At 35.5% G+C, this 72089-nt stretch overlaps 3 protein-coding genes across 4 annotated transcripts; all 3 read right to left on the reverse strand.

Annotated features, from left to right (window-relative positions):
* Positions 1–407: 407 nt before the first annotated feature.
* On the reverse strand, positions 408–7390 carry LOC101901231 (hypothetical protein). Its single transcript, XM_005176376.4, has 3 exons — positions 7173–7390; positions 1228–1377; positions 408–947 (listed from the first exon to the last, which is right to left on the reverse strand). Exons 1-3 carry the CDS (start codon positions 7291–7293, stop codon positions 826–828), a joined length of 393 nt encoding a protein of 130 aa, XP_005176433.1. The 5' UTR covers positions 7294–7390; the 3' UTR covers positions 408–825.
* Positions 7391–17888: 10498 nt separating this feature from the next.
* Positions 17889–33028, reverse strand: LOC101901396 (uncharacterized). 2 transcript variants are annotated; one of them, XM_005176378.4, is made up of 3 exons: positions 32343–33028; positions 22281–22496; positions 17889–18792 (listed from the first exon to the last, which is right to left on the reverse strand). In XM_005176378.4, the coding sequence occupies exons 1-3, from the start codon at positions 32389–32391 to the stop codon at positions 18410–18412; spliced, it is 648 nt and encodes a 215-aa protein (XP_005176435.1). In that variant the 5' UTR covers positions 32392–33028; the 3' UTR covers positions 17889–18409. The 2 variants fall into 2 exon arrangements, with proteins under 2 accessions (XP_005176435.1, XP_005176434.1); XM_005176377.4 differs by having other exon boundaries at positions 17889–18795; positions 32343–33024.
* A 6782-nt stretch (positions 33029–39810) lies between these two features.
* LOC101901670 (tubulointerstitial nephritis antigen-like) lies at positions 39811–50879 on the reverse strand. Its single transcript, XM_005176379.4, has 6 exons — positions 50679–50879; positions 41598–41831; positions 41076–41531; positions 40824–41007; positions 40420–40759; positions 39811–40359 (listed from the first exon to the last, which is right to left on the reverse strand). The coding sequence occupies exons 2-6, from the start codon at positions 41779–41781 to the stop codon at positions 40216–40218; spliced, it is 1308 nt and encodes a 435-aa protein (XP_005176436.1). The 5' UTR covers positions 41782–41831; positions 50679–50879; the 3' UTR covers positions 39811–40215.
* Between the last annotated feature and the right edge of the window lie 21210 nt (positions 50880–72089).

The following is a 72089-nucleotide window of genomic DNA, read 5'->3' on the forward strand; positions in this document are numbered from 1 at the left end:
ATTGGATTTTTACAATGTCACCAACATTTGGCCAAGACATTGGTAATGACTTGTTGGGCGTTGATCACAAAAAATAGAAACAAATATCAATTCAATGAACTTTTATTCGATTCTCCTTGGTGAGATTTCGTTCGTGTTTTTTAGGAACATTTATCACGTGTGTGAGAATTTTTATTTTAATATGAAATAATTTTTAGTGGATATACTTACTTCCATATCGATCGTTCACAGTCAATATATTTTTAAAAATAAATTTAAATAAATTTATTTGTGGACAGTAGTTTTCCATTGCACTCACCTTATTTGGGTCGTATTTCAGTCACACTCAGTTATAGGTCCAATTTTCGATTTTTTTGTATTAGGCTGTCGCATTTCCTTCTCCATAAAGTATAAACACCATATCCAAATAATTAGTAATTAGTTTTATTGCCTTACAAATAGAGTGTATAAATAAAATAAAAACAATTAAATCAGCTGTCAATTATTTTTTGTGGACATACATATGTGCATCTAGACATACAGACAGAGTGTCTCCAGAGACACCTTTTAAATTACGCTAAAAACAAATCATTACATATGAAAAAAAAACTAAAAACAAAACATTTAAACTTAACTTTAGTGCTAATAACTGTATCAAAAGATATTATTAAGCTCTAGCCCTATGTATGTATGTATGTGAAATAATGGATACTCGTACATACACAACGTATGTACACTTGTAATTAACATTTCGTATAATTATCAATTAAATATTTAAAAAAATAGGTGATGTCCTTTGACAAACATCCTTCTCACAGCGACAGTGGCGTCATTTGACATCTCCATCTAAATGAGGGCACAGCACACCTGACCATTTTTACAATCGGTGCCGGGTCTCATCAGAGCCTTGTGACAACGATCCATACATTCACCCAAATGTTGGTCACATGGAGCTGGTCTCACGGGCACTGCATCATTGATTGGCCATGGATTTGAAACGAAACGGAATGCAAGAGAAAAATGGGAAAATGCACAAGTTACCAATTAGTTTTCTTTTTGTTTATCAATTGTTGGGAAATAGGGTTAAAATTTTAATTTTGATTTGGAATATTTTTTTTTTTGCCAGTAATTTTGGAGGCTATTTTCAAGTGGAATGATAATAGGATTTCCCTATTAAAGTTGGAGTGATGTGTGATGTTTTTTTAGATAGTGTATTTTTTGCATTTGTTTTCTTTTTTCGGTACTCACATTCATAGCAGCATTCAACACCCAAATGCTGGTTGGATGGGCAGAGACCCTTGTTGGTGGTGGGCAGGAGACAGTCACTGTTGTGCACACAAAGACCGCCCACAAGGACACACTGACGATCGCCACGATAGACTTTGACACCTTGAATCACTGCAAGGAGAGAGGGAAAAAAAGAGAAATGAGGATATGTAACTTGTTAAGATAATCTGATAGTGTGAATGTGGAGTCATGTGTTTCATTCCGATTTCCGAAAATCAATAACTTATAGTTAATAACTCTTGGAGGACTTCAAAATACCAATTTTACTGGTTTCCCAATTCCACAGAAATACATTTCTATACATTGTTTCTAAGTAAATTTTCAGGTTTTGGATGTTTGTTTGGTTTTATGACTCCATATTTTTTTTTTTTTTTGCTTTTTGTCAGATGTTCAAAATTTCCGAAAATAGTAAGAAAATCTCTATGCAAAAATGTGAAAGTTTTTACTACGATAACCTATTTTCCCTTTATGACATCGAAAAAAATTGCAAAACTGGAACAGGGCAATAGTAAGTTCGGCCGGGCCGAACTTTGAATTACCTCCACCATTTGGAAAAAAATTGTAAATTTCCAAAAAAACAAAAATAAATAAATAAAATAAGTTGAAAAATACTTTTAAAGTCATAAAAATACCGAACATATATCGGTCCACTTCTTTTGGTACTTCCCCCACAAAGGTTCTAAATTTTAAAACGCGAAATTAACATCCGATTTCATTCAGACTTGGTACATCTCAATATTTCTACTAACACAAGATTTGTTCAAAAGATGGTAGAGATCGGACCATTCCTTCTGGTACCTCCCCCACAAAGGGTCATAGTTTTGAATATCCAAAGTGATAAAATCCGAAACAAGCATCCGGTTCTTTTCAAGTTTCACTTATCCCATTATTTCTACTTACACAAGATCTGTTGAATATGGGATATATCGGTCTACTCCTTCTGGTACCTCCCCCTCAAAGGGTCAAAATTTTGAATATCCATAGAGCTAATACAACGCGAAATTAACATCCGATTCCATTCAGGCATCTCAATATTTCTGTCAACACAAATCTGTTATAAAGCTGATAGGGATCGGACCATTTCGTGTGTTACCTCCCCCACATAGGGTTCAAGATTTTGAAAAACAAAATGCTCAAAGAATACAAAACAATCATCCAACTCTCTTCAAATTCCACACATACAAACATTTTTTCTAACAAGACTTGTTCTGAAGATGATACATATCTAAAAATCCCTTATGATACCTTACTCACAAACGGTCACAATTTTCAATACTTGTATCTGTCTTAACTTGCGAAACAAGTCATCGATTCTTTACAACTTCCTATATCCAAATATTTCTCTCGACCAGAAACCTAAGATGAATATGAAATTTATGATTTCGCATGAAAGTAAAAATAAATGTTGAATTTTCTTGTAATTTAAATATATTTAAATAATCGAACATTATCGGAGGGTATGCATCGGGAAAACCAACTGATACTCTTTGATTTTTAAATTTTATTAATAGTTATATATATTTAATCTGCAACAACTGATTATTTATTAGATTTTTGAAAAATTATTTCTATAAAAACAACGTTTATATATTTATTCTCGTAACGGTCATGTATACCCCCTGCTAAACAGAGAAGACCATGAATTCGAAAAAAATGTCTAGTCCCCGTCTTAGAGAAGGCTCGTCGAAGAAGAATTTTTTTCAGAGAAAAAAAATCTCCTTGAGTTATCTTAATTTTGCTGGGATCGTATGCTAATGTTAGTCTTTTAAAGAACGTCGTTTGATGACCCCCTACTTGTATTGACAAATTTTTGCATAGATATATGAGAACAAAACATTAAAAAAATAACAACAATGGAAAACCAATTCAATACATTATTTTGTTCTGCATATTCAAAAAATTAGGGCAAAACAGGAATATCTTGTAACAAGATTCTGTGAATATTGAAAATAATTTCATCCGAGCTGTAGACACGACATCCTATTTTTCTCAATTTTCTATACGTGACGATGTTACCAATTTTGTCTATCTAAATGCGAAATGTTAAGCTAATCGGGAATATATATACCCTTTTAGATTTCAAAAGTATTTACTTCAAGGTAAAATTTGTAGTTGAGAAAACTTCTAAGTTATTTCAGACTCGTTAACTCGACTCTATAAAGTAAGGCAAGAAACATCGAACCACTTGTATGCTAATCGAGATAATAAAAATATTATTTTTAATGGGCTTTTGTTTCATTCACAGATCTTTTGAAAATCGTTCAAGTGATTGTCTCGAAATCTTGAAATGATTTTTTTTATGAATTAATAACAAAAAACATATTTATTGGCATCTCAAGTATGTTTTTTGTTTTCTGAATGGCATTGCAAACAGATGGTGTTCCAATTCATCGACGCATGGATGGATGGATGATTCGATGGCTGCATGAGGTGTGAATATTTATATTCACACTTCGACATTCGGCAATGACGCTGAGATGATGTTGCGAATAATTCACTTTGGCAGCTTTTCGATGTACACAGCGCCAATGAATGGATGGTGTTATAAGCAGAGCATTATGTTTTGAGATTCCTTTCTATTTTTATTTTCGTCTTCTTTTCAATGAAGTGCAATTAATCTTTTTTGTCGTTTGTGTGTTATTTGTCCATTGTAAACAATGCCAAGCCTGATAGCTGGCTAATACAACATCGTGTTGGAGAGTGCGTGTTGTGTGTTTTGTTTGAATATGTCTTTCATTTAATTTATTCAATACACGAATTGTTTTGTTATTATCATTTGAATGGTAAATAAGTTTGAATTTTTGGAATGCTTAACTATTGTCTAATTCGGTTTTAGTTATGTTCGATTGAAACTGACGCGATTTCTCACATATAATGCAGCATTCGAAGTTCTAAGAAGTTAGTATATGGTTATTATTTATTGATTATAAAAATATAATCATAATTTATTTATAATTTAAAGTTTGTGAGAGGTTAAACTCACAACTTAAAAATACACAGGTATTCGATTAACCGTGTCAAGTTATACTCACACTTGGTTATGATGTTGCAACGAGTGTGACCGCAAACTAATGGCCGCAATTATTAACTCGTTGACAACACCACAGTGGTAAATCCAAAAATATTTTTCAAGCCGCAATTGGAAGGTTCATTGACTTGTTTAAAATGATGTTTTATTTGTTGGCTCACTTCCCAACTGGACAGCAAGAAAATACCAGTCCAACTAATGCTTTATTCAAAAATATTGTAATTTTTTAATTAAAATACGATACGGCATTTCATTACATATACAGGGTGAGATAAAAAAACTGCAACAAAGTCAAAAGCCTTAATTTTTACGTTTTTTTAATTTTATTGAATGAAAGCAAAAAAATGTCAGAAATAGCATCAAATTTTAAAATAAGTTTAGTTTTTTTGGAATTAGTCCCCTTTGATACGAATTATGGCCTTCAAACGGCCAATGAACCGTCGCACGCTGCTCGAATGTTGCTCTGCGTTATTTTGGCCAATTCCGGCGAAGCGCTTGTTTGAGGTGATCGACACTTTGGTATTTTTTAGCGCCAACCTTGCCTTCCAAAATACTCCAGACACAATAGTCCAACGGATTGGTATCCGGAGATTTTGGTGGCTATTGTGAGTTGGAAATGAAGCGAGGAACCTCATTTTGTAACCATTCTTGGGTGGTGCGTGCTGAGTCCTGAGTCTTTAATACACCCTCCAGAATATTTTTGCGATAATATTCGGCAATTATTCAGATGACACGGTCGATTAATACGAGCGGAGAGCGACCATCGGCTGTTATGGCTGCTCACACCATCACCATGGCTGGCGGCCAAGCTATTTTTGAGTCTATTTTCTTTCTGTTGCGGTGTAAGTTCTTGCACTTTTTGGAATATCGATGGCTTTATTTACCGAATGAAATATTGCGAAATGTTCACGAATCATTTTACGACTATTGCGACGCGGGTTTCGATCAAGTCGCTTCTTTTCATTTCCATTTCTGCTAATGTTGCTGTTTTCTTCCGTCCACTTCCTCGACGTCGGGCTACGCTACCAGTGCCATGGTAACAAGCGATGGTACGAGACACAAAAATGATTTATTCACATTTAAATGCTGGAGCGCTCTAACGATAGCCACTTGTGGTTTTCCAGCCAAATATAAAGAAATCACATTATCTTGCTTGCATTCCATCACGAAAAACTTTTTTTCTGGAAAATTCTCACCAAAATGCTTTTGTACGCTTGTAAACAATATAATGAGCTATCACTGTAATAATTTTAACTGCTGTCGGACTAGTGGCTTATAAATTAAAGCATTCTGAAGTTGGTTGCAGTTTTTTCATCTCACCGGTATATATATGTGAATTTTCGAATTTACTTTCAAATCGCATCAAATTTAATATGCAAATTGTTTTCAGCGTACTTTTATTAGTATTACCTCTATAACCGCCAAAATATTAATTTTAGACCTCACAAACTATAGGTTTTAAATTCCTAGTCGACCGTCCGACTGTATTTTGGTTGTAATCAGCAATTTCATGCAATTATTTCCAAAGGATTTTTGTTGAAGGCGTCCGATATTAAAAATTCCATCTGACTAAATTTAAGGTTATATTTATTAGTGTTTAAAGTTTTTTATACCCTCCAATATGGAGGCTATATTAAGTTTGTCATTCCGTTTGTAACACCTCGAAATATACATTTTAGACCCCACAAAGTTCATATGAAGAAGAAATACTCTCGCCGTTTATCTTCGGAAATTCGGAGCACCAGATGTCGTCTATATCGGGTATTCAGAAGTATGGGTGAAGATATTGAAGTCACTCAATTGTATAAAGTTAAAAATAACAACTGTAGGATTATTTACAGTTAAAATCTATTCCATGATATCATGTGGGGGTACATTAAGTGATGACATCGAAAAATACGCCATTAATCCAGTGGAATTCTTGAAAAAGGATGAATTGTGTTTCGAAATCGAGTCGGCCCGTGATGAGAGCCACCTGCATAAAAAGACAAAACTAACTTTCCGTTGTCTAGTTATTCATTAGTCTATGATCCAGCTACTCTTATTGGCACATGATTCGCTCTCTTTAAACATACAACGTCCACAAATAGTTGCCAACAATAGCCGGAAAATATCGAGTAAATTTTCAATATGAAGTACTGACATTTCCAGCAAATACAAGCTAAATTTATTTAATCCAAGGGAAATCCCCCGTATGAGTCGGTGAAATTTATAAATTAATTGCATGAATTTAAGTCTTGGCTGTCTTAACTTCGTAAGCACAATTTTTATGAAAACAAAAACTTTGTCGTATGAAACTCGCATGCAGTTGCGAGCATTCGAACCACAATTTGGCTTCCATTCAATTCGTTAAGTGCAACCTGTTTGACAACATTGACAAGAACATTTCTCCACTTCTGCGGCGCAGCACTTTCACAAATTCTGCAAATCGACTTTCTTTCAAGTCGTCTTGTCTTGGCGTTGATCAAATGGGATGAAACAGCACAAGCAGATAAGAGGAGGTACATTCAATGTCAGGGTTTTACACATTTTTTTAAAAATAAACTGCCAACAAAAAAGAGATGAGAAAAATAAGCTGTGCGTTCTATTTGCAGTCATCAGTTGTATTTAATTGCGCAATTCTTGATAATCGTGTCTACGTTGCACGTTGCAAATGGAAACTCGTATGGACATCCATCCATCTATACATCCATACGTACATATTTGAAATTCACATTCACATTTTTTTTTTTGCATTGAAGCAAAAACAAACAAAACTCAGATCAGAAGTTCAAAAACTGATAACACAGCATCGTTCGAGACAGTGTTGAAGTCAATCCAAAAAACACGCTCACCATAAACCTTTCAAATCTCAAAACAAAAACCCAATCATACGTACTTCGATATTCTGGAGGATCACTGACTTCGTTGTCATCAATGTCAGCCGTAACCGGTGTTGTGGATATTGACAAGATCAGAATTAATCCAGCGCAGAGGTACAGCAGGGCTTTACACGACATTTTGTAATATATGTTTATTTTATTTTCTTCCCTTTTTTATTTAGTAAATTTTAAACACGCAATTGTTTAGTTCCGTTTTAATTGGAAAAATGTTTTTTTTTTTTTTTTTTTTTTTGCAAAAAATATTCTTGTTTTTTTTTTTTTTGTATTGTCAGTTCTTGAACGGATTTGATTGACCACTTCTTGTTGTTCTGTTCAACGCGGCTCGCATTCAACTGAATGTTCTAAATTGTTCGCTGAATCTTTTTATAAATAATTTTTATATTTATTATTTGTGAAAACCAAAATGAAAGACACGCTCGGCCACTTTGTTGTTTTTCCCCGCGGAGACTTTGCGATTTTCGAGGAATGCGATTTAATTTTGAGATGGTATTTGACTGCGTGAAATCTTTCGCACAACTAACTGTCACCGAATGGCAGCAATTTGTTTTTTTGTGTTTGGTTTTTTTTTTTTATTTTAATTGATCAACGGTTGACAGTGTGGAGCGACAGAGGTGAGAAATGGCAGCAGCAAACGCCAAGTGTTTGTAGTCGGCTTGTGGGACAGTACTCTCGCATCTCCTACACTGACCGAGTCAATGTGTTTGGTGATATAAAAGTTTATCATTTAGTTTCGAAGAATAAAAAATATTGAGTACTTAACGACTTTTGCATGGCCTAGTTGTCGACACATTTAAAATAATATTTTCCCCTAAACCTTCATCAAGTTATTTATTTTCCACGAACAAGAAATTGGTGGGGAAAATATACTAGCGAGATAAAAATGTCTATTTAACCGATTTCGCTTCTCTGTTCGATTTGAACAGTAAAAACACACTTTTTCAAAAAATACTAATTATGTATAAAAAGTGTAAAATTTTAAACAAATTTTTGTGCAGGTAGTAAGCGTCATCTTTAGTAATTAAAAAAAATCCCCCACCCCCTAAAAATACTAAAACCCAACACCACCTTTGGAAGGAACTTCAAAAATTTCAAAATATACTATTATACCTTTATACGGAGGCTATACGAAGACGTGGACCTGCATAAGTATTTTTTTGTCATAGGCTGTAGTGCACATTAAAATCTTCAAATAAGAAATTTGAAATAATTCCGATGAATAATGTCGTTAAAATCATCAAAATTCTGAATATCGAGAGGTACACTTATATGATGGGTATACGAAAACGTGGACCAACATGGCCCATTTACGAACTTAACCTACCTACTACCTAATTTTAGCCTTCTATCTCCATTCGTTTGATAGATAGCATGATTACAAGAGACACACAGATAGACTGACCGACGCACATTGCTAAATCGTCTTAGAATTTTACGCTGATCCAGAATATACAGGGTGAGATAAAAAACTGCAACAAATTTTTCCTTTTTTATTTTATTGAAAGAAAGCAAAAAACTTTCGAAGCGCCCGCTTGAAGTTATCGACACTTTGGTATTTTTTAGAGCCAACTTTGCTTTCCAAAATACTACAGACAAAATAGTTTAACGGATTGGTATCTGGAAATTTTGGTGGCCATTGTGCGCTGGAAATGAAGCGAGGAACCTCATTTTGTAACCATTCTTGGGTGGCGCGTGCTGACTGCGATGGTGCTGAGTCCTGTTGGAATGTCCAAGGTCGGTTCGGCATTTATTCTGATGCCACGGTCGATTAATATGAGGAGAGAGCGACCATCGGGTGTTATGGCGGCCCACACCATCAGCATGGCCCAGGTTGAGTTCTGGTGGCAAACCGAAGGTGCACATTTTCAGCGGACCTCTTTGGCAAGAAAACACGATCATTTTGTTTGTTTACAAACTGCTGGACAACGAATATTTTCTCATCGGAAAAAACCAAATTCGGCAATTCACCCCTTTCTGCCATGCGAAGCAACTCTTTAGCTTTTTTGAGTCTATTTTCCTTTTGTTCCGGTGTAAGTTCTTGCACTTTTTGGAATTACAATGGCTTTACCCCGAGCTCATTTTTCAATATATGCCGAATGGAAAATTGCAATATGTTCAGCTCGCGAGCCATTTTTCGGCCACTGCGACGCGGGTTTCGATCAAGTCGCTTCTTTACTTTTCGAACCATTTCTGCTGATGTTGCTGTTTTCTTCCGCCCACTTCCTTAAAGTCGGGCTACGCTACCAATATCACGGTAACGAGCGATGGTACGAGACACAAAAGATTTATACACATTTAAATGCTGAAATGCTCTAACGATAGCCACTTGTGGTTTTCCAGCCAAATATAAAGAAATCACACTATCACGCTTGAATTCCATCACGAATAACTTTTTTTCTGGAAAATTCTCACCAAAATGCTTTGGTACGCTTGTAAACAATATAATGAGCTGTCACTAGAATAATGTCGGACGAGTGGCTTAGAAATGACAGCAGTTTGAAGTTGGTTGCAGTTTTTTCATCTCACCCTGTATTTGTTTGTGTCTCTTTCGAGAAGAGCTTATTTTATTGATCTACAATTTTTCAGTTTAATTATTTTTTTTTTCTTTTTTAATGACTGGTAGTCAAATGATGAAAAATTAAATACTTATTGTGCATATCAACTCTTTTTATCAAAGCGTACAGCATTTATTATTCGTCTCCATTGGCCACAATGGTTTCCGTAAACAAATACGAGTACGCTCATTAAATTGTGTTTTTTTAGCCTAGCCGACCGATTGTGTGCTCTGAGAGCAACACCAGCCATTCATAGTTTTGCGCTCATCTTCGCATTACTTTTGCATGTTGTTTACATTGTTACGATGTTGTTTTGTTGTTATAAAATAAATAATTGTATAATATTATAACATTGTTTTTGGTTGATTTAAATTTTTGATACATAGTTAAGTTTATATAAACAATTAAATTTGTTTCTGCCTGATTTTAAATTTGTTCGGCCATTTAATGGGGAATTACTAACCGCTGCAACAAAATTATGGTTGTGGGAAATTCCTTTAAGATATGAAAGTTCTAAAAATAGCACACAGGTCAAATATATGAGTGATAACGCGGTGAAATTTTCGTTTGAGAATATCTCTGTTTAGTGTTGTTGTAGTTCCTTTCTGCTAGACCAAGTCTTCATTTTTAATCGAATAAGGGATGTTTTTTTTAAGAAATTGTATCAAACTTAATCAATTTCATCAATTTTCTTGTCATTCTTTACACAACATTGAATCATCTGTGAGTTTAGAATCAAATGTTTATATTTATAATAATTTTAATTTAATTCGTACATTATATTATTTGTTATATTTCTTTATGAAATCCAAAAAAAAAAAAAAAATACCCAAACGTGCCTTGAATATTCGCTAGCAACACCTTCCGCTACAAAAAAAAGAAAAAACCTACATCAAATAAAAATTCATCGCACGCTTGACTTCACATGAAAAAAGTACCAAGTTCTTTTCAGAATCGCGTCACATAGTTCGTTGATTTGTTACTCCGAAAAGTCAACAATGTGATCGAGGATCGTTTATAAATTTTTGTTTGATACCTTAATACCCTCAGCCATATGGCTAAAGAGGGTATACATCATTTGATACGATCAAAACGTGCCTAGTCGAAATAACGGTTTTAGACCCTAGGTCTCTTTTGACAAATCTACTACGATAACTTTCGAAGAGTGTATCCGATTTGATCCAAACTTGGTACATAGTTATATTTTCGTCAAACTTAGATTGAGTTCGGAGATGTGCAATATCAGTCCATTCCTTCTAGTACCTCCCCCACAAAAAGTAAACATTTTCAAAAAATATATTTTCTTCACAGAAGGAGAAACGATAATCCGAGTTTACTCCAACTTTGCAAATCCTAATATTTGCATTAGGGCTAGGTACGCTGAGAAAATGGACAATATCGGTCCCCAATAATTTCAACTCTTATAAAATGTGACGTATTGTCTTCAAATTTCACACTTCCCAATATTTTTATAAACCCAGGATCTGGTGTTAAGATGGAATATATCGGTCAACTCCTTTTGTGTTGATAGAAATAGTAGGATATCTGAAATTGTATGAATCTGATTTATGAAAGAAATGACAATTCAAAATTTTGACCCATTGTGGGAAAGTTATCAGAATGTGTGGACTGGTATATCCTACCTTCATACCAGATTTTGTGTTAATAAAAATAATAAAATGTGTGCAGTTTGAAGACAATGTTATTATTTCACATTTTATAAGAGTTATATTTATTCGAAATTTTAAACCATTGTGGAAGAGCTACCAGAAGGAGCTATCCGATATATTTTATTTTCACACAAAGTCTTGTGTTGCTAGAAGTATTGGGATGTGCAAAATTTTAAGGCAATCGGACTCGTATTTCACATTTGATAAGAATTAAAATTAGTCAAAGCCGCACTCGAATCCTACTGTCGTTTCCTAACCATGATGCCAGGCTGATTATGTACCGTCACCTTTAGATTAGTAGATTTTGCTGGGCACCGAAAGCAGCTTCTCATGTGGGGCTCTGTCACATTTAGGGCAGGTATTATGCACATTGCTGTCAATTCGGGTCCAATGCGAATTAAGGCTGCCATACGGATCTTAATGGTTCCATTGATATGGTTTCCGAGTACCGTTTTCACCATACATTTCTCCATGACTTCTGTAACCGCGTCTCTATAGATTATGAAGGTCTTCCCTTGCGTGCCTGGCCGAAGGTTGCCTACCCACCAGAACGAATTGATAGCACACGTGTGTATTTTGCCAGTAGGCAGGTTAAGTTCGTAAATGGGCCATATAGGTCCACGTTTTCATATAGCCCTCATATAACGATACCTCCCAATATTTTGATGATTTTAGCGACGTTTTTTAATGGAATTGTTTAAAATTTGTACTTAAAGTTCGTAATAAGTACTACAACTTATAACAAAAAATTGCGTATGTAGGTCCTCGTCTTCGTATAGCCTCCATATAACGATACCTCCCTACATTTGGTATTTTGATGATTTTTGGTACATTATTCACTGGAATTATTTCAAATCTTGTATTTGAAGCTCATAATGGTTACTACAGCCTATGCCTAAAAATTACTTATAGGGAACACGTCCTCGTATAGCCCCCATATAATAGGTACCATTTGAGACGTACTTTTCTAAGTTTTTTTTCTAAGATTTTTTTTTTTTTTTTTTTTTTTTTGAATAAAAGTTATTATTGAATATTATTACCTAGTTGCTTTTTTTAATTGTTTATGTTTACCAATGATGGATGATCTAATTGTTACTTTGTTGCTCAGCCACTATATGTGTAGGCTAACACTTCGTATTTTTTCCGTTGAGACTTAAACCAGCAATCATAGAGTATATGGTACTCAGTAGTTGGTAACGAAAAGTTGTAAGAATAACACACTATTTATTGGTATACTAGCAATGCCGAAGATATGTAGTTGCCATAGCTTTTGGCCCAATCGTAGAAGAAGCTTTTCTGCACGTGTCAGATTTTAAACCCGATAATCATTGAAAATTATTATTTTTATTTATTAATTTTTTTTTTTTTTTTTGCGAAAATGTGTACACATTTTTGTGCCAATCAATTCCGTCTTAAATTGTTAATCTTTTCAAAATAAGAAATCCATGACCTTGGCTATATGAGCATATTTGTTTTGCAAATCACCAGAATTGAAAGAAAAAATAAGAATTTCTATAAAAAAAATAAATTCCTGTTATTTCTCCTTATCTCAAGTCTAGTCATGACTCATGGATTTTCTAGGAAAAACTTGCAGCAAAGTACATGGAATAATTTGAGAACAATTATGAATTTGACTTCTAGATTGATAACAGTCCTATTTGAGAATTATCAATGCCTTAACGCTTATATGCAAAGCTATATACGCTAAGTCAGTCCAATGCGATTGGTTAAGTATTTGAAATTCTAAAAATATTCATTACGAATGATGTTATGGCAGTATTTTTTTTTTTTTTTTTTCTAAATTCTAGGGATAATTTTATTGCAACATTAGTAATATATACTACAATGAATTGATTCTGTTTTGACAACAATTGATTGAATTAGCGATCAAAAATATTATAATTGTATTAAGAGAGTAATTGCCGTTTGGCAACTGGTCAATAAATTGCGTTACAGTAAATTGAAACATCAGCCAAACATCTTTATTAATACTGGTATGTATATTAACGCAATGCAATGACCTCTACACACTTATATTAAAAATTCGACAGCAAGGAGTTAAATCCAAAAAATCGAATTTTAACATTTAAATATTTATCACTTTTTAACATATCACAATCACTTTATTATAGAATTTCATTTAATATGAGAATTTTCCGATATAAATTGTTTTGCCTTCATTGTGAAGATGAAGATACAGCTAATACACCTCTCTAGTCAATATTATTAAATGTTATAGTGCACTGACATCTAGTGTTCAGTAGTATATTTAAGCATCCAATGATTGCGGTCTGTGATATCCAGTGCCCTGGAAACAGGGTGTGCCTCTAAATTGAACAGTATGAAAGTCAAACCAAAGACGTAAAATATAAAAAGATGGGGGCATTTCATTGTTGTTATGATTCGCTAGATGGTACTAGGAGTAAGAAGCAAATGTATGTCACCATATCGGGACAATACATTAGAGTGGTTCCATTTACGAACTGCCTACTGGTAAACTATGCACGTATGCAAAATTTTAGCCTTCTATGTCAATTCGTTCGAACGATAGCGTGACTACAACATACAGATAGGCGGACATCGCCAGATCGTCTTAGAATTTTACGCTGATCCAGAATATATATACTTTGTAGTATATGCTGCTGTTACTAGTTTCCCGTTTCCATAATCTCTGGCCAATAGTTTTCGCAGAGGGAATTTCACATTTCTCCCCCACTTTTGTCGAACATATTCACACGGATGACTTTTTTTGAACTGTGTCTCCGGCAAAATTCGCCAATTCAAGATTCTCAATGTCAAATAATGACTTAATTTCTGTGCGATTTTTCTGTTCGTCTGTGCTTATATTTTTGTAAGGAAAGTAGTAAATGATACTAAGTTTGTTATTGGGTGAAGAGTTAAGGCTGGAATCCTCAAATTTGACACTAAGGCCTCTGTTGGTATCTCGAATTAAAATTTGGTGGTGGTTTTGGAAATGTGTACCATAAGTGCACGAAAAATACATAATAGTACTATATTTAATACAATTTTTTGTACTGTGTGTTTGAAATCTGAAATTTGGTATAAGGGTTGATGCTCATGTGGAGCCTGGACATATGAAGGGAATTTTTACTATAATTATAAGAAAAGTGGTACTGTATTTGGTAGTGGGTGATAGGTACAATTCTAAAATTTCATATGTGGATTAATGATGGTATCTGTTGAGATTTTGCGGATTTGGAAATGTGTCCTATATTTGTACGAAAAATACTTAATAGTACTAATTTGGGTATTGGGTGAAGGGGTAAGGTTTGAATCCACAAATTTGATATTAAGGTCTCTGCTGCAATCTGGAATTGAAATATGGTGGTGGTTTTGGATATTTGTACTAAAATTGTTTGAAAAGTACTAAATGGTACTTATTTTGGTATTGGGTGAAGGGATAGAGCTAAAACCGTCAAATTTTATATTTCGGATACTGTCGGTGTCAAGTATTGAGATATGGAAGGGACTTGCTAATGACTATTAAAATTATACAAAAAGTACTAAAATGTTACTATATTTGGTGTTGGGTGAAGTAATAGAGCTGAAATCCTAAAATATGATATAGATATCACTGTTGGTTTCTAGGGCTACCATATTGAGACGTTGAAATAGTTTTGAATATAAAAATTTAATTTGGGTCCATTGTGTAATGGTTTATTAATATCATCTTTGATAAACTTCAAAATGAAAGATTTTGAAGACTTTTTGGTGTAAAAGGTGAAAATTTTCTTTTTATTCTCTCCAACAAAGGAAAAACTTAAATATATATAAAACCTTAAAAGTCGGAAAAATTAGTACGATGTATGAAATTTTGTCAAACTTACCAACCCGAACTTTCAATACCTTCTACCATGCTATGAAGAAAGCCCCTAAAAAGGGTTTCTTTAAAAAAATAGGTTTTGATGTCATTGTGGACTGGGGAAGTGTTAAAGATCTGAGAGATCGTGTACAAAAGCCAAGAAAAGCAAAACAACGAAAGCAAGGTACCATTGATACACCATCACTAAATACAACAAAGCTCGTTTCGCTCAAATTCGAACAAAATGTACTCCCGCTCGAAAACAAACAACCAAAGCAAGATCTCTCTTATTAGTGATATCGTGCTATTGAGGTTTTTGCTACTCCGAGGTATGTTCAGGGGACATTTTGAGCTCAATATTTCAACGCTTTATTTTTTCAGATGTCTGACGATGGGCAGTAGAACTTTCAAACTTCTGATCGGTAGTGTGGCACATCATACACCCAACAACTGTTTCAAACAGTAACTGTCCGTAAACTCTTCGTGTTTTTCTTAGTTTTTATACTCTTAGCCATATGACTATCGTTTGATACGACCAAAACGTGCCCAATCGAAATAACGGTTTTAGACCCTACGTCTCTTTTTGTACCAAATCCGTTTAAGGACATTTGAAGTCAATCTGGCGATGTCCGTCCGACCGTGTGTCTGACTGGCTTTTGCGCACGATAACTTTCCAAAGGAGTATCTGATTTGATCCAAACATGGTACATCATTATATTATTGTCAAACTTAGACTCCTTCTGGTACCTCCCACACGAAATGCCACCATGTTTAAAGAAAATAATTTACTGCACGGAAAGAGAAAGGATAATCCGATTTTGATACAAATTTTCAAATCCTTATATATGCATCAGTGCTAGGTCAGATGCGAAAATGGACAATATCAATCTACTTCGTCAAATACCTTCCCAAAAAGGGTCAAAATTTTAAATTAACTCTTATAAAATGTGATATAAGAGTCCGATTGTCTTCAAATTACACACATCACAATATTTTTATTGACCCATAGTCTGGCGTGAAGATGGAATATATCGCTCCACTCCTTCTGGTACTTTCTCCACAAAGGGTCAAAATTTTGAAAATACTCATAAAACGTGAAATTAACATCCTATTTAATTCAGAATTGGTACATCTAAATATTTCCATCAACCAAAGATATGTTATAAAAATGGTAGAGATCGAACGATTCCTTCTGGTACCTCCCCCACAAAGGATCAACGTTTTGAATAACCAAAAGGTTTATAATCATAAATGAGTAAATATGAGTGCCATACATTTTTTCTTGTAAATTTTTTTTAAATTTAAATATTATTCAACCTTGGTCCCTGAAAAATATATGCATCAAACTTCGTAAGTTTTAGATACTGTAGCAACGGAATGTCTCTATATCTTCCACGCCCAACCTAAACTCGCACAATGAGAACTCTTTGAAAATGACTAATATCTCATCATTAAGACGAAATCAAAAGAGCAATAGACACATAGCTTTTAAAAGTCTATTTTACATTCAAATAGATTTTCTTGCCCCTTTGGAAGAACCTCAAAATTAGCTCGCTATTCACCAAAAATTTGTTGCATAGTGTAATACTGACAAAAAAAAGAGAAAGCAATCCATAAAAATAGAACAACCAGTACCAATTTAATAACAGATATTAGGAATTTAAAAAATAAATACATTTTAAAACTGAAACAACAAGAAATAATTAATTTGTTAAAACAACAACAACAACAATAAATGAGTCAAATGATGAACATCACACTCACAAATTCCAAACAACTCTTCTATCAACGAACGTCATCTGTGGTTTGTTGTTATTATTGGTTCTGTTTTCTTACTAACAAACTTCAAATGAATAAAACTTATTATTGTAGAATTTTAGTCATAGCAACGAAGATTATGTCTATCTACGAAATCAAAATTATTAATTTTTTTTCCGAACACTTCTTTAGAATCGATTAAGAATCGATTTTTATATTACTAACTGCTGAATTTATCAATGCAAAATGTGATTCATCGTTGATTTAATCAGAAATGCTGTTCTAATATTTATTTCCTACACAAGATAGTTGATTGTGTCCTAGGTTAGGTGAGTTCAGATAAAAATAATAAATGGGACTGTTCTAGGCAATGCAAATATGTTTCCATTGACACTATCTGTTACTGAAAAGGAAGATAAATTTATTGAAAAAAACAAAATAAAAATTTAAAAAAAAAAAAACAATATTGGCCAATTTAACCCCTTGATTTGTAAAGAAGAAGTCTACAAAATTTCCAAAAATATAACTAAAATGTTATGTTTTTTTTGTGCAAAAAATCTTCCTTTTTGTGAAAAGTTGTTACAAAATTGCCTAAAGTTGAAAAAAAAAAAACAAAATAAAAAAAATATTAAAAAAAATAATATTGGCCAATTTATTTCCTTGATTTTAAGGAAAAATTCTACAAAATTTCCAAAATTATAACTAAACTGTTATTTTGGAAAAGTTGTTACAAATTGCCTAAAGTTTAAGAGGTCGGGACAACTGAGTTAAATTTAAACAAATATTATTTCCAGTTTAACCTTCATACGCCAACTTTTCTCACTTCGCTACACTATTTCTGTTGCCTTGTGTAGCTTCAGCATTCTTACCCGACAAAATAGCCATGAAAATTAAATAAAACGCACTGCATCAATGTTTACTCTTTTAATTATGGTATTTTATGTAGATCTTGGCTTTATTGGCTTAAAGCTAACACAGCGTACTTGCAGACATACATACAAATATACTATTAATCACGAGATAACTTAACAATTAAATTAAAGATGAAGAATAAAAAATATCTGGAGCTGGCTAGCATTTGACAGAAAACATCAAAAAATAGCCACTCCCTACTAAATGGACACCTTTGGTGTTGGCAAATGCCATTCATTTGACTTTTGATTTACCCTAAACAAACATCAGTCTTATCACAATAATCGATGAAGAAATCTAATTTGACTATGAAACAGGGTGGTGTGCAAAGAATATATATCTACACTCAAGGAGGTGTCATATACACGCACACACGCACACCCACGTCTTATCAATATTCTAGAAAAGTTGGCAACCCTCGCTCCCGGGGTCGAGGAAATGCTCTAATATCACAGTTTTGTATGAGAAATACATATGAGCTAATATATTTTACAGCTACGCGACATTGTGATATTCAGCTAACTGTCCGCTTTTTGCAGTTCATTGATGGTGTAGACGTTGATGGTGGGCGTGGGCGGGCTCTGCGGTGGGTTGTTATCTTTCGGCGATTGATCCATGGAAAAGGGTATGACAAAGATACTGGTCTTGTTGGCATGCTGCAATTTCATGACACTGTCATAACTTGGCGGAGCAAACTCACTGTAGGATGGGGAAGGTGTGGGGGGCGGTATGGGGGTTTCGTTCGTATTCAACGGCGGATTACGTGAAGTATCTGCACAGCGTCGATCGGAACAAGCCATCAGCAGGAAGAAAGCGGCCAAGGCCAAAAATGTTGCCACATACCAGACAATGGTAATGATGTCCATGGCGGTTTGTGATAATTCGTTGGAGCCTTCGTGCACTGCTAAAAGAAAAAAAGACAAAAGAAAATTAGAGAAAAATAAAATAAGAATCACGGTTGTTCATAAATCATTGCAGATAATTTCGAATGAAGCGAACATTATCTGGGCCCAAAACACACACCCCATTTTGCCACAGAGGCGTCACAACATTGTATTTTGCTGTTGTGACTTGAACATCGTCACGATTGGCGTAATAAATTATTAAAATATTTAATTGAATACGTTTGTAAATAAGGCTTAATAAGCACTTTATTGTATTTGCACCACTTTGAATGTTTTGTTATTATTTTTCTGTCAACATCGGTGATAAAAAATGGAATAAAAACAAAAATCAAGTGCCTGTATTGTTGTTACCGGTACTTATATGGCCCATAGATGACGATGATGATTAGGCGACTACTACTACCACCACCACCACCACTTGTGGAAGGTGTGCAGCTGCATTTTCTCGAAAGCCTATCTAAAATAAATGCGATATGCCAATGGAAAATTGTGAAATACAGAGCCAGGGGGATTTGGTAGAGGACCGTAGCCTTATGTCTAAAGAGGGTATTTTTCATTTGATATGGTCAAAATGTTCCTCATAGAAATTTTTACCCTAAATCTCTTTGGACGAAATCCATTTCAGGGCATGTGGAGTCGATCTAGCGGGGTCCCTATATACGTCAGTCTATGAACGATAACTCTCGATGGGAGTATTTGATTTTCACCAAACATAGATCGACTTGGAACATGTGTAATACCGACCCACTTCTTCTGTTACCTCAGCCACAAGAAATCGAACTTCTCGAAGAAAATTATTTAATTTGCCGGTTTTTTATACCCTCAGCCATATTGCTACAGAGGTTAGGTATCATTTTATAGCACCCAAAAGTGTTTTAGACCCTAAGTCTCCTTAGATCAAATCCAATTCAGGACATTTGGAGTCGATCTAGGGTGTCTGTTTGTCCATCTGCCTTGCTGGCTGGTGTGCACGATAACTCTCGAAGGTAGTGTTCGATTTGGTCCAAACTTGGTACATCGTAATATTATTGTCAAACTTAGAACGAGTTCGGAGTTGGTCAATATCTGCCCACTTCATCCGGTAACTCCCCCAAAAAAGTCAATATTTTCACACACAATAATTTACCAAGTTTCATTCGATTTTGTGAGAACTTTGCAAATTATAATAACGATCAACTTTATTAAGTTCCTCCCCCACAACGGGTCAAAATTTGGAATAGTTATGATTCTTATAAAATAAGAGTCCGATTCCCTTCAAATTTTGCATATCACAATGTTTCAACATACACACGATCTGATATAAAGATGGAATATATTGGTCGACTCCTTCTGCTATATCCCCATAACGGGTCAAATTTTTAAATTATCGTGATGCTCATATGACGCGAAATGAGCATCAGATATCTCGCAAACTCGGCATATCCCCATATTTCTATTAAAACAACATCCCGTAATTTTGTATACAAGGTGGCGCAAAAGTATTCCTCCTATCAGAAAGTGCTATAACTTTTCCTATTGGTCCCTAATGTCTTAATTACCTTCAAAAACAACATCGGAAGTTTACTTTTGTGCCACCTTGTACATGTGTATGTATTTGACAGACATTCCGATGTTTTATTTTTAGGGACCTCTAGTAAAATTTATAGCATTTTCTGATAGGAGGTTTACCTTTTCTCCGTCTTGTATATATCGGTTCAGTCTTTGTGGTACCTCCCCCACAAAGGATAACAATTTTCAATACCTATGTCTCTCATAACTTGCGCAACATGTCTGTGATTCCTTTTAAACTTGGTATATCTAAATATTTCTCTCTACCAGAGATCTGATATGAATATGGAATTTGCGGGGCCAGTCTTTCTGGTACTTCACCCCAAAAAGATTAAACTTTTGATTGACAATTGTTAGCATAACTATATTTGGTAGTCCAAATCGATTTAATAGAGTCCAAATGTGGCAATATTTTTATTGGACTTAGGTCAGATACGAAATGGACAAAATTGGGCCACTCTTTCGAAACCTCACTCATGGAAGGTCAACGTTTTGATACTCCACATCCTGGAGTTCTAAAGAAAATAACTCTTCAAATAAATCCTTGATAGGACTGAAATTTCCCTGGAATGTTTCTTGAACCATAATAAAAAAGGTGTCCTCGGGTTTTATGGACAAAAGAACTTAGAATTTTGCAGAATACTTCTCAAAGGACTATCTAAGAGTGAGTATTGCCGAATAATTTTCGGGATATTATGGAGATACAAAATTTTTATACCTTCTAGTATAAGCAAAATTTTAGTTATAATCAAATTTGTTGTGGAATGGAATATCTAAAGCTTCAATGATATGCTAAAACCTTTATCCATATTTAATGCCATTGTTGACCAAACACAAAAAATCGGACTGTGCCGTTTTATTAAAGTCCTAACTATTATGGCTACGATTTTTAAAATTCCTATTTGTAGGCATAGCTTATATTCACAACGATCCCGAAATAATAAATGAAAAATAGTTTGTTTGGAAAATGTGACTGAATCTTCGAATCACCGCAAATAGAGCGGTATCTGGTCGCCTTCGAACTTATAACTTTCGTTCTTGATTACTGAAAACATCTTTGGCAAATGCTTTCGCTTAAGTTAGTCTTACGACGGTCCAAGAATTTCACCTCTCGCGTCGTAATACTAATGCCCCCAAACTGCTTCTATTAATTACCTCTTTATCTAAAAACCAATGAAAGTAGAACAGCGGTCTTATTTCATCCTAAAAAGTGCACCTATATGAAGTTTTTACATGGACGTAGGATCGCATTTACAACTCCTGGAAAGATATGGCACATCTTCGAACTCGGACTTTTTGAAACAAACCGAGCGTGATTACAACAATCAGGCTTGGCAGAATGAAAAGTTCTTAGCGAACCAATCTTGAACGATTCTTTGGAGTATTCCTTGGAAAACAACCGCGACAGGCGTTAAAACAGCCGATTTCCCACGGAATAAAAACTTGATTTCGAAGTCACTAATTCACTAATTTTTAAATACAGAATCGGATTTCTGTATTTTAGCTAATTTTTAGAGGAGGTTTAATTGTACCATTTCCTGCATATGAATTTGTATCTGTGTGTGCACTCTACTGAACGCGGTATGATATTACGATAATTTATTTCTTCGTAATATGTTTCATACAATTATCTTTTGGAGGGGATTTTTCCTTCAGTGGTCTGAATGTTATATGATCACGGTGTTTTACACATTTAAAGATAATATTCACAAGACAAAGACTTAGTGTCTTGTCACAACATGAAACATTAAAAGTCACTGACATCTGAATGACAATGGCGCTATGCCAATCACTATATACCATTGATGTTTTATGTCCTTAGAGTTTTTTTTTTAATATTTCCACTTTTTTTTTTATAATATTTGACTGGAGCTATTCACTTTTTTACAATTTCCCACGATGCCAATGCAATTTTCCGATTTCTTCTTCTACTTACTATTTTGCACTAAAATGATTGCGGAATTGTTATTATTATTGCTGTTGTTATTGCCACTATCCAGTTCTGAGCTCGAGTCCGTATTATTTGTGTCGCTTGTGTATTGTCTGGTGCTTGGAGGCGGTTCCCGGTACAGCTGATCAAAATTACGCTGATGATGGCCAATAATAAAATGGTAGGACTGGCCAAGTGTACCTTGCAGCAAAACGCTTACAACTGAAATTATAAAACAAGACCAAAAGTAATATTAATGTTAAAACAAAATTATTAATAGAAAATATAACAACAAGGGTGTAGATAAGGTTGTTGGATGACAAAGCAAGCGTAGGGGAGGTGAGCGAAAAAATATGCCTGGCACAATCGATATCTTATCTCTCTGATGTCAGTCTGACTGGCATACGCACACATATAGGCCCTGATTTATTTGTAAAGTTCGGGTGGTCTTTCATAATCTAAGTCCATAACTAAGTAGTTGTGTGCGTTTGTTTAGGCGACAATATGTCCGACCAGAGCTGGGTGAAAAACTATATTTCAAAGTTTCCTTGTTTCTGAGGCGCAGTTCAATTTTAAGGATTGTTCGAGTTGGTCTCTTAAACTAACAAATAAATAAATGAATATTTGATAATGAATTGATGATACCAAGCCGCCACTCAACCGATAAAATTGTTTTCCTTGTGCCTTTCAAAAGAAATATAAATTTAAATTAGGCGGTGCCAAAACGAAACACCCATATCTGTATCTAATTGATGGGTAGTCCCCCATTCATCGATCACCTGAGGCACCTTGACTTATATTTCAATGAGCTCGTCAACTTTAAGGGATTTTGTTCGAAATTGATATCGTCGACTGATATATTCAAACCTCAACTAATAACTCAAGTAGGCTAATTCCCAGATACTCTTCTCAGAATGTTCCCATGGAAACAATGTCTTTCAAAAAAATGTCTTCCACTGATATCGAATAAGAGGTAAAGCGTGGTTGATATTTAGGCGGAAATTTTCTTCATATATGATCAACTTAAATGGATAAAGCTTGGAGTGGATATTTGCTACATTCCTATATTAGGCTTTTTACAGACTATCCTTATCAGCAATTAAATAAATGTAAACAAATAATAAGCATTCTAAGAAAGATAAAAAGGTACATACTGAACACAATGTAATGTCAATCCATTGTTGGACTACTTGTTTAGAGAGCCCTCAAAATTTTGACTTTTTAGATTCTTACTCTATAACATAGATGGTTCCCTACCCCAAAAGTAGCCTAAATACCAATTTTAAGCCAAATTGATTGGAAAATGTGGTCAAGATCCTTGGAATAGGTATAATCAGAAGGTAACAATACATGGGCCCTATTCCGAAGCATTGACATACATTGAAAGGGTTTTCTAACCCCTTAAAAACCAATATGCCACATATAGGCCAATTCAATTGAAAAATGTGGGTTATACCAAAACGTGGACCTATTTTCATTATTTTTTTGCAAGGATGGTTTCTTTTTACTTAAATTTCAAATTACAAAAATATTAACAAAAAAATATGTTAACAAAATTTGGAACGAGTTTGTTAATTTTTAGAAAAAATAAATAATTATAATCCATTAAAAAATTCTATTAGAATCTTAAAAACACCGAATATAGGGAGATATGGTTATTTTGGGGTCTAGACATGGACCTGCATAGACATTTACCTGTCACAGTCTATAGTAGCCATTAGGAAATTTAAACTTCACGAAATTAAAAAAAAAAACAAAACAAAACAAACAAAATACCGAATATAGGGAGGTTTCGATATTTAGAGGCTATACGAAGATCTGAACCTGCATAGACAATTATCTGTCATGGCTGTAGTACCCATTAGGAACTTCAAATAAGAAATTTGAAACAATTCAGGTTAATAATTTCTCTGAAATCAGGAAAATTCGGAATATAGGTAGGTAGAGTTATTTAGGGGCTATACCTAAACGTGTATCTATATAGCCCATTTTCAAAACCCAAAGTCCTGCAAACTAAACCCAAGTTTGAGTAAAATTTTATCAACCTACTTCAATTTGTTCGGAAGCTAGAGTGATTTCCACAGACGGACAGGCGGACGGTCATTGACGACGTGGACCTGAATGAGCAACATTTGTCATAAGCCATTACAATAATTATGAAAATACCGAATATAGGGAGGTACCATGACGGCCATACCAAAATGTGGACCTACACAGATACTTTTCTATCATACGACCTTCAAATACCAAATTTGAAACAATCCCGGTGATTAATATCGATTAAATCAACAAAAAACCGAAAATAGGGGGATGCCGTTATATGGGGGCTACACGAAGGCGTGGACCTACATGGCCCATTTTCAATACCAAAAGTCCTGCAGACATAATATACATTTGAGTAAAATTGTATCCACCTACTTCAATTCGTTCGGAAGCTAGAGTGATTTCCACAGATGGACAGACAGACAGACAGACGGACGGACGGTCATTGTTAAATCGAGATTGAATTTTATGCTGATCAAGAATATATATTCTTGGTGGGGTCTAAAATGCATATTTCGAGGTGTTATAAACAGAATGACAAATTTAATATAACCTCCATTGTGGAGGGTATACAAATATGGTTAATTATAAAAAAATACTTGAAATCTCGGAATACCCCCTTATATAGGGGCTATACCAAAACATAGACCGGCATGACCCATATTTTGTAAGCCAAAGGCCGGCATTAAATTTTAAAGCTCAACTTTAAATTTTCCGAAGCTTAATACAAAATATTTGAGGTTATGGTTGTATATACATATAATGTATAACGGACTCTAAATAAAAGTTTGGCCTGGGAAGCCAAATCTATGTTGGGGCTGTGATCTACTGCCCGCGAATACTCCACTTGGAATTTCCCAACCCCCAGATTGGCTGTTGCACCGTGTAATCGTATGCGTCAATATAAAGCAATATTTTCTATAGCTAAAAAAAAACCGGTCTGATTTGTATATGACAGAGTACGATTAGAATACTCAGAAAGCAAATATTGACTGCAAAGTAGTTCAATCTTTTAGATTTTCTTACCAGAATAGCTAAGTGGATTTTTAAAACCTTTCGTCATTAATTGATACAAATATGCAAAAATAATATTGAACTTTAAGCAGAGTCTAAAGTAGTTGTTTGTTTTTTCTTCGAGAATACACATTATAAAAGCTTGAATTAATGAATATAAATTCTGTGGTTCAAAAGTGTTACAGGCCCAATTTGAATGCCATGACAATAATTGGCAGATATTTTTAAGTCAAGCATTCTAAACTCAAACGTTACTACTTTTCTAAGTAAATACATCTGATCACTTCAACTGCGAAAGGAAACACCACTTCTCCACGGTGTTTGTTTTTTTTTGAATTAAAAATGAATCATAAACCAGTTTATTTCATTTCATTCAGAAAATTTACCTTTGGGTTATTAACTCTTCAAAAATGGTAGAATTTCTACAACGTCAATAGGTTTCATTTTTTGTGGACGCTAAAAATTAACATATTTAAACACGATGACACGATGACATTTTTTCATTAACAATTATCTGTTTATAACTATTAAACAATGTTAAACGCCGCACACCCAAGAACTTGACGAAAGCTCTACATTCGTTGTGAAATAACTTTCGAGTAAGAGTGGCTAGAAAAAAATTTAAAAAAAAAGGAAACGAAATTTCCGGAAGTAATAAATTTCTATAAAATTGTAATCTAAAAACTATATTGAGTAATATACTTACATATGTATAATATTCAGTATTTATTTTAAATTTATCAATTCCGGTGTTATATGCTATAATAAGTTAATTTATGATGATTAGCCTACTAATTTGAATTAATATCGATTTTATAAATAAACAGATGATTTTAGCATTTTTTTAAATAACAATCATATTAGTTAGGGAAGTACGTGTCTTATTTTCAATTAAAATACGTTTGATATAAACTATTTCGATTCAGGTTATTGGTTGTAGCTTTGTCATGGCCAATGATTTTTGAAATTTGAAACGAGAAAATTTAAAATTAACTCTTATCCTTTCGAAAAAAATACTACATATCCTGTATAGTCGCTAAAATTTAGTCAAGTTTTTCTTTTACATGAATTTGTTCTTAGTTTCAAAATAAAATTCGTTGATCGCCTTTGAATGCTTATTATGGCTTTAGAGTAGTTACCAAAAGGAACTAATATATGGGAGGTATATCCTACTCTGAATCGATTTCCACTTAATTTCGCGGAAGCATTTGTATCTCTCGACATTGAGAAGGATTAAATTAATGCATATATTGCAGAACCATAGCTATATCTGAACTGATTTTCACCTAAATCCATCCTAATCAGGAGAATAACAAAATATGTGGGAGCTATATCCAAATCTGAAGCGATCTCAGGAAAATTTATCAGAGGAATTCCCATGATGTATCTAAGAGCTATCATCAAATATCGTTGCTGTGAATTGCATTTTACGAGTGTAGGGGGGATGTATGGAAGCCATTGCTATATCTAAACCGATTTTGACTAGATTTGAGACGCTTTCTTGCAGGTTGAATTTAGTCATACATATGTACCAAAAATCATTCCATTGCGAGCTTATATTACTCATTTGGTGCACATCGAGTGCATATTATGCCTGGGGAGGGGAGCAAAAATAAAACATCGGAAGTACAATATATATGGGACCTAATGCTATATTTGCACCGGGTTTGACACTGTTTCCTCCAGTCTCAATTTGATCGCATAAGCCAAATCCCATTCTATTTGGGCTAATATTACACCTTTGGTGTACAGTAAAAGACAAATTGGACGAAGATATATATAGGAGCTATAATTTTGACCGATTATCACCGATTGAGCCAATAAAACTCGCCCTTAGGCCAAAGAAATGATTTATTGAAAATTTCATCTCGATCGTGGCAACAAATGCGATCAGTACTTTTTTTTACTAAAATATATACATAAATGCATAAATTCTGGATAAATCCTATATGATTCTATGTAGATCATGAAAACCATTAACTGCCCCTCCCGATATTCGATATTTTACGGATTTGTCTAAAAAATGGTATTTGCAGTCCGTAATGTGTTCTAGCTTCGGTGGCAGAACATTGAATGTCTAGGCCCACGTATTCCTATAGCACACGCATAGCGGTTCCATCGAATATTCGGCCTTCGACGATTTAAGCCACAAAATCTAGATTAAAACATATGCACATTTTTTCAAAAAATAAACACATGGATTTCCGATTTTATGAAGCCCTTTTCAGGTTTAAAACTGAAAATACACTTATGCCTAAAAACCATGGTTCCATACCGAAACTTATTTGAGACATTTCGTTGTCAATAATATTCCTAAAATATAATCAATTATTTTCACACAATCTCTCTTAAATTGATGGAAAATTCCCCAATTTCGCTTATGGGTCCCGCATTTATGTCTTTCAAAAAAAAAAATAAAAATAAAAATATTAAAATCTAAATTGTGATGTGACATTGCCATTGATTGCATCACTTTATTCACATAACAGCAAAAAAAGGTGGTGCCATTGATTCTCCAGGAGCGGAATTCAATATTCGCAAGGCAAAACAAAAAAAATGTATGCTGTTCGATTCCGAGTGGAAATAGTGACCGCTGTTGTCTTCTCGCATTTTCTTAATTTAATTCAAAAACAATCTTTTCTAATTGAACTCATTTACATTTGCCCACCCAACGGTTTCAAGATCAATGGCACATGGCGACAGACAGAGAGACAGCCGGACAGATCGTAGACAGACTGGAACTCACGTTTCCTACCATGGGAAGAATTTAGAATTTGATGCGATTTGGTTTTCGAGAACAATTGATTTAAATTAAAACATCAGCATTTGATATTCATATTTCGCTGGCGATATCGTGATATTTGTGCACCCCTGAAATACTTCAGAAGTAGTTTTGAAAACATCAGGTGCCCACAATTGTTCTAACAACAATAACAACAACTTTAAAGCCTATGCTAATGTGAGAAAATCATTCGTATTTTGCATTGGAAAAATCTTATTCAAATTATGATTCTGATTTATTTTCAACCCAGCTTTTGAACGCGTTTGATTAGCGCCCAAAGCGTTTTTTCGCTTGTAAACAATAAAATCCGGTAGTCGCCATTCACAGCTAAATAAACAATCAATCAATCGCCAACAAACATTAGGAAATGTTAATGATTTAATAACACTTTTAAAATCTCCTTTATGGCGTGGTACGAACAAAACGAATGTTCGATATTTGTAGGTTTGTCGCAATTACGATAACATATTGTATTCGAATAAAGTACTTCCAGCCCATGTGAGATATTGAAAAAGTATTTTTCGTCATTTAATTTGAGAAAAGAACTTAATGCCATTAATGATACCGGCTTGGTTTTCTGTGGGCAAAATTCACTCGTTAATCAGCTTATTCTTAACAGTATTGAAAAAAATGTATACTTTTGTCGATCGATTGTCCTCTGAATTTTGATTGATTTGATGAAGAGCACATGAATGGAATATTTGATTGTAGGATAAATGATGTTCCAAAATAGTTAAATTGGAAAAACTTCCAACATTTTATATGTTGATTCCAACATTTATGAAGTCCAAGTTTATCTTTGTGGTACTACAGATAAAATCCTAAGTAATGAGCACATTTTAATCATCATTTTTGCATATATCTCAAAAACTTCTAACAATTTTTGGTGGAAAACTATATCAATTTGGAATATATCATCACGAAATATCAATTTATTATTAACAACAAAATTCTGCCAAGACTCATAATGCACTTACAAAATACTGAATTTTCCAGCAAAATGTCTATGGAACTTCTGCCGCAATCGGCACTAAAAGAAATGACAACAGCATACCTTATATTTACATTGCCAGCAGATCAAATTAATAATAAAAACAAACTTTCAAACAGGATATAGCAAGTTGAACCCCCACTGGAGACAAAAATGTAGTAAAATTTAATTTAAAACACAATTTTTTTCTGCCAGGCCGAACTTTTAGTATCCTCCGCCATTTTGAAGGATCTTTAATAATTTCAAAAAAATCCGTCGAAAAATACCATTTAAATGAAACCCGTTATATGAAGACGTGGACCTGCATAAGTAAATTTTTGTAGTAACGATTCCGAACTTCAATTAAGAAATTTGAAAAAACTTCCATTGAATAATGATGCTAATATCATCAAAATACCGGACAAAGGGAGGTACCACTATATATAGGCTGTATGAAGACGTGGTCCTGCATAGACAATTTTCTGGGGTAGGTTGTATTAGGCATTACTTATCAAACTCTGAAACAATTCCGGGCAAAAATGTCCCTAAAATCTTCAAAATACCGAATATTAGGGTGGTACCGGGGGTCATATAGCCCCCATATATCGTGGACCTATATAGACAATTCTCTTGCATTGAAAAATTTGGCTACAATCACCAAAATACCAAATATAGGGAGGTACCGTTATATGGGGGATATGCGATATCGTGGATCTATACCGACAATTCTCTTGCAGGGGGTGAAATACTCACGAAGAACCTCTTGTGTAGAATTTCAGACAATTCCATTGAAAAATGTGACTAAAACATCTAAATACCGAATATACGTAGGTACCGTTATATGGGGAATTTGCGGATTTTCATACAATTCTATTAAAAATTTAGGGAGGTACCGTAATATGGGGGCTATACGATATGGTGCATCTATATGGACAATACTCTTCCGGGGGGTAAAGTATTCAGAAAGATTGTGTGGATTTTCAGACAATTCTATTGAAAAATATGGTTACAATCATCAAAATACCGAATATCGTGAGTTACCGTTATATGGGAGATATACGATATCGTGGACCTATATTGAAAATTCTATTTCAGGAGGTAACGTATTCAGAAGGAACTCCTTGTGTGGATTTTCAGACAATTTAATTGAAAAATGTGGCTAAAATCATGAAAATAGCGAAAATCGGAAGGTACCGTTATATAGGGGTATACGATATAGTGGACCTATATTGATATATTCCAGGGGGTGAAGTAATCAAAAGCACCTCCTGATGTGGATTCTCAAACAATTCCATTGAAAAATTTGGCTACAATCATCAAAATACCAAATATCGGGAGGCACCGCTATATGGGGGATATGCGATATCATGGACCTATATAGACAATTCTCTTACAGGCGGTAAAGTACGCACAAACAACTCCTTATGTAGAATTTCAATCAATTCCATTGAAAAAAAAAAATATACCTAAAATCATCAAAATACTCAATATCGGGGGGGTCCCATATAACAGGCCATACGATCTCGTAGACCAATGTAGCCCATCTCCGAGCTTGACCCGCCTGCACACAAAAGACTGATTATTCCTTTTAACTCCAACATGATTACAACAGACGCTCGGACGGACAGGGCTAAATCGTCTAAGAATTATCGCTGATCGATGAGTTACAAACGGAGTGAGGAACCTAATATACCCTTCACACTATGTATGGTGGAGGGTATAAATATCAACTGATGACGATCTCTTTGAAATCGCTTTATTATACAAATCTGTTTGATAACAAATAACTGAGTGTCAATTTGTAATTGTCTGAAGGATGGCCATCCAAGTTTTACATTTTTACTAATTTTCTTTCCCGAACTTCGTGGCAGCCCTGCTCAAAATCGTGTGCTAGCAAGCAAAAGAGATAATTTAAGTGAAAACAAAAATTAATTTTTTTCTTTATATTTTACTACTCGTAAATCCTACCTCCACCATAGTATGGAGGATATATTAAGTTTGTCATTCCGTTTGTAACACCTCGAAATATACATTTAACCCCACAAAGTATCAGCATATAATTCTATGTCGATTTAGCGATGTCCGTCCGTCTATCCGTCTGTGGAAATCACTCTAGCTTTCGAACGAAATGAAGTAGGTTGATAAAATCTTTCTCAAATTTGTATTATGTCTGCAGGACTTTTGGTATTGAAAATGAGCCATGTAGGTCCACGTTTTGGTATAGCCCCCATATAATAGTATCCACCGGAAATGTTTCACATTTGGTATTTGAAGTTCGTAACGGATATAATAGTCTAAAACAGAAAATTGTTTGTGCAGGTCCACGTCTTCGTTTATCCCCCATATTATTCACCAATTTCTTTTATTCAGGTTTCGCATTCGAATATTGTAATGGTTTATGACAAATTTTGCCTATACAGGCCCACGTCGTCGTATAGACTTTAATGTAATGGATACATTCGAAATTTTTAACGGAAATGGCTAAAATCGTTCCAAATGGTGGAGGTTATTCGAAGATCAGCCCGGCCGAACTTACAGGTTTTTTACTTGTTTACATGAATATTGTTGAAAACTATGTTTAAAATGTATAGAATACACATAAAATAATATTTTACCACTGATTTATTGTTGAATTCCAGTAGTTCGGAGAAATTGAACTTGAGCGAGCTCGTGTTGTTGAGCTTGCTTCCTGGACACGGTAGTTCACTCAAATCGGATTGCACAGAACTCTCATTTTCTAGTTTTGTCATTAAGCAACTTTTCAGTCAACAAATACTGATAAGTGTTGTGAGAGAAGGTAAATACGCCTTATAAATTGAAGTCATTAAAAGGTTTGGTCTATTATTTTATGTTAACGACCAGTTACACCTTACACCCTCGAATTCAGGGTCTACGACTTCAATGGAGCTTTCTTGACTGTGACTTTACGTCTTACTTCCTTCCTTGCAAAAAACACACAACTTTTCATGCGTGTATGTGTGCGCATGTATGTGTCTGTGCGAATCTCGACCACATATTTTTTAATTGTCTCATTTGTTGCTTTAATTTGTTAACCGTTTCATGTTAAATGCTTTGGCATGAGGTTCATGGCCAACAGCTGTACAAACTTGCGGAAAATTAACTTTCGAAAGTCTCTCGTCTAGGAAACCTTACAACAGAGTGCAAAATTGAAATAAAACAACAACAACAACAGTTTCGTATTCAAAAATAATCAGTCAGACACCGTTAATATCGATTAGCCAGCGTTCCGCGTTCTTACCTGTAATTATGAATGGCCAGTAGGTTCCGTGCTTAACAGGCGACGTCATTGTTTGGCTGCCAACTGTCGAAAGCGTTGATGATGAATGGCAAATGGATGGGTGACGACTTCCGTAGAGTTTTTTCAACTTTTGGACAGACACTGAAGTCCAAACGGCAAACAATATAAAATAATTAATATTTTTTATGTTTTTTTATGATTTTTTTTAATTCGTTGGAAATCACTTGACACCCCCTTTTTTGTTTTTTTTTTGGATTTGTCTGTGGTCGTCACTTGTAAATAACCGGTAATACGATTTTGCTGCTCTGTGTGTTGCTCGCTTCTAAGCAAACCAATTCTGCAGTGCTTGACGTTGTAGGCTATGGTATATTTTTAGACGGCAGTGTATATATATTTTTTTTAATGTAACCGAAAAATTAAAACTATTTTTACAAGAACAACAGAAGATTGCAGTGCACTCGGCGATGTTTATTTGTTGGTCGGATCGACTCTTTGTCTGTCGCGCGATGTTCGGAATGCAGGGTGCGCGTCTTTAGTGCTGCTGTGTTTCTTGGGTAACAACGCTTAAAGATCGATGCAAGAAGTGCGCACGCCGGCACATTCGACTGTCAACTGTCAAGTTCAAGATTGTTTACGTTACTGATCGTTGATCGCGTAGACCAACAACCGTCAAGCTGCTGAAACTGAATGATCAGAACAGCAACAACAAAGCCAACAAGAATATAACCCGTTCCGTTGGTACTCATAATGCCGCCAATATGGAGAGACTTGAATTGTTTTTTTTTTTTTTTTTTTTTTTTTTTTGTGTCTCAACAAAAAATAATGGCTAAAGCAATTGCAGCAAAAGTGGTTTGGTTTGTTTACTTTTCATTTGGAACTCTGTTGTTAGTCGTATTTTGCTTTGCCTGCTTACCCTCTGTCGATATGGCACAATGAGATAACAACAAACAAAACTTCAGCAGCGAGCGACAGCAACAAGAACAAAAAAAGACGATAACAATTTGGCAAAAACAATTTTAATTTCGCAAATTTCCATTGAAAAACGTTTGATCAAAGAGCTAACCTCACACGGCCAAGAGAGGTTTAGCACGTAGTCGCGGCAGCATGATGTCGTTCAGCGTATTTAGCAATGATTAAATAGCCCGACGTTCTTAAAAGTTCTTAGAGTGACCAGATAATGGCCGGTTGCTGGATGCTAGAGTGATCATGTGCCGATATTAATGGGGGGCAATCCGGACATGTGGAATACTCCTGCCACTCACTGCCTGGCTGTCTGTCTGTCGTCGCCATAAAGCACTCTCTAAATATTCTTATCGTTACATTTAAATATTTGCTCGACTAATTGGCACTAACAACAACAGGCATTCGTTGCAAAACAAAACACAATTTATATTTTATTGGCATTTGATGGAGGCAATAAACTTCGAAACGGGCAAATGTAGGTAAAAGGGTTCGATGTTCGCTCTCGCTCGTAAGAAATGTGACAAAGCTTACAACGTGCCTTCATTTAAATTGGGTCATTTACCAGCCAATCACTTTGGCTGTCCGACGTACTTTACAGGTAGATGGGTATAAATAAATCAATTCAAAATAAATTAATTGCTACATTTATTAGAATATCAGAACATATTTACAATGCTCTCAGCAGGGCTCGAGATTAATGGAGACCCACTCCATACGTTGAGAAAGGGTGTTATGCATATGCGTATGACAAAATTAGACTGAGAGTGATATTTCAAACTTTTTTACAGAATTGATATGAATATGTTATCATCGATAAAAATAAGTTGTTTTTTTTCGAAAGTAATATAGGCTACCCCAGCTCATGGAACATAACAAATAATTTTCAAATTTTACTTCATTTTGTTTTTGATCTGCATTTTATTTCCCATTCTATGAGAGCAGGGATTATTCAATTTCAGGTTTTAATATTTTATTTGTATTTGTTTAGAGTATTAATGTATAAAAGTTAATTTTAACCCTTATGTGGTTTACGTGGGTCGATATTGTCCTTGTTCCTAACTGAACTTAGCCGAAGTTTCAAATATATAGAATACTTTCTTCAAATATTTTATCGTTATATGTGCATGATGGAAAAACCCAGAGCGTAATATTCAATGTTCTGCCACCGGAGCTGGAACCCATTATGAACTACAAATACGAATGTTTATGCCCTCGGCCATATGGCTACAGACGGTATATATATTTTTGGTACGGGCAAAACGAGCCTCATCGAAAAAACATTTTGGATCCTAGGTATTTTTGGACAAAATCCGTATCAGAACATTTGGAGTCGATCTAGCGATGTCCCCCCGTCTGTCCGGCTGGCTGGTGCGCACGATAACTCTCGAAGGTAATATCCGATTTGATCCAAACTCGGTACATCGTAATCTTATTGTCAAACTTAGATCGAGTTCGGAGATGGCCAATATCGGTCCATACCTTCTGGTACCTCCCCCCACAAAATGTCAATATTTTCAAAGAAAATAATTTACTGCACAGAAAAAGAAAGGATAATCTGATTTCCAATATGCATATCCTAATATTTGCATATCCTAATATTTGCATCAGTGCTAGGTCAAGTACGAAAATGGGCAATATCGGTCCACTTCACAAAGTGCCACCCCTACAAAGGGTCAAAATTTTTAATAATTATGTCTCTTATAAAATGTGGTGTAAGAGTCCGATTGTCTTCAATTTACATAAATCACAATATTTTTACATGGGTCCACTCCTTCTGGTACCTCCCCCACAAAGGGACAAAATTTTGAATATCCATGAAGCTCATAAAACGCGAAATTAGCATCCGATTCCATTTAAACTTGGCACGTCTCAATAGTTCTATCAACACAAGATCTGTTATAAATATGATAGAGGTCGGACAATTCTTTCTGGTACATCCCACACAAAAGGTCAAAGTTTGACCAAAGCGATCAATAAATCCGAAATAAGCATCCGGTGCTTTTCATATTTCACACATCTCATTATTTCCACTAACACAAGATATGCTATGAAAATAAAATACATCGGTCTACTCCTTTTGGTACTACCCCACAAAGGGTCAAAATTTTGGAATATCCATATCCATATCATAAAACGTGAAATTAACATCCGATTCCATTCAGCCTTGGCACGTCTCAATAGTTCCATCAACACAATATCTGTTATAAACATGGTATAGATCGGATCATTTCTTCTGGTACAACCCCCAAATAGGTTTCAAAATTTTGAAAAACAAATTTCAGACATAAAAGCATTTTATCTAACGCAAGATCTGTTGTGAAGAACCCCTTCCGGTACTTCCCCCAAAAATGATCACCATTTTCAATACTTTTATCTGTCAAACTTGCGAAACAAGTCAGCAATTCTTTACAAATTGCTATATCTAAATATTTCTCTCCTTCTCCTTTTCAAGGTGGAGAGCATAAAAAATTAATTTTTGTTTACCCTTAAATCGTCTCTTTTCTGGACTCATTTGCTAGAATACGGTTTTGAGCAGGTCTGGCACTATCGATTCAGTCTGTTGATATCGCGAATTCTAAAAATCTTATTTTTGGTATTGAAAATGGGTAATTTTGGCCAAAATCAAGGTATACCGCCATAGATCTGTGCCTCCCGATTTGCGCTATTCAGCTCTAACATTACATTTTGAGTTCTCAGTAGGTCGATTCGTTCTTTATCCGTTCTTGATCCGTTAAAAGTACAGTCCAGATATAAATTAGAATCTTCGTATATCCCACTCCATTTGTAGAAAATCACTTACTAAGGCGATTTGCTAAAGGATGAGACATTATAAGATTTAAGACCTCCGATAGCGACCTATTTACATTTTTTATTTCTTGGATTCCCTTGTTCGTTTCCAATTAAAAAAAGTGAATTGCTAAATTTATTTGACTTTCATTGTTGTGTTGACTTAAGCGCTGACTTGGTAACTTTTCTCTTTCATACACAGCAAAAATGAAAATGAGTCATAGGTATTAAGCCAAGACTGGATAACGGTTTTCAAAAACTGGCGAAATGAATCACAAAAAACGAACTTTACGCCCAGACAAAAGAAGAAAAAAAAACTTGTCAAGCCGAAAGTGTAATTTGTTGTTTTTTTTTTTTTTTTTTTTTTTTTTTTTGATACATAAGCTTTGGCTGTAAATTAACATGAAGGGAGAAAGAGAGACTGAGATCAGCAGAGACTCGCTGGTATGTTTTAATGAGTGTACATGAATATTTGTATGCATGTGAACGGAGTAGCAAAATTTTTTGAATTTCACTACAGCCTGAAATTATGCCACATTTTTTAAGTGTGTAATCATTTAATATTTTTGAGATAAAGCTAGCTAGTAGACGCTTCGAAAAAACCAAGCAGTAAAAGGGTGACAACGAAAACCATAAATGCTGTTTTCCTGACAATGTGAACTCCATTGTGGTTGGAAATATATTTCTAAAACTTTTTTTTGGCGGTGGTAAATGAAAATATTTTTAATTTTCCATAATCGATGTATTTCTGCAACAAAATTATTTTTATACTCAAATTCAAATAAAACATGTAACCAAAAGCTATGGTGGGATGAATGATTCAACTATTTTATAATTATTTGAATCATTTAAAGGTCGAATGATTTTAAACGAAATGTTAACAATATCAATACTGGCATGAGCGGAAAAATAAAAATGTCACATTTAGAGCCTATTTTCCGCATACGAGGTTGTTCTTCGATTTTATGGTCAATTTAATTGACCCTCTGAGGCGGCTATTGTTACTAAATTGCTCACTACATTTACATTGTTGAACATTAAACCACCAACACCCCCACTTAGAGTGCGAACTGAAGAAAAAATTGCAGTTGTATTGGCCAGTGTTAATGGTGACCGTCAATTGTCGACGTTCGCAGCAATTGGGCTTCTGTTAGTCAAAAACGTGAAAAAATTTGCGGAAAGAATTAGGTGTGAAGCCTTTCAAAAGACAGCTGGTGCCATAATTGAAGTCGAACTAAGCATTTTTTGTGAATAAGCTCTTCGAAATCTCTCCTTCTCCATTTCTATACTTTCCACCAAACATAGTATGGAGAGTATATTAAGTTCGCCATTCCATTTGTAACTCATCGAAATAATAATTTAAAACCTATCTTGATCAGCGTAAAATTGTAAGACGTCCGTCAGGCTAGAGTCAAAAAGTTTCCACAGATCAGTTTTTTGTGTGTTGGCAGGTCAAGTTTGAAGATGAACTATATCGGTCCACGACATCGTATAGCCCCCATATAACGGTACCCACCACCGTTCGGTGTTTTGATGATTTTATCCACATTTATTAATGGAATTGTCCGAAATTCTACACAAGGAGTACTTTACCGCCAATGAGTAGAGAGTGACCGTCCTATTTAACTCGAACTCTCTGTTATTTTTTACTCCCGAGTAAAATTGAGCAAACCTAACCTCTGATTGTATTCCAATCGGTACCCTCCAAAATACAGAGTTATGAGGGGAAAAGGAGGAGAATGTCCTTCTAGAAACCGTCATATAGAGAAGAGGAGAAGAGTAAGAGAGAGAAAGGCAAAGGAGAGAAAAGAGTAGAAGAGAGGAAACAAGAGTAGTGGGGAAACATATTGTATTTGGTTTTGGGGGGGAGGATATGCTTCGAAGATCGGCCATGACTTATATATAAGATATGGAGGCGAAAAGGAAAGAGAAAAGGAGAGTAGTATCAAGAGAGGGACCGCACTCTTTTAAGGAGATTGGGAAGTTTACTTACCAAGAACAAGCATCTTAGATTATTGCTTAATCAGGTCTCCTTTGAAGCCTTTGGAAAACTAGTATCTCCACGTTGACTAAGTATATCCTTCATTATTCTTATAAGGTCTCTTCTTGTCTTTATAGGTCCACGATTTCGTATATCTCCCATATAACGGTACCTTTTTATATTCGGTGTTCTGATGATTGTAGCCACATTTTTCAATAGAATTGTCCGAAAATTCACACAAGGAGCTCCTTCTGAGTACTTTACCCCGTGGATGAGAATTGTCTATTTAGGTGCAGCATGTCGAATAGCCCCATATTACGGTACCCCCGATATTCAGTATTTTGATGATTTTAACGACATTTTTGACCGAAATGGTTTCAAATTTCGCATTTAAAGTTTGAAGCTCGTAATGAGTACTACAACCTATGACAGAAAATGGTCTATGCAGGTCCACGTCTTCATATAGCGCACACTTAACGCTATCTCCCTTTATTCAATATTTTAATGATATTAGCGACATTATTCAAATTTCATATTTGAAGTTCGGAATCGGTATTACAGCCTATGCAACTACTACTACAAAATTATGCAGGTTCACGTCTTCGTATAGCCCTCGGTTTTCGGTTTTCATTTAAATAGTACTTTCAAAATCCTTCAAAATGGTGGAGGGTATTAAAAGCTCGGCCTTGCTTGTTTTATCGAAAAATTGTTTTCAACGGCGAAGTATATTTATGGTTCAATAGCGGCATCATTGAACCGTACTTCTTCAAAGATGCTACGAATAGTAACATAATTCAATCCTTAATTTGGCCAAACCTTTTCATTTTTTTTTTTTGGAGATGAAATTGTCTGGCCTCAATTTCGCACTGCATTTCCTAAGGATCGTACCATCAATTCATTCTGTAGAGTGAATATAGATGCTGCGAATCGTAACATAATTCAAGCCAAGTTAAGGCCAAACCATTTTAATTTTTTTGGAGATGAAATTGTTTGGTCACAATTTTGCCCGAATTTCCTAAGGATCGTGCCATCAATTCATTCTTAAGATTGAATATAATTGAAAATGGACAGACGACTCAGTAACGGGAGCAGTATATTTAACTATGCGGCTAGGACATATACAAACTTCAGAGCCAAAACTCTATACACAGGTGTGTCGAGCAAATGGTTAAACACATCCTTGAGAGATATATTTTTAAAAGAGCTGACCGAATCTAATAAGATCTTAATTTATATCCATGGGTTTTCACTTCTTTCTAAGGAATCAAAAAAACTTTTGCAAACAAAATAAATTATACCCCAGGACATTCGAAACTGATCTGTTCCAATAATATCAACATCATCGATAATTTTCTTTTTTGTAATTTTTATTTTGTACATAAACATTTGCATATATTTATATGTAGTGGTGTAAATGTTATCAAATAGTTACAATCATCTCTACAATCATTTTACATACTGGCTAAATTGATTAAAATTAACACAAATGGCTAAAAAAAATAAATATTGGAAGGGTGGCAGTTAAATTAATTAATTCCAAAATATGGTCGGATACTCTCTTGCTCAGAATGTACCTTTCCCACAAATGTGGGGTGGGGAAAACCTGACAAGAAATCACCCGGGTCAGGGCAGATTTTATTACAGAACTTTTCTTTTTGGTTGTTTGCTTTTGGTGGGCAGTTTTATGTTCAGCGGACAGTACAATACAAAAATATTTATTATTTTTAAATTAAAAAAAAAATATATAATAATAATAATTTGTTATAAATAATAGTTATATAATAATCCTATTCAAATAATAAAAAAAAATAATCTTACGAGTTAGAGAAACGAACAAAGCTATAAATACTTCACTGATTTGTTAGTTTTTGCATTTTCAGTTGGCGACACGACACCTAAATGGAAAATGCCAATACGGTCGGTATTGGCGCTCGTCTTCCTGCCGCCCTACATCATCTACATCATCATCTGCATCATCTAACGACTAAAAACTAAACTTAGAAACTACAAATATTTTAAAGATTCGTTTGCTTCGAAAGAGAACGGCACTTAAATTATGGAAAAGTAACGAGATTAATTAGCGTTGCTTAATTTGGCTGAGGTCTCTTTGTCGTTGGTAGTAGTGCTGATTAGGCGGTCAGCTCAGTAAGGACTGGTCTTGAAGTAGTTGTACACATCGGGCCAGGCAGCCAGGACATAGTCTTCGATATCGCATTCGTTGGAGCCACGCAAAATGCGGAAGTAGCCATGTTCACCCCACCAGGGACCCCAGGAGTTGGCAGCAACCTAAAATTGGGAAAGTTCGATGAGAATAATGTTGTAATAAATTATGTCATTCCAACATACCCAATATTTAACACCATCATGTTCCTCACCCCAACCGACCAATTTGACTGAATGGAATCCAACGGGAGCGTTGCGACTGGCAGCGGTGTGACGGTATATGCCGCCGGAGTACGAGAAGAAATCTCTGTACACACGCATGGTGGCTTGAACGGGGCCAGAGTGGAAGATTTCAGCCATTATATCAGTCTCATTCTGGATAGAATAGGCGGGGCCCACCTTGTATAAGCCATCGCGATCCACACCTGCTGCTGGTCTGCAGCCATTAGCAGAAAGGGAGTGACGGTGAACTTTGCAACTTTCACGGCGTCCAACATAGGGGTAGCAGGTCTCATCAAGAACACTAAATAAACAAAACGATTAGCATAACACTTCCATGCATGTGCCTGTCCAGAGTCGAAACTTACCCTGGCTTGTGCAAATAACGCCATGCAGCATCCAAATGACCACCGTTGCAACCTTGTTGTCTACGTGTGCAGGAGAGAATATTTTGTGGTGAAAGTTGGATCACCTCCTTGCCACGGCTTTGGATGGCAAAACGATCAGAGGCCACAGAGGTGGTTGAAATGACCCAAGAGGAGCCACACCAGCCTTTAAAATACAAACGACCATTAAGTTGAGAGACTGCGACTAAAAGGCAAATGAGCACACAAACTTACCTTGATCAGGGACATCGGAAATGTATCCGGACCACTTGTCGATGGCATTGAAATTCCTTGGCAAACCTTCGGCTTTGTTGTGCAAACCAACCATGCTCTTGACGCGGATGGTGGGTTCCTTGGTGCCCAAACGTTTGGTCAGACCCTCAGAGTATTTGTGGCCCCACCATTCGTTGTATTTGCGTGCAGACCAGCCCAGCATGTTGATCGAATTGATGTTGTGTATTAGATCGTCGTCGGTTAGACACAAATCGGTGTCGCACTCAACATGTCCACCCTCCAAGCAGCGGCATTCGTTGCAATTGTCACGTGTCGTATTGTATTTGCTGAAATGGACGCCGTTGTGGAGGCAGGTAACGATCGGATCGGGTTTACCATGGCAGAATGAATAGTAGTCGGGGCAGCAATCAGCGGAACGATCACGATCACAGAAGGCATCACAGTAGCACAAAGTATCTGAAACCAACAGGTGAGTTAAATAGTTCTAGAAAACGAAGTTCGGTCTGCAATTGTATTTCTCACCTGCTATTGGCACTGCACAGCTGTCCTGTCTGTTATCACAACACCTGTCGATTTTCTGGCAATAGGGTCCAGGGAAATCTCTGCGCAGGGTTTCATCGAAACCCTGTGAAACAGCCACCAGAGCGAACAAGCACGCTGCCCACACTGTCATCCGTCTTGAGCCAAGCACCTTAGAATTGGCCATGTTTTGAAGACACTACTCCTTCTCGTAAATGGGTTGTCTAACGAAAATATCTGTCAAATGATAAGGAGGTGAAATAATGTTTTTGTTACTTTCATTTTGTTATTGTTGTTGTTGCGGTTTTCAATATCGCGTTGTTGTTGACGGGGAAAAAAAGTGAAAACATGTATAACCCATTAGCAGATTGTGGAAATGCATGCAATATTCGAAAATTAATGGAAGCATAATATTGGGGTGGATTTCAAGTATTTCGTTTACATTTGCTATTGGCATTTTTAACAAACGTATAAGAATTTCAAATATGCATTTAGTATGCAATTTTTACAAAATTTAAAATAATTAGGTTTCAAATTTAACGAGCTTGGTCTAATGTCGATATCAATAAAAATTCCAATCCGAAACACATGCACATTTTATTCTCAAATTTGCATCCACCTTAATACACCATCAAACAAATGGCAACCTCATATTTCTTTCAAAGCAATCGCATATCAAAGAGCATTTTAGAAATTGCGAAATCTAAATCACTGATAAGTAGAAGTTGGTCCCATTTTTCCGTACTTCAGCATCTCGATAAGATACCACCGGCTGTCACATCACTGTTTGTTTACTTCTTATTCTTGTTGTTGCTCTTGTTGTTTTTGTTTTTGCTTGGCTGACCCAAAAACTTTGACAAGTGATTGTTTTTTCCTCTCTTTAAGTTTTTATTTTTTCAATACTGCTATCAAAGTGAAAATAACTACTTAGATTAGAGGACATATAAATTTCAAATTCATAATCAAATAAATTGTAAAAACAAACTCCTAGTTTTTCCTCGTAATCCACATCAAACTTCTTTCAACACCGACAGGGTGGGTCAAACATAAATATATTTTCGAATTGAAAGAACATGTTAGTTAAGCAAAACTACGAAATTGGATACTGTTGCAAGATTCTTCTCTAAAAACAAAGAGGCTTGTTACAACGGCCAGAGAAAGACCTTGCATTTTCTGTCATGGATATTAGAGCCTCCAATGGCTTATTTCACATTCTCTGCAGGGTGAGATAAAAAAACTGCAACAAAGTCAAACGCCATAATTTTTTAAAAAAAATGTCGGAAATGGCATCAAATTTTAGAATAAGTTTAGATTTGTTCGAAATGGTCACCATTGGCACGAATTTCTGGCCTTCGAACCACCAATGAAACCGTCAGACACTGGCCGAATGTTGCTTTGCGGTATTTTGGTCCATTTCCGGCGAAGCGCTTGCTTGAGGTGATCGACACACATTTTTTAGTGTCATCCTTGCTTTCCAAAATACTCCAGACACAATAGTCCAATGGATTGGTATCCGGAAATTTTGGTGGCCATTGTGCGCTGGAAATGAAGCGAGGAACCTCATTTTTTAACCATTCTTGGGTGGCGCGTGCTGAGTGCGATCGGTGGTGCTGAGTCCTGTTGGAATGTACAAGGTCTGCGGCCAAAATGGCTTTAATACACCCTCCAGAATATTTTTACGCTTGAGTCCTGATGGCCAACCAAAGGAGCACATTCTCAGCTGACCCCTTTGTCGAGTAAACACGATCATTTTGTTTGTTTACAAACTGCTGGACAACGAATGTTTTCTCATCGGAGAAACCCAAATTCGGCAGTTCACCACTTTCGGCCAAGCGAGGCAACTCTTTAGCTCTTTTAAGACTAATTTCTTTCTGCTGCGGTGTAAGTTCTTGCACTTTTTGGAATTTCAATGGCTTTTCCCCGATCTCATTTTTCCATATTTGCCGAATGGAATATTGCCATGTGTTCAGCTTACGAGTCATTTTCGGCCACTGCGACGCGGGTTTCTATCAGGTCGCTTCTTTACTTTTCGAACCATTTCTGTTGATGTTGCTATTTTCTTCCGTCCGCTTCCTTGACCTCGGGCTACGCTACCAGGTAACGAGCGATGGTATATGACACAAAAGATTTATTCAGATTAAAATGCTGTAGTGCTCTAACGATAACCACTTGTGGTCCTCCCGCCAAATTTAAAGAAATCACACTATCACGCTTGAATTCCATCACGAATAACTTTTTTTTCTGGAAAATTCGCACAAAAATGTTTTTTTACGCTTGTAAACAATATAACGAATAATTTTAACAGCTGTCGGACGAGTGGCTTAGAAATGACATCAGTCCGAAGTTGGATGCAGTTTTTTATCTCACTCTTTTCATTTCACACCTTTAGGTATATCTGAATCGATTTTCTCCAAATTTGAGACACTTTTTCCAGACTGAATTCGGGCTTATATTAACAATTTGGGTCACAAAGAACACCAAGTCGGCCAAATTTATGTATATATATATTCAAATCTGAACCGATATTGATAAAATTTTACCAAGATATTTCTGAGCTTTACGTTGGTATCTTTTCTGGAATATCGTTTTTATATAACAAATCGGATGAACAATATATGTGGAAGTTATGGCAATGTCCCAACCGATTTTTCACAAACTTTGACGTATTTACGTCTAGGCTCAATTTAGTCGCATGTGCCCAATTTCATCCTAATTGGGCTAATATTACACATTTAATACAAAATAAAAGGCAAATCGGACGAAGATAAATATATATATGTGAGAGCTACATCTAAATGTTGACCAACTATCATCAGTTTAATGGAGTTATAAATGCGACCTGTACTTTGTTTATAAAAATAAATGAACATGCGGATACGAATAAATCGTATCAGAATGTGATTTTATCCAGACCGTCAATTAGAAATATAAGTCCCTCTCCATATCACAAACAATAGCACAAAAAGTGGTGTAGGGTATAAAAACAAATCAAGTTATAAAGCAAAGGTAAGGGACAACTTCCTACTTTTGATCTCTCATGTATCCTGTATCCATTCCAATTGACGCCAATTACCCCCCAAATACCAATTATTTGTAGCATTGTGTAATCCTATTTTATAAAATGACAAAATCATATCGAACACCACAATATGCGATCATTATTGTGGCGAAACTGGCAATAAAAGTCAGAACTCGAACAGGGTAATGCGAAAACCACAACCCCATTTGATTTATGAACAATTAATAACAAATTTGCGAATAGAGTGAAATGGCAAAATAGCGTTGTCGTCCAGCGACCACCACATTCACATAGACATTGGTTTTGGTTTTGGTAATGTTCTTCATTTTTAGCCAGGTTGAATCACAAATGGCTCATTCGCATGCCATAACCAAGGAGCAGCAGCAACAACAACACCACTATTTGTATTATTCAGCTATTTGGTTGTTTCTAGATAAACAAATGGACTAAATTGAATGAATATTATTTTTTATTTTGTTATTGTTTTCGTTTTAGGCAAGTATATAGTTTGTCGTTGTTGTTGTGATTTTTTCCAACAAAGAACCCTGTTAAGAATATTTTGTTGTTATGTTTTTTTCTGCCTTTCTATTTGAGGTGGTGAATGAGGTCTTTACGCATAACGACGAGTTTGTCGATGTTTTATGCTTGGCCCCCTCCCACCACACATTGGTATGTACATATAAATGTACCGGCTCTCCGGCCGTCTGTCATCTTTCTATTCAATATTCAATTCGCCACTTTGGTATGAACATACATACATATAAATGATCGAATTTTAATCGCATAAATAAAAATAAGTTTTTTTTTTCGCTTCCAACCACTAAACCTGAATGTGGACTTTAATGAGCTAAAGAAGATTAAGCCAAAGAGATTTTCTGCTTTTCTAAATCTATGCAAATTACATACGAAATTATTGTAAACAATTCATAATCCGGTGATGATGTTCTGTTGGTGGGGTAGTACAAATGACGTCAGATTTAAAAAAATAAAATTGTTAGCCGAATCAATAATTATGGATATTAATTAATTAATAACCTTTAATTTGTAATTTGGTCTATTTGTGAATTTATGTGTAAATCATTCCAGCAATCCAACGAAATACAATGGACCAACCATGATATTGGTTGTTTAAATTAGCATTTTGTATGTGTGTGTATGTGCGAGTGTGTTCATTAAGGGGTGTTTCCAGAGTATGGAATTGAATTTTATGTTTTCTTTTGTGATCTGTACAAATTCATACCGGTTCGTATTCCAAAATAGAGGGTGTTGTGATATTCGAATATAACGACATATTCACGAAAAATAGCTTCCGCATTTCACTGGTCTGGACTTAAAATTTTTATTTAAATAATTATACGAATCCAGTATGAATAGCATCTCGTCAGATGGGATTGCAAATTATATAGTTTGGATTTTTATTTTTATGGAGGATAATGGACACTAATAGTGATGACCAAATTTGAAATAATTTAAATAAATATGACACATGCGGTAATCATCTCGGCAATAGATTTTCAGGGCATAAAGTTTCGAGTAGATATTCTAAGGATTTTTAATGACATTTTTTTTATTACAAAATTGATTTTTAGATTTTCTTAATTATTTATAATAATTGAGATGAGACCGAAGCGATCGTTTCATGTAATTGTCAAAAATTATATTTTTCCATCTTTCCATGACCACATTGTAAACAAAAAATACCAAAAAAAGGTTGAAAGTGCGTATTTACCAAATCAAAAGGGGGACAGTCTTAATTATCACAATTTTCTCCGAATCTACAATTGTTATTTACATTGTTACAATTGTTAAAACTTTAAACTGTAAATGTCGTTTTTATAACTCGCACGCAATTTGGCAATAGACTCAAACAAAAGTGCGTATGAATTACAACGCAACACCGAGAATTGTGTGTTTTTTTACATTAATGGCTGTTTATGGTGATCTCATGACGATTTTAGAACTTCAAGCAAACAAAGCTCCGTTACAATGGCCAATTGTTGGCTGATGAGGGCATTGTCTCGTGACCGGCTCCAGGAAGTTTGCTCATTATTATTAGCAATAAAATTTGAGAATACGAGCCCATTTTTTATATTATTTTAAAAATGGTTCAGTCTAATGATTGGCTTAACTTCATATTACTCTCAATTACAGAAAGTAAATTTCTTCACAAAACAAAACTGACAAAAAAAACTGACTTATCGCTATCGATATCATGATTTCATACCGGCGAAAGGAGTGATCTCTTGGCTTTTTCAGCTTTCTCATATAAATACTTTGATGAAAAGCAAGCTCTGAAAATGCTTCAAGTTTGCGAGCGATTTAACTATTTGAAACTGTTTGTATAACACCATGTAGTAATTTCGATTTATTTTTGTATAATTTTATATTTTATATTGCATTATTTTGAAATTATAAAATTTGAGTTCATACTGGCACCCACCATGGAACTTGCTATGAATATTACTCAGGGCAATATATTTATATTCTTACTGCCTATATAATTTCATGCGGCCAAAATGTGACTCATGAAAATAACGGTTTAAGATGTTGGATCTCTTTAGTCGAAATCTCTCCGTCCGTCTGTCTGTCTGACTGTTTGGATCTCAAAGCTGCATCCGCTTTGTTTGAAACTAGTTACATTGTAATAATTTTATCAATCTTGCTGCAAATTTGAATTTAAAAAAAAAATCGTATGCCTCTCAGAGAAAACGAAAGAAGTATCAATTACTTTGTTCAAGAACCTGCAAGAATATACTAGCTTACAGATTTTTTTCGATATCATAAAGGTGAAATCTGTTATCGTAGTGTAGATGAAACAAGTAAAAAATCACCTAATACCAGCTTAATACCCTCCACTTCACACGTGGAAGAAACTTGAAAATTTTCAAAAAAAAAAAATCCCAAAACTACCACTTAGATGAAAACCGTTATATTTGGACTAGACGTGGACAAGCTTACGAACTTTTTTGTCCCAGACTGTAGTGCCCATTACGAACTGCAAATACGAAATTTGAAAAAGTTCCAGTGATTTGGAAAAGTTCCAGTCACTAAAATCATTAAAATATCGAATATTGGGAGGTAACGTTATATGGTGGATATACGAAAACTTGAACCTGCATACGAAATTTTTTGTCGAATTTTGAAAAAAATTCCGGTAAATGACCGGAGGTACCGTTATCTGTGGGCTGTACGAAGACGTGGACCTGCATATGAATTTTTTGCCATAGGTTGCAGTACCCACTAAGATCTTACAATACGAAATTAGAAACGATTCCGGTAAATGATGTCTCCAAATCATAAAAATACCGAATACTTGGAGGTACCGTTATCTGGGTGCTGTACGAAGACATGGACCTGCATACGAATTCTTTTGCCATAGGGTGTAGTAGCCACTGAGATCTTCCAATACAAAATTTGAAACGATTCCGATGAATAATGTTGCTGAAATCATCAAAATACCGAATATCGAGAGGTACCGTTACATGGGAGGACTATACGAAGACGTGGACCTGCATACAAAAATTTTTGTCATAGGCTTTAGTACCCATTACGAACTTTAAATATGAAATTTGAAATAATTCCGGTAAATAATGTTGCTAAAATCATGAAAATACCGAATATCGAGAGGTACCGTTATATGGGAGCTACACGAAAACGTGGACCGATATTGCCCATTTTCGAACTTACTTGCTGTCTACTGGTAAACTTTGCATGTATGTAGCTTTCTATCTCAATTCGTTCGAAAGATTACAACAGACAGACGGACATCGCTTTTTACCCTGATCCAGAATATATATACATTGTAGGGTCTATTATTAATATTTCGAGGAGGAATGAGGAATGATAAACCTAATATACCCTCCATAGAATGGTGGAGGTTATAAAAATGGTTCCCGTAACAATATCCTAAACTTCTATCACAACTATCATAGAATGTGAAATTATTACCCGATTTTCTTCAAATTCGTGCAACGAAATGTTACTACTATTTGATCTGGTATATGATGTGGTGTAAAAACGACTGCGTAATTTGGAATGTCTCAACTTTCCTTTAGAATTTTTCTCACTTATTGTGATTTAAACTTTACCCTATGCTATACTTGTTCCGCATAATCCCTTTTGTTACAATATTAAATTGTCAAGATGCAGATTCTGGCGGGTATCGAAATGGCGCCAAAACCACCGTTCAATGATATTATTCTTCGCACTTGTGTCTCGCCTGCCAGCAATAGCTACTTATTTCCCTCTATTTTCCCTCTAGCTATTTATTTCCCTCTATCAAGCAAGAACTTTTCTCTTAAGTCATGTTGTTATATATTTCATATCTAATTTTGGTTTAATTTACACGCAATTTCGGCATAACAGTGGGCAATATCGGTCCACTCTGGTTCTGGTAGCTATCCTATAAAGGGGAAGATATACTTTCATATATTCATAAATTAATAGTTTCCTGCCATATTATTTGCCTTACGCACTTCATTTTTTTACTTTATGGCAATTTGGAGATTATTTTGACTGAATTTCGCACCAGATAAACTTTGAAATATTTTTTTCAGAACTCTTAGTGTATGGCCTCTCGTCATATCAGTTCCTATATTAAAATCTACATATGATTGTATGTACGATAATTTCAGTTTATAAGTTTTTATTTATGGCCAAAAAAGAAAGCTCGAGGACCACCACAACATCCGTTGGTTGTTGTCGAATGCAAAACCGTTTTCCGGGTAGCAATATTTGTAATGGCAAACAAGGGTGATCTCGTCTACGAAATAAAGCCATTACTACCTAGATTTATATAAGACCCCAGGTTAACCACAACAGTTAGTTATCTGTTAGCTGTTTATTTTTTCTTTTGGTTGTTTATGTTTTTATGACGACCTGTAGATCAGTGGATGACTTGGGTTTGGGGGAAGATCATCGCTCCGGTGTACTACCACCCTATGACCAGCAAATTGGGTGTTTGGCGTTTTACATTTGTTTTTAGCCAATATTTGCATCATAATCGCAAGACTACGCCACGAGACAATAGCTCTAGTTTGCGGTAGAGGGTTCGGTGGAAATTAGCTTGTCTGGTTTGGTTTCGAATTTTGTCGTTTTATTACAACCACAGACGTTTTATGGTTGAATTTTGAGCGGGCTTTGTGGATTTTAAATGAGTAGAGGCGATGGTGGTGTTGCTGATACCGAAAGCGCCCACTCGAATTTCATTTCACTTTATGATTATTCCTCGAGTTTTTAATTACATTTTGGCATGCAGCCCCAAACAGACAGCGAACACCTTTTTAATACAAACCAAACAGTTTTTTGTTTTCAAAATTTAAAAAGAAATCGCAACAAATACTGCTGACAAAACATAAAACATTTATGACACCCAGCCATTATTCCAAAGTACAATTCCTAAAACTGAAGGAGGCAATGTTCTCCAGGAATAGTTGTTGGATTTTTCGTTGCTGTCGTTCTGATGACGTTTTACAAATTAATTTATTGGCGGTAATCGCTTTTTGCTACGCTTTCGCAATAAATCAGAAGAAGGTAATTTGAGTTCATCCGCTGTGGCCAACAAGTTCAAGGAACGTAACGGTACACCCAAAATTGTAATTACAAGTGTTATCGCCAGCAACCTGTCTACTGATACCAGATCGGATATCGGAAACAAGGCAAACAAAAAAATATACAAGCCATTATAAAACTTTTTCGACGTTTGATTATCGACAAAAAAAAAAAAAACGAAGAAAATAAAAACATTTGTAAACAACAATTCTTGCCACAAGCAAAGCATTTCCATGAGAAAGGTTTGCTGAATTGCATTATCTTTGTTAATAATTAAGAAAATATAATTCTTGAGCAACACCAAATATCCTGCCATTTTTTTATAATTTGAGCACTCAGAAAATTTTGAGAAATCAGAAAAATTAAAATATTAATAATAAGTAAACTAAAAAATATTTTTTGGTCCTTTAATCCCTTTTTCATTTCACAAATCGTTCTACTAATTTCCAAAAAAAATTGAAAAAGCGCGGGAAATTCAAAAATTGTTATTATCTTTTTATAAAAATTAAAATTACATTTTATTTCGGCCACACAATGAACGTTGTTATTATTTCACAATATTTCACTTTGAAAATGTTTATTCTTTTTATTTTGGTATCGTCCTTTTTTTGAATAAAACAACAACACACTGCAAATCCTTTGATTTGCGTTAGCGAAACGCTTCAGAAAGAATGATATTTCGCGATCGCGACTCGATGTCAACTGAATGTTCAAATAAATTCGCACCACAACAAAACTTGCTGCTGTTTTGCTTGTTCTTCTGCTTTGAAATGAAAACGCCAACAAGCAACAGCAACACACTCACACATACACACACACACACACCATACATACACCAAACAATATTGCTGCCCATCGAAACAGTTAAGAAACCCACAAACGATGCTCCAACGACACACGGTCGTGGGGTGGTGGGGCTTTGCTGTTGGTATCTGCAAAAGCGTAAACACAACAAGAGCGTCATGGGGCAGCAACAACGAAAGAGACAAACAGCTGCAAAAATCTCTGTGCTTTGTTTCTCTGGCAACCAAAGAGAACGAGATATGAAATGAATACAACAGCTCACACAAACAGAAGAAAAATCGAAAACACAAAAGAATTTGATTGAATTTTCAACCAAATAATTAAAACAAAAATCATTGTAATGTTGATAGCAGTTTTCCCAAAAAAAAAAAAAAAAAAAACAATTACTTTCGATAGAACCTCGATCCATTCTCCCTCTCTCTCCACTCATACAGACTTGCCAATGCCGGCTGGAGGTTGGTTTAATTACATTTGTTTGCAATGCGCTTCTGAAGTATGTAACAGTAACAGCACATTGGTATAAAAGCTCAATTTAATTTCCTTAGAAAAATGATTCTCTAATCAACCTTATTTTGCTTCTATTGCAATGTCTAAAATTAGAATTTAATAGTGGACTCTGTTCAGTTTATAGGTATTAAATAATTTTTCGTATGTCATGGAAGTACCAGAAAAAACTCGGTTCATCTATCACATTTTAAGATAGCCGTTTATATTCAATGGAGGGTATATTAATTTTGTGATACTGTTTGTTACTCCTCGAAATACTCACGTTAGACCCTACAAAGTATATATTTTTCGATCAACGTTGGTTTAGGGATGTCCTTCTGTTGGAATAACACTTTCTTTCGAATATAACGATAAACTCGATATTTGGTATTTTAAAGATTTTAGTGGTATCATTCACTGGAATTGATTCAAATTAGGTACTTCAACCTATGTTGCAGGTCCACGTCTTCGTATAGCCCCATATAACGGTACCCCCCTTTATACGGTATTTTGATGACATTAGCGACAATATTCACAGGAATCGTTTCAAAGTTATTATTTGAACTTCGATTTTTTTTTTGAGATTCAATCCACATTTTTAAACGGAAAGGTTTCAAATTCGGTTCATAGATATCTTAATAGGCTCTCCTTCTCGTGGAAGAATATTGGTCCACGTTTTTTTTTTTTTTTTTTTTGCCTCCATATAAAGGTACCTTGCGATATTCGATATTCTCGTGATTTTAGGCAAATCTTTTAGTGGAAGGGTGGCGCGTGCTGAGTGCGATGGTGCTGGAATGTCCAAGGTCTGCGGCCAAAATGCTTGCGTGCCCAAGGCTTTAATACACCCTCCAGAATATTTTCGTGATAATATTCGGTATTTATTCTGATGCTACGGTCGATTAATACAAGCGGAGAGCGACCATCGGCTGTTATGGCGGCCCACACCATCACCGTGGTCGGCGCATGAGTTCTGGTGGCCAACCGAAGGTGCACATTTTCAGCTGACCTCTTTGGCAAGTAAACACGATCATTTTGTTTGTTCACAAACTGCTGGACAACGAATGTTTTCTCATCGGAGAAAACCAAATTCGGCAGTTCACCACTTTCGGCCCAGCAAAGCAACTCTTTAGCTCTGTTGAGTCTATTTTCTTCCTGTTGCTGTTTTCATCCGTCCACTTCCTTGACGTCGGGCTACGCTACCAGTATCACGGTAACGAGAGATGGTACGAGACACAAAAGATTTATTCACATTTAAATGCCGGAGTCCTCTAACGATAGCCACTTGTGACTTTCCAGCCAAATATAAATACACTATCACGCTTGAATTCCATCACAAAATTCTCACCGCAATGCTTTTTTACGCTTGTAAACAATATAATGAGCTGTCACTGGAATAATTTTAACAGATGTCGTACGAGTGACTTAGAAATGACAGCAGTCTGAAGTTGGTGGCAGTTTTTTCATCTCACCCTGTATATGTTCATGATCAGCATAAAATTATAAGTCGATTTAACGATGTCCGTCTGGCTATGGAAATCACGATACAGCCCACATTATTTATCGTAGAGCTTCAAAATTTGTTTCAAATTTCGTATTTGAAGGCCTTATGGGTACTACAACATATGACAAAAAATTACCTATGCACATCCACGTTATTTTGATCATATTAGGGACATTGTTCAGCGGAATTATTTTAAATCTCGTATCAATTGAATTTTTCGACGAGTTTTTTTAAGTTTTTCAAATTCCTGTTAAATGGTGGGATGAATGAGCATGGTACGTTCAACTTTATTTTTTCTATTTTTTCCGGTGTCATAGGTTTTTGAAATAGATTTTAGTGTCAGCTTGTCAAATAAAAGAATTACGGCGAAATATTTAATTTTAATAATATTAGAATTTTTTGCTTATTTAGAAAGGAATTAGGATCCACAAGATGGATTTCGGTATTTTACCAAGAATTTTAGATGTAACAAATGCATTAGGTTCATCCAGGCAGAACTTTTTATACCCTCCGCTATGAGGCAACTAAAATTATAATCAAAACGACTATAAACGTGCTTGAAGGTGTATTACTGCACCAATATTAATTATTTCGTTTTGAACTTGCTTTGAAAATTTTATACGGAGGAAAATGTACTTACCCAAAACCGCAAGTATCAAATTACAACTGATTTATTTGGAAACTGCCTCTGAATCATAAAAATAACGAAAATCATGTGTGTGGCCTTTATCTGAAAAATAATCAATATGGTATACATATAGTACACATTCCAAATGTCTTCTTAAATAAAGCCATGTTATAATAACAAATTTAATAGAATCTTTATAAATAAACATTGGGAAAATAATGATAAGAATGCAGTTGTAGCTTATATTTACAGTTCAAATTCTAATTGCTGATCCTTTGAAAGGGAGTTAGAAAAGTTTTTCTCTTAAATGTATTTTTTAATCATTTAGTGAAAAACGTAGTAATTTATGCATTCACAAAAATACAAAATCCACTGTTCAGACCAGTTAGCGAATGAGTAATACGACTGCTCTGAGAATTTGCACTTTACATGGCTTCCGCTCTTTCGCTGTTAACATGTAACAGAGTGGCTGTTTCTCTTTCTCGCTTTTGTGATCGTGTGCCAAGACATGCATACACACTAACGCGTAAAATTCACCTGTAATAAACAATGTTTTGGCACGCTCTTTCGAAAAAATTTCCGAGTTCTTTCTATTTTTTTTTTTTTTTTGCAGTTCTATTGACAAAATAATGAACTTTGTATTTAAACGCCTGCAAATATCGAAATGACGTTATATGGCAAATACATTCTAATGTACAAAAAATACACTAAAACATTTTCTAAATAAATTTTCCGACCACAAAAGGTGGATGGATGGATGGACACACGAACATGCTTCTGAATTTGCGGGATGGGTGGTGAGGATGTTGATATTGAGCGAGGTGAACGAATATTGGGTGACAGACAGAAAGAAATAAATTGACGATTGAATGATGGTTGCGGATGCTTGTTCGATTACTCATTGAACAAATAGAGTACTCAGCGAGCGATATGTGGTAGCAATTGACTAGTTGGTGGTGAATAATATTTGTATGTTCGATATGGACACATACATATAGACAACAACAATGCGGTTAGAGGATCCACTATTTTTATGAATATTGACATTATGACTGTTCCAAATACATATGTACACACACATACATATGTAATTTCTATTAATCACTTGATTACTAATTGTTTGTTAAGATTTTGATAACTTTATGAAATTGCTTGCCAGTGAAAAACGGAAACCAAAAAGTTACGCATACGGTATCAGTGTGTTTGTATGTAATGGCCAAGGGTAAAAATCACAAACATAGATGGTCATACGACATGAGAGGCAATTTTGAAAAAAAATACAGAACAATAAGTACGCCTCGGAATTAAAAAAAAAAAAAAAACTCCACAGCACTTATAATAACCCAATTTTCAAGGGAAAACATTTCACACTGAATTTGTATTAAAGTACGATTTCAATTTCAAATATAGGAATATGAACTATATTTTAATCTGAACCGATTTTCTCCAAATTTCATAAAAAATTGATTTCTAAACTTAAAATTCATCTAAATTTTAAAAATACACAGTTCGATAATTAAAATAAAATCTAGGCTGTTGGAAGTTATATCTTAATTGAGAGAATAAAATTGGCAGATGATTTTCGAGGTTGTGTTACTTTGTACCGTATATTATTGTTATAGAGTGCAATTTATGGCACTGACATGGATTATATATCGGATGAAGAGCACATATAGTAGTTATAGACATATTTAAATAGAGTTTACCAAATTTTGCAGACGCCCTTCTTCTTCAATTTAACTCTGGTATGGCAGGTATATATATCATAAACGATGGTTTCCAATTTTAATAGGATGCAGAAACCCCAATATTTATGCCCCACACTGTGTTAGAAAGTGTAATGTCTTTGTGGTCTGCATAGAGTAACTTTCTGTGTCGATTTACAGGGTGAGATAAAAAAATGCATTTTAAAACGCCATGTATTTTTTTTTAATTTTATTGAATGAAAGCAAAATATGTCGGAAATAGCATCAAATTATAGAATAAGTGTAGATTTGTTCGAATTGGTCACCTTTGGCACGAATATGTCCTTTAAACGGCCAATGAAACCGTCACATGCTGCTGGAATGTTGCTCTGCGGTATTTTGGCCCATTCCCGGCAAAGCGCTTGCTTGAGGTGATCAACACTTTGGTATTTTTTAATGCCAAACTTGCTTTCTAAAATACACCAGACTCAATAGTTCAACGGATTGGTATCCGGACATTTTGGTGGCCATAGTACGCCGGAAATGAAGCGAGGAACCTCATTTTGTAACCATTTTTGTGTGGTGCGTGCTGAGTCCTGTTGAAATGTCCAAGGTCTGCGGCCAAAATTTTTTGTGTCCAAGGCTTCAATACACCCTCCGGAATTTTTTCGCCATAATATTTGAAATTTATTCTAATGCCACGGTCGATTAATACGAGCGGAGAGTGACCACCGGCTGTTATGGCTGCCCACACCATCATCATGGCCGGCGCTTGAGTTCTGGTGGCCAAACGAAGGTGCACATTTTCTCCTGACCTCTTTGGCAAGTAAACACGATCATTTTGGTTGCTTACAAACTGCTGGACAACGAATATTTTCTCCTCGGAGAAAACCAAATTCGGCAGTTCACCACTTTCGGCCAAGCGGAGCAACTCTTTAGCTCTTTTGAGTCTATTTTCTTCCTGTTGCGATGTAAGTTCTTGCACTTTTTGAAATTTCAATGTAAAGCCCGAGCTCATTTTTCAATATTTGCCGAATGGAGTATTGCGATATGTTCAGCTCATGAGCCATTTTTCGGCCACTGCGATGCGGGGTTCGATCAATTTGCTTCTTTACTTTTCACACCATTTCTGCTGATGTTGCTGTTTTATTCCGTCCACTTCCTTGACGTCGGGCTACGCCACCAGTATCACGGTAACGAGCGATGGTACGAGACACAACAGATTTATTCACATTTAAATGCTGGAGTGCTCTAAGGATAGCCACTTGTGGTTTTCGAGCCAAATATTATGAAACCACACTATTACGCTTGAATTTCATCACGAGAAAGATTTTTCTGGAAAAAAAAGTTCTTTTGTACGCTTGTAAAGAATATAATGAACTGTCACTGGAATAATTTTAACAGCTGTCGGACGAGTGGCTTAGAAATGACAGCAGTCCGAAGTTGGTTGCAGTTTTTCCATCTCACCCTGTATGTGTATCCTAGCCTTTAGTAGGATGATTTGTAAGTAGTTTCTTTTGCAGATATTCGTAGTATTCTCTGTCTGAGGACCATTTTAGTCTTTTTTCCAGCCCCGAAAATATAACAATTTTGTCATTCCGTTGAAAATACTAGCAAATATACAGACTCTGTTTGCCCATACATTGGAATCACGATAGAGCTGAGTCAGAGCTTTGAAATTATTTCGAATTAAAGATACTATTGCTGGGATGCTTGGAATCCCATACAAATTTGTTGCGATTAAAAATTCTGCTCTCAGCACATATCTAAATCGCCCTCTTAGCAGACCCTGAGTCATAAAATGAAACGTTTCTATTTGTTTGAAGAAAAGAAAGAAGAAGTGGCGCTTACACCGGTTAATAAAACCCCCTAACCATATCGGTAACACAAATGTGGTAAACAACGTGCCCTATAAGGTTCTCTACTATATTTTCTTTGATTTTCTTTAATTACCGACATTAAATTCCTTCATTTTTGGTGCGAACCATTCTTCGTTTTTCCTATTGAGGTTTTAGGTAACATTTGACAAATGTATTTGTCTTTTTCACCCCCTTTTTTATTTCAATAATTATCCACATTCCGAACTGTCTTATGATTCTATATTAAAAATATGATCTCATATTTATGGCGAAATGAATGAAGAGAAGCAAAGGTTCTTTTGGTTATTAATTTTCAAACTGCGTCCACATTATGATGGTGCAACAGCCACCAAGTAGAGTCTTTTCGCAGCCCATAAATTTAACGAAACTGTCAACAGTAAGTCCCTCGGACCCCCCAGGCATAGATGCGACGACGTCAATTAAATTTGGATCATGTTTACTCGGGAAGGAGCGATCGCAAGACCGTTTGGGCTGTCCTTGTTCTTGAAAATGGCACGGAATGAAAAATAAAATTAACTCGTTGGACATTTGTGTGCACACACACACACACCCGCAAAATGACGTTTCGTATTTTACACTTCTCACGCTGATACTCGCCATCGACATGAAGCGTATCTGAAATGCCCTGTCAGCAAGAAATTCGCTCTTTCTGCTCTAGTCTTGAATTCTTCGTCCAGTTAAGGATCGCATTGCACGTACCGTTCATGTTCTGAAAGTCAAATAAAAAAGAATTGTTTATGTTTTGTTTTTGTTTTTGCTATTCAATTTCTTTGTCTTGTATTTCTTTGCAAAATTCATTCATTTCTTTATTTTCTGCTTGGCGTTTTGAGCGGTTATTGCTGGCATTTTGTTGTATTTATTGTTTTTGTCATATTAATAATTAATTGAAAAACAAAAATGGGAACTCATTAACCCAATTCCTTGTTTAAATTGATAATCGAGTGAGTACGTGGGCGGTTCGAGTAACGCCAATATTATTTAATTGATTTGAATGAATTTCGAAGAATAGACTATTGTTTTCTTGGGGAAAAAAACTATATAATAATATTAGACACATAGTTTAGCTTAAAGAGAGAACATTGACCAATCCCATTTTAAAAGAAACGGAATAAAATTATATATAGCTTTTTTCGAAAACAATAGTCTATTCTCTGAAATTTATTCAAATTAATTAAATAATATTGGCATTACGTAAACAATTTCACAAAAGATATTAACCTAATTTTTCAAAAATGCAAAAAAATGGCATAGTCCACTATACAGGGTGAAATAAAAAAAACTACAACAAAGTCAAACGCCATATTTTTTAAATTTTATTGAATGAAAATGTCGGATATAGATTCAAACCGCCAATGAAACCGTCACACGCTGCCCGAATATTGCTCTGCGGTATTTTGACCCATTTCCGCCGAAGCGCTTGCTTGAGGTAATCGACACTTTGGTATTTTTTAGAGTTAACCTTGCTTTTCAAAATACTCCAAACACAATAGTCCAACGGATTGGTATCCGGAGATTTTGGTGGACATTGTGCGCTGGAAATGAAGCGAGGAACCACATTTTGTCCAAAATGTTTGCGTACCCAAGGCTTTAATAAGGCCAAGAGAAGGTGCACATTTTCAGCTGACCTCTTTGGCAAGTATACGACAATTTTGTTTATTTACAAACTTCTGGACAACGAATGTTTTCTCATCGAAGAAAACCAAATTCGGCAGTTCACCACTTTCGGCCAAGCGAAGCAACTCTTCAGCTCTTTTGATTCTATTTTCTTTCTGGTGCGGTGCAAGTTCTTGCGCTTTTTGGCAATATTTGCCGAATAGAATATTGCGATATGTTCAGCTCACGAGCCATTTTCGACCACTGCTACGCGGTTTTCGCTCAAGTCGCTTCTTTACTTTTCGAACCATTTCTGCTGATGTTGGTGTTTTCTTCCGTCCACTTCCTTGAAGTCAGGCTACGCTACCAGTATTACGGTAACGAGCGATGGTACGAGACACAAAAGATTTATTCACATTTAAATGCTGGAGTGCTCTAACGATAGTCACTTGTGGTTTTCCAGCCAAATACAAAAAAATCACACTATCACGCTTGAATTCCATCACGAATAAGTTTTTTTCTTGAAAATTCTCACCAAAAAATGCTTTTGTACGGTCGGACATGTGGCTTAAAAGCTGTGTGAAGATGGTTGCAGTTTTTTCATCTCACCCTGTGTTTAAACCTTATATTTGATTAGGTTTTTTTGGTCAAAACGTGCCTCATCGAAATAACGTTTTTAGACCCCAGGTCTCTTTGGACCATATCCGTTTCAGGTCATTCGAAGTCCATGTAGGGTTGTCCGTCCGTCTGTCTGAATGTCTGGCATACGCACCATAACTTTCGTAGAAAGTATCCGATTTGGTCCTAACTTGGCACATCTTTCGATTTTGTGGAAACTTTGCAAATCCCAATACTTTTGTCATTTCTAGGCCAAATGCGAAAATGGACAAAAGAGGTCCACTCCATCAAGTACCTCCCCCACAAAGGGTCTTATAAAATAGAAAATAAGAGACAGACTCTCTTCTAATTTCACAAGATCTGGTGTGAAAATGGGACATATCAGCCTACTCTATCTGCTACCTCACCCACAACGGGTCAAAATTTTTGAATAGCTATGAAGCTCGTAAAACCCGAAATGAGTATCTGATTTTTTTCAAACTAGGCACATCACAATATTTCCATAGACATAAGATCTGTTATAATGGTAGATGGTAGAGATCGGACCAATCCTTCCGGCACCTCCCCCACAAAGGGTCAAAGTTCCGAATAACCAAAACGATTATTAAATCGGTTCTCTTAATATTTCGCACATGCCATTATTTTTACTAACACAAGGTCTGGTGTGAAGATGTGATATATCAGTACACTCCTTCTGGCACCTGTCCCATAAAGGGCCAACATTTTAAATATCCATGAAGATGGGATGTATCGGTTAACTCCTTCTGGTACCTCCCCCCTAAAGGGTCAAAATTTTGAATATCCATGAAGTTCATAAAAGGCGAAATTAACATCCGTTTCAATGCAGACTTGGCAAATATCAAACTTTTTATCAACGTAAGATCTGTTATGAAGATGGTAGAGATCGGACCTTTTCTTCTGGCACCTCCCCCACAAAGGGTTAAAATATTCAACAACCTTAACGATCATAAAATTCGAAATAAATATCCAGTTCTCTTCGAATTTCACACATGCCACTATTGTTGCCAACACATAAAAAGTGCCAAATAAGCATCCAACTCTCTTCAAAATTCACAAATCGAAACATTTTGTTGTGAAGATGAAAGATATCTGCCAATCCGTTTTGGTACCTCAACCACAAAGAGTCACACTTCCCAATACTTATATCAGTCGGCGATTCTATACAACTTGCTATATCTAAATATTTCTCTTAACCAGAAATCTGATTTAAATATGTAATTTAAGGGAATTTATGATGTGGATATAAATGTTCGATTTTCTTTAAATTTTATACGTTCCAATATTTGTATCTGTATTAAATGAAGTAGAATTTTTTGGTCCGCTATATATGTTATCTCACGCACATTTGCAAAAAAATTGCACATATCTCATATAAAGTATAGGCACGTTGTAATATTTTTATTACACCTAGGTCAGAGTTTTGCCAACTGCTTCAGAACCTCACCCATAAATGTCAACAGATAGAATAATCATAACCCAACATCTGCCATCAAAACCGACTGATAATATTTAACTTTGTTCATCAGTCCTGTAAATCAGCTATACATTTTTTTCATAGAGAGCTCAGTTTATAGTCCGTGGGGCAACAAGAAATGGCTTCGATTGGAATTTCTGTAGCCTAAAAATCCGAAGAATGTACAACATGCTATTACATCGTTTCTCTCTATTCGTTATTGTGAAAAAATATGTTAAATTATAGAAAGCAGTGACAACGAGGGCAAAACAAACTTTTTCATACCATCCTCGTTGAAAATAACCCATTTTCCCATATTCAATTTATTCTTCTTCGCCCTTTGCAATCACACATTGGTGGCATACCCGCCCCGTTTCTCAACCCCCACAAAAGAATGCAATTTTTATTTGCTTTAGGACTGGAGGAATGAATAGAGGCCGAAGGGGGCGGTATCATTAAAGGCTTAAAAAATACTTGCCGGGCAAATTAATGCATCATTTCGTATTTTCAGAAGAGCACTTTATCATACATTTTTTTTCATTTTCACATTTTTGTGTAATTGAAATAATCAATAATAAATATTTGCCCATGATGCCTGTATGGGTTGGATGCATGGGACTGTGATGTGATCGAATTTAAAATTGGATGAGTTCGCCGGTGCGAATTCATTTCAATTCTGCTGGTCAATCTTGTTTTCTTGTTGGCGTCTATTTACATTTGATTCACAGCACCTTGTTGTTATTATTCACATTTCACATTTTTATGGAGTTGTTCGCTTCGTTTTTGCGTTCTCCGCATTTACGATTAGGGAAACACTTGTGATAACATTTCACATTTTATACCCTCAACACAAATCTATGCCAGTCAGCTTGGCAGCGACAGTCGTCGAACAACAAAGACTTGGTGTCTACCTCTGTTTGGAGTTGGACAAATGTTTGTGTGCCGGGCATTGTTTTGGTGGGGTCGTAAACGTATTTTATTTTTGATTTATTCTCTTTTTTATTTCCTAATATTGTCGAATTAAATATTTTAAGTAGTGACGAGTTTGTTTACAGATTTAGCAATTGTGGGGTTTAAATGGAAGAAGCCTTTTATTTGACAAAGAAAAATTACAACTTTTCAAAAAACATTCGAAAATTGCAGATCATTATCGCTTGTTTCACATTTACAAAGATTACACATATCGATCACTGTAAACGCGTCTTATCACGTCTCTCCAACATAATCGAATGCGATATCAATTTACGGACAGTCATGACCACAACCATAACCTTCAGTTTTTTAAGCAAAACAAACGAAACTGCTCTAGCCAGGGACGCAATGAATGATAAGATATCCCACTGTTTCTACATCCAAAGCATTCATTTCCCTGCTGTCCTGCAACTTCGTTCGTGGGCTATTTATTTACTTCTTTAGTCAATGGATTTAAAAGCTCTTAAGTGATTCACATAGCACAAATACCAGTGTGATATTGTAAAATAATATCAATAAAAAACTACTAATATGATAATTGACTGATTTGTGTTAAACATGTTCGGCTCGAAGCAATTTGAAGTGTAAAACAAAAAAAGATTGATTACCACTTTGGCTTGTCTTCTTGAATATCAGGTAGGCGCTTGTACGGCATCGGTTCTCAAATTCAATTTTATTGGAACATTGTTTTCAATTAACAATGGCTGGCTTGTGTCAGCCACCCAGCCAGCCAGCCGGATAACATAAATTGCAAAGCACCAAACCCTTCAACATTGAATAGAGCTTGTTTGCTCAGAGCGCTCACGCTCACGCACACACGCTCGCACTTTTAATTTGAAATTTGATAAACGCCACTTGCTGCCACTATACACCACCTGCTTACCCCACTTGTCAGAGTCACCTCTACAAGCAAAGTAATTTTTTTAAATAAATTCCAATAAGATTGTGTCATACCAAAAAATAATATTTTTTATATATATTTATTTATTTTTTTATTGTTGTTTTTTGTTTAAGTGACAGTAGCAAGGAAAATATGTGCCAGATAATAATTGTGATATAAATACATACCTAGTTCCACTATGCATACGTATAGATCTAATGTAGGTATAATGGGACGTACCGCTTAAAACCGAATCACTTTCAGTAAAATTGAGGAAATGTGGCAAGAAGAGGAGCTGAAATGAAAGTGAAAAAGAAAAGGAATTAGGAAGATAAATACATGCTTCTTTCGAAGGACAAACTTGCACATATAAATACAGGGCGAGATGAAAAAACTGCAACCAACTTCAGACTGCTGTCATTTCTAAGCCACTCGTCCGACAGCTGTTAAAATTCTTCCAGTGACAGCTACAAGCGTACCAAAGCATTTAGATGAGAATTTTCCAGAAAAAAAGTTATTCGTGATGGAATTCAAGCGTGATTTCTTTATATTTGGCTGGAAAACCACAAATGGCTATCGTTGGAGCACTCCAGCATTTAAATGTGAATAAGTATTTTGTGTCTCGTACCATCGCTCGTTACCGTGATACTGGTAGCGTAGCCCGACGTCAAGGAAGTGGACGAAAGAAAACAGCAACATCTGTAGAAATTTTTCGAAAAGTGAAGAAGCGACTTCTTCGAAACTCGAGTCGCAGTGGCCGAAAAATGGCTCGTGAGCTGAACATTTCACAATATTCCATTCGGAAAATATTTAAAAATGAGCTCGGGGTAAAGCCATTGAAATTCCCAAAAATGCAAGAACTTACACCGCAACAGAAAGAAAATAGACTCAAAAGAGGTAAAGAGTTGCTTCGCTTGGCCGAAAGTGATCAACTGCGGATTTGGTTTTCTCCGATGGGAAAACATTCGTTGTCCAGGAGTTTGTAACAAACATAATGATCGTGTTTACTTGCCAAAGAGATCAGCTGAAAATGTGGACCTTCGGTTGTCCACAAGAACTCATGCGCCGGCCATGGTTATGGTGTGGGCCGCCATAACAGTCGATGGTCGCTCTCCGCTCGTGTTAATCAACCGTGGCATCAGAATAAATGCAGAATATTATCCCCAAAAGATTATGCAGGGTATAGTAAAGCCTTGGGCACGGAGACCTTGGACATTCCAACAGGACTCAGCACCATCGCACTCAGCACGCCCCACCCAAGAATGGGTACAAAATGAGGTTCCTCGCTTCATTTCCAGCGCACAATGGCCATGAAAATCTCCGGATACCAATATGTTAAACTATTGTGTTTGGAGTATTTTGGAAAGCAAGGTTGGCACTAAACAATATCAAAGTGTCGATCACCTTAAGCAGCCGCATCGCAGGGAATTGGCCATAATACCGCAGAACAACATTCGGGCAGCGTGTGACGGTTTCATTGGCGGTTTGAAGGCCATAATTCGTGCCAAAGGTGACCAATTCGAACAAATCTAAATTTATTCTAAAATTTGATGATAATTCCGACATTTTGTGCTTTCGTTCATAAAAATTAAAAAATAATGTCAAAATTATGGCGTTTGACTTTGTTGCAGTTTTTTTATCTCTCCCTGTATACCCTCTCTAGCCATATCGGTGAAAATATAAAAAGAAGACAACGCAGTATTTTTTATGGAATGTTTTATAATCCTTTCATAACCTACTATTTTTTAGAATTAAAGTAGAAAACGTATTACATTAGTTTATTTTGGACTTTACCCCCATGTCCATGTAGTGCTTTTCTATACGACCCAATGTACAGACGATCAAGTGTATAATGTTTACCTTTTTCATATCTGTATTTCAGCAGATCAGGGGAACGGAGGGAGTCAAGGGTGGAAACGGTAGTTTGTTATTAATACGCATATTTGAATTTTTTGTGGCGTTCGACGCACTCCAACAAACACACGGTTGTTGTTGGCATTACTTAGCGTATGAAAATAAATGGGATTTAATAACAATTATTACGTTACTATAATTGACGGACAGACGGATAGCCAATGGCTTTGAAGACGACGTTCTCAAACGGAACTGCCAGGCATGAATCATCAACACCTACAAAGCTTTTGGTGAAAACGTTTATCCATCAACAATATTTTCCCCATGACTTAGTCAGTTTTTTTTTTGGATTTGTATTTGCCGATATCTAAAAATACTTTGCAATACGTCAATGTTTTTCTCCTAGAAAAATGTGTGCTCATTCAGTGTTTGGTTTGAATTTTTTGTTTATTTTTCAAAATTACAATTGAAAATTGTCATCGACCTTGCTGAGAAAACTCTTCAGTTACTTGGCAAGTAAATATTTTGTCGTGGCCCAGCTTGACATGATGTAAGGCCCGAGAGAAGAGGTTTCAAGTGCTTCTGGAAACCGTTGTTAGAAACAAAGAAGATTGACGATTTGTTGCCATTGCGCCGACATTCAATGGCTGATGTTGATATTTATGATTTGATTGCCGCCAAAAATGCCATCAACACTCATTTGTTTTTTATGGATCACCCATAAAATAATTATGTTAAACATTTTCTGGTTAATACCCTCTCGTGGACAATTTAGATTGGATGGAATGCATTGTGATAGGTATACACTGACAAAAATTTCGGGCATGTGCTACACGTTGCATGTAGGTACATTTTTTACGCCAGTTGAGATGTGGTAATTGTTGCAATTTGAAATTCTCTGTTCTACAAGACACCTAAATTTTTCCATTCTACTTTTGTAATAAATTTCGTAATAATAATTGAGTCAATACAGACATATTCATATTTTCACTTCTAACTGTAGTAGAAATAAACTCTTTCCACCTTTAAAAGAGGTAATATTCTACTTTCTAAGGTATTGCTTGGCCCTCTCAAACTTTTTTCCATAATACTGAACAAAAGTATGTGGATTAAGAAAACATATATTTCAGTGTATATATCTGCGGATCTGTGGATACTACTCGAGTTTCAAAATGTAACTTTAACCTTAAAAATACTGCAAATGAGTAGGTACTTTCATATGGGAAATGTACCAAAGAGTGACATTTTTAAAAACATTTCGCAAGAAGGCAATAAAGTCAAAGGTCATAATTTTTACATTTTTTTAATTTTATTGAATTAAAGCAAAAAATGTCGGAAATAGCATGAAATTTTAGAATAAGTTTAGATTTGTTCGAATTGGCACGAATTATGGCCTTCAAACTGCAAATGAAACCGTTACACGCTGCCCGAATATTGCTTTCTGGTATTTTGGTCCATTCCCGGGGAAGCGCTTGCTTGAGGTGATCGACACTTTGGTATTTTTTAGTGCCAACCTTGCTTTCCAATATACTCCAGACACAATAGTCCAATGGATTGGTAACCGGAGATTTCGGTGGCCATTGTGCGCTGGAAATGAAGCGAGGAACCTCATTTTGTAACCATTCTTGGGTGCGTCCTGTTGGAATGTCCAAGGTTTGCGGCCAAAATGTTTGCGTGCCCAAGGCTTTAATACACCTTCCAGAATATTTTCGCCATAATATTCGGAATTTATTCAGATGCCAGGGTCGCTTAATACGGGCGGAGAGCAACCATTGGCTGTTATGGCGACCCACACCATCACCATGGCCAGCACTTGAGTTCTGGTGGCCAACCGAAGGTGCACATTTTCAGCTGACCCCTTAGGCAAGTAAACACGATCATATTGTTTGTTTACAAATGCGAATGCTTTTTTCATCGGAGAAAACCAAATTCGGCACTTCAGCACTTTCGGCCAAGCAAATCAACTCTTTAGCTCTTTTGAGTGTATTTTCTTTCCGTTGCGGTGTAAGTTCTTGCACTTATTGGAATTTCAATGGCTTTATTCCGAGGTCATTTTTCAATATTTGCCGAATGGAATATTGCGATATGTTCAGCTCACAAGGCATTTTTCGGCGCTTCTTTATTTTTCGAACCATTGCAAATAAATGAAATTTCCAAATCTTTTTCAAGAATGTTTGTTACATGTTTCCTCATTTTTTTTTTTCTCTCCATGTATACTGATTGAACACCCGTAATTATCAAATTAAAAGCTTCAAAAGTATTATTGGACGTCCAGCCAGTGACAAGAAATTGTTACCAGTATCAGTGATAAAAACAAAAAAAATAGGAACATGTCCGCATGTTTGTCACTTTGTGTGGGGGCATGTGTCTGTTGGTTTGTTTGTTTGTTAGATTGTCGTTGTTATTTTTATTTTTCAAGATCAATCTAATTGTGGTTACTGTTCAGTCACTCCAATCGCTGATTCAATGGATTTTTTTTTGCGATAGGCAACGACGCCGATAGTGCGGACAAATCGAGGGTTTGGGGCAGAACTCAATTGAATTTTTACTGACAAAACCAATGGAATGTGCTGCGTTGTGCCCAGAGTGCGTCCGTTGATTATTTAACGTGTTTATTTTTATTAACAACTTTGTGTGTGAACATCGATCGAAACGAAACGAAAGCCATCAATTGGGGCCGATTCGAGTCGACCCTTGGTGTAGCGACACAATGTTGACGCTCGTAAACAATCAGCTAATGTATGTCGGAAATTTATGGAATTTGAGATGAGGGCTCTTGAGAAGAAGCATTGCCGAAATTTTGTCTAAATATTAAATTGAATTTATTACTTTAGGGCAATAAAAGCAGTTAATAACTGTGTTTCTCTGTTACATGTCGATCTGCCATTGTGAAAGTTCCAACCAATTAATGTATCGAAGACAAAACGAGCATTGCAGGGTGTATAACAAACGCTACAACATCAATTGTCACACCAACGATTATTGAGAGCGATAAAATCTTAAATTGTTTCTATTTTTGCGGAATGTATGTAGATAAGATTCCTAATTGACTGATTGTCGGGTTTTAACTGCTGTTTTAACAGAAAACAGTTAATGCCACTGCATTCCAACTGAGAAATATCCCAACCTAAGACATTCACGATATTTTTTTATTTCAAAATCAAGGATATTTCAAAAAAACTGCATTTATAACACAAAACATGCCTGCGATGATGTAGGGCTCCACATGGATGTGTTTGCTTTTCCAATTCACCTCATGCTGGCATCCGTTTAGACACAGGTGTAATCAAAAACTAATAGACATTTTTGTGGTGAGACGCATCTGTATAAAAGCCAAAACACAACCAATCTCCCGCCCACTCATTCACTCACTCAGTCGCTCGCACAAAACAATGTAAATTTTGTAAAATTTATTGATTGCATTGTTGTGGCTGTTGTTTTCGGCAAAATCGACGGATCTCAAGGCTCTTCCTGTATTGATTCAAGTGTATCATGTCATTTGAGCGATAGGTGGGGGGAATGGCAACTCGTTAAGTGATGTTCTTGCAAATACGTCAATGATGCCCAAAAAGAGCCAGATAATTATTCATTGTTGCACTTTGCAATGTTTCTGGAATGAAATCAATTTTATTTATTTTCTTATATTCTTGTAGGGGAAAATATTATTTTCTTGTAGGGGGAAAATAATTAACAAATCATTGCCAATAGCAATGGAACAGGTGAAGAAAACTCATACATATATGTTGAAAATTATTTATCTTTAATTTAATTGGAATATTCTAAAGATATTGCGTTGCTATATAAGCATATGTGCACTGTGTTGCAAAAAAGAGGAATCACAAATTCATGAAAAATTCACATTTTTCAACGAAATTGTTTGAAATGTGTTGAGATACGTTGTTGAGATATGGCCCTCATATTACCAGAGCACTGATTTACTCGTTTTTCCTAGAGAAAGAAAGTTGCTCGCGAGCGTTATTGCTCGAAGAGTAGCAGTTAAAAAAGAGTTTCCTCTTCACTCTTTTGTTTTGTGTGGGAGCGCAATCGTGTTACTCTTGTTTGAATAATTTGAGTGGGAGCAAAATCAAAGAAGAGAAAAACTGCTACAATGCGCTACAACGTGTGTTTACACCAGGGGTGCTCAAAACCGTGTTCTAGAACATGAAGAGAAAAAAGAGATAATTTAAGAGAAAATTAAAATTCTGTTTTTCTTTATATTTTACTGTTCTATTTAATTGTTTTTAAACACGAATGTTTGCCAAAATAGTTTATAAAGCAAATGGATAAAAAATATTTGTATAAATAATGACTTAACACTGTTTTGTTCTTGATTTAAATAAGCAAAGAGAAATTTGACTGAAAACAGATATTTCTTCTTGAGCACCCCTGGTTTACACATACATGGAAATACAACAACAGTATTACAAAAACTAAAAGAGAGCTCGGCAAGAGTAGAAGCTGCTTGTTTTTTGAACGAATTTGGTTCCCACTCTAAAACGTGTGAAGTATGCTCCCCCTTATTTGAGCGTAACTGAAATTGAGTTTGCTCGTTTTTGTTTTTTTCTAATCCCTGAAGTGCTCCCGCTCGACTTCGACTCTTTACCCAATTTATGGTATTCTGAAGTCTCGTTCCGATATTGAATCTCTATAGTTTTTTTTTCCAATGGTGAAGGGTATTAAAAGTTCTGGCGTTTTTCTCTGGCTGGCGCGAACGATAACTGTACAAGGGAGTATCAAGTTCGGAGATGGACAACATCGGTTCACTCCTTCTGGTACCTCCCTAACAAAAGGGCAAAATTTTCAAAGAAAATAATTTGTCCAAACTTTGTACATCCCAATATTTTTGCCAGTGCTAGGTCAGTGGACAATATTTGTCCACTCCATCAAGTACTTCCGCCACAAAGGTTCAAAATTTCGAATAATTATAACTCTTATAAAATGTGAAAAAGAGTCCGCTTGTCTTCGAATTTCACATATCCCAATATTTTCGTTAACAAAAGTTATGGTGTGGGAAATATCGGTAAACTGCTTCTGGTATCTCCCCCACAAAGGGTCAAAATTTTGAATAACCATGATGCTCGTAAAACATGAAATGAGCATCCAATTCTTTTCAAATATCACACATCCCAATACATCTACTTAAGCAAAATCGGTTGTGAATGTGGTAGATATCGGACCACTCCATCTGGTACCTCCCCCACAAGGGGTCAAAATTTTGAATAAATATAATGTTTATAAAATTTGAACTAAGTGTCCGATTATCTTCAAATTTCGCATGTTTTAATATTTCCACTAACACAAGGTCTGGTATGAAGCAAGTCTCCCACAAAGGGTCAAAATTTGGAATAACCATTAAGCAAATAAAAATAAGCATCCGATTACTTTCAAACTCAGCGCATTGCAGAGGGACAATATCGGACTACTCCTTCTGGTAACTCCCCCACAAAGGATCAAAATTTTTAATAATTATAACTCTCATAAAACGTGATCTATTCGAGATATTATCAAATATCTCATATAAAGTGAAGCAAGTAGTAGATATAAAATCCAGATATTATACGTTTTAATATTTTTATCAAATGAAAAGTATTGACCCACTCCTTCGGAACCTCTCCTGTGAAGGGTCACAAGAGAGTTAACAGAAGAATAAAAATATAATGTTGGTCACTTTGTCCATCCCAAAAACCCAATCCAATACGCAATTCGAAATTAATTAGACGCATAAGTCAGCCGACAGATGAAGATGGCTAGATTGGCCCCAAATGTCCTGCAATGAATTTAATCTAAATGTTGATATGATATATATAACCTATGTGTCCACAAGGTTTCTCCTCTACCATTCCTTGCGGAATATATATTTTGCTGTTAACCTTGAAATAGTATAGCGTTCGCATTTCGATCAAGTCTATTTAACGATGTTGCAAAACATTTCCATTAAAAGTGTGATTGATGCACATAGCAATACCACAGACATTAGGAACGTATTAAAACAGAAATAAAAATAAATAAATTGTATCGACTAAAACCGCACCCTAAACCTACAAGATACCAACATATAAATGGCGTGGATCAGCCGCATTTTATTTTTGAAACTTGGCATTGAAATATTTTATCGTCGATATTGACATTGAAATGTGTTCTGATAATGTGTTATTCAATTACTCATAAAATCTGTTAAACAAGTTGATTGTGTTTTGTCTTGTCATTGGCTTGATTTCGCGATAAATGTATTTTTGCTAACTTCATTTTTTCCACAAAAAAAAAAAAAAAAAAACAATAATTTTGGAAATGTTCTACAAGTATTGATTTGAAACAAAATCCATCACAGCAAAGCAAGTGCCTTCAATCAATTAAGGGATGGCCGAAATGGTCATTTTATATTTTTTTTTACGTACAGAGTGAGATAAAAAAACTGCAACCAACTTCAGACTTCTGTCATTTCCAAGCCACCCGTCCGACAGCTGTTAACATTATTCCAGTGACAGCTCCTTATATTGTTTACAAGCGTACAAAAGCCTTTTGGTGAGATTTTTCCAGAAAAAAAGTTATTCGTGATGAAATTCAAGCTTGATAGTGCGATTTCTTTATATTTGTCTGGAAAACCACAAGTGGTTATCGTTAGAGCACTCCAGCATTTAAATGTGAATAAATCTTTTGTGTCTCGTACCACAGCTCGTTACCGTGATACTGGTAACGTAGCCTGACGTCAAGGAAGTGGAAGTGAAACAACAACATCAGCAGAAATGGTTCGAAAAGTAAAGAAGTGACTTGATCGAAACCCACGTCGCAATGACCGAAAAATGGCTCGTGAGCTGAACATGTCGCAATATTCCATTCGACAAATATTGAAAAATGAACTCGGGGTAAAGCCATTAAAATTCTAAAAAGTGCAAGAACTTATACCGCAACAGAAAGAAAATAGACTCAAAAGAGCTAAATTTGGTTTTCTCCGATGAGAAAACATTCGTTGTCCAGAATTTTTTAAACAAACAATATGATTGTGTTTACTTGCCTAAGGGGTCAGCTGAAAATGTGCACCTTCTGTTGGCCACCAACAGATCAATGTGACATATCAATGACAATGACGACACCGACACCGTTGATTGACCTCCATTACTTGAACTCAATCATAAATTGTTGATAAAATTCTTCGTTTTTTTGGTTCTGTACTTCGAAGTTGATGTCATAAATATAAATAAATGTGGCTTTAAGCGACAATTTCTGGACAATTATTTTATTATCATTTATTTTTTGGAAAATATAACCATTTTCAAGGTCAATCAATTTGACAAACTATACATTCTGGCACAATATTGAAAAGATCACTTGTACGGACATGTGTACCCCCCATCTTTCCGCCAACATGTGATGCATTTCGCTTTTCTGAATTTGATTAATAGACAATAAATTATTTCATTTTGAGTTGAATTGAATTGAAAAAGAAACTAGCATATTCAGAAATAGGTATATGGAACTAGGTGACTTGACATAGTTTGGATATGCTAGTCCATGAGTAACCCAGTTTTTTTCCATGGAAACAAACAACAAAAA

This window comes from Musca domestica, unplaced genomic scaffold, assembly GCF_030504385.1.
Source record: "Musca domestica strain aabys unplaced genomic scaffold, Musca_domestica.polishedcontigs.V.1.1 8, whole genome shotgun sequence".
NCBI lineage: Eukaryota > Metazoa > Arthropoda > Insecta > Diptera > Muscidae > Musca > Musca domestica.

Bases quoted from the DNA above. Each gene is read 5' to 3' on its own strand.
- LOC101901670 (XM_005176379.4), bottom strand. From the start codon at position 41,781: ATGGCCAATTCTAAGGTGCTTGGCTCAAGACGGATGACAGTGTGGGCA. The intron at 41,008-41,075 runs GTAAGTTTGTGT...TGTATTTTAAAG, and splicing joins TTCCGATGTCCCTGATCAAG to GCTGGTGTGGCTCCTCTTGG. The intron at 40,360-40,419 runs GTATGTTGGAAT...TCCCAATTTTAG, and splicing joins ATGATGGTGTTAAATATTGG to GTTGCTGCCAACTCCTGGGG.
- LOC101901231 (XM_005176376.4), bottom strand. From the start codon at position 7,293: ATGTCGTGTAAAGCCCTGCTGTACCTCTGCGCTGGATTAATTCTGATC. The intron at 1,378-7,172 runs GTACGTATGATT...CTCTCCTTGCAG, and splicing joins TGATCCTCCAGAATATCGAA to TGATTCAAGGTGTCAAAGTC. The intron at 948-1,227 runs GTGAGTACCGAA...TCAATGATGCAG, and splicing joins TGTTGAATGCTGCTATGAAT to TGCCCGTGAGACCAGCTCCA.
- LOC101901396 (XM_005176377.4), bottom strand. From the start codon at position 32,391: ATGACGTCGCCTGTTAAGCACGGAACCTACTGGCCATTCATAATTACA. The intron at 22,497-32,342 runs GTAAGAACGCGG...TTATAATTTCAG, and splicing joins CTGGCCATTCATAATTACAG to TTGTAAGCGTTTTGCTGCAA. The intron at 18,796-22,280 runs GTAAGTAGAAGA...TTTTTCTTTTAG, and splicing joins AATCATTTTAGTGCAAAATA to CAGTGCACGAAGGCTCCAAC.